This window comes from Pholis gunnellus, assembly GCF_910591455.1.
Source record: "Pholis gunnellus genome assembly, chromosome: 19".
NCBI classification, from domain to species: Eukaryota; Metazoa; Chordata; class Actinopteri; order Perciformes; family Pholidae; genus Pholis; species Pholis gunnellus.
This window is the reverse complement of record NC_136546.1, coordinates 14,276,556-14,348,644: the sequence shown is the minus strand read 5'-3', so window position 1 is coordinate 14,348,644 and position 72,089 is coordinate 14,276,556. Positions and strand designations below refer to the sequence as shown.

General features: G+C 41.6%; 1 protein-coding gene across 1 annotated transcript; it reads left to right on the top strand.

Moving 5' to 3' along the window:
• The first annotated feature begins 30,138 nt into the window (after positions 1-30,138).
• On the top strand, positions 30,139-63,509 carry LOC306711377 (steroid hormone receptor ERR2-like). The gene is made up of 7 exons (XM_079180288.1): positions 30,139-30,484; positions 40,466-40,881; positions 44,204-44,320; positions 53,727-53,837; positions 54,307-54,468; positions 59,913-60,182; positions 62,795-63,509. Exons 1-7 carry the CDS (start codon positions 30,435-30,437, stop codon positions 63,037-63,039), a joined length of 1,371 nt encoding a protein of 456 aa, XP_079036414.1. The 5' UTR covers positions 30,139-30,434; the 3' UTR covers positions 63,040-63,509.
• Positions 63,510-72,089: the final 8,580 nt, after the last annotated feature.

Sequence of the window (72,089 nt, the reverse complement as noted above, 5' to 3'; positions counted from 1 at the left end):
GGGAGGTAAAAGCAGAGACTTGGTGACAGAGCAGTGTGTATGTAGATTTGTGTGTTTATGTGCTTGTCTGTCTTTGTTTGAACAAGTCTCACACAAAATGAAAAACAACTCAGCCACAAAGAAACAGATTTTGTGTCAAAAGCTTTCTCTCTTTTTCAGACTCTATTACTCATTTTTCCTCGACTTTCCAACCCATTGAAATGATGAGTCGAAGGCGCAGTGTGAAAAGTTCAACTTGTCCTTCCCAGGTACAGGGGCGCACTGCATCCTGTAGTGCTTAGCTAAATTAAACCGAGCCCCTACTGTTCTCATCTGCTCACCTGTAGCCCCTGCCAGGCCCGGCCACGACCTCTGAACCCACACAGATGGGTCTGCATAATAAGACACGGGCACACACAGCTAAGTGCCATCTTGGACATGTTTGATGGGTAGCTATATAGGACCAGGAAAGTCTGAATACTGTATGTATTGGAATGATAATGTGTTGACCTTTATGAGCAGATGAGGGCGATTGTGTGTGTGTGTGTGTGTTTCTATATTTCTGTGGGTTTGACTGAGCTTTTATGTGTAAATACAGATACTAATAGAAGTGTGTGCTTACTACACACAATCATCGTTGGCCTGAGGCCAATGGCCCCTGTGCCCTGTGTATGGCAGGCTGGGCTGTACTTTTCACTCTCACTGTATGAATATGCATTGCCTCCTGGCTTGTTAGACATGGCACTATAGACATAGATTATAAAGAGCTTTCTTTAAAATGTTACATATAGCTGAAACTGTTCAGTTCATCAGCTCAGTTTGTTGAGAAAAACCCACAGGGTCTCCAAAAATGTGTTTACATTTGCTATTGAAGAAAACAATCAATTTAAGGAACAGTTCAGTTGTATTTGACTGTTTTTCTGAGATACCTTTTTCTGACCTTGTGCTCAATTTGAATGCATGTTGAACTACTGTCTTTAGACTTCTATGAATTCAAATGAGCAAATTTACAAAGACATGGAAAAGGTCTCTCTGAGTTCCTCTGATGCCGAATAAGTAAGCAACAAAACAGTAAAAACAAAAGAAGGAAAAGAACCCAGTAAATTTTCCCCAAAACTGAACCCCTTCAGTCTGTCAATTCGCAAGATCCCTGCTGTGAAAAATGAATAATATATACTATATAATCCACCTTCATTCCACCTCAGGACATGAAATATTTATTGTTGACACAAAGCAATCCAAATACTTTTTTTCATTATATACGGTTCAAAGGGCTATTTTTGGAAGTAGTCATCTCCGCCCAAGTCCTTCTGTTCGACACCGCCTGAATATATGAGCATATTTACACCTTGTCTTAGAGAATATATGACATATGTGCACTGGCCACTGCTGCATTAACAGTATATTTCATCCCCTTCTTGTTCCGTGTGTGAAATGATCCTCTTCATTTCCCACATGAGTGGTTTTCTTATCATCCAGGACCCCTCTCGCCTGCCCCGGGGGCTGAGTTAAAGTCGATAAAACACCCAAATATTCTGTTAAACATGGGTGGCCTCTGCCATGTGGCCGCTCCCTGCAATGCCTCCTGGGTAATTATGGTAATAACTCAGCAGTCAGAGGCGAGGCCAGAGGCCTCGGGATGACGAAGGTCAGACCGGAGAGCCTGAGACGAGAGGAGTGGTGGCAGCGGTGGGAGGCGGGGTCAAGGTGAAGCGGGCTGGGCTCCCGCGTCGCTATCCCATAAACCCTTGCTGTCACATCAGAGGCCGCTGGATCTATGTGGACATTCCCTCTAATCGGTCCTCCTCAACAATCAAGATGCTGATGAGGGATGATGACAAGTTTGGTTATTTGTGCGGCCTTAACTTACAGACGCCTTGTTGTGTATATCTAGCTATCTATCTATCTATCTATGGCTAGATGGATGTGGTTTTGAAAAGCAGACTGGGCAGTCTACCATACTGTTATGTATTTATTTTTTCTTTATTGAGACAGTCGAGAAAGGCGCAGGACAAAATGTTCTGGTGGAATCTGATCCATTATGGGTACATATCACTTTCAGAAATTAAAATCGACTTCTTTGTATTCTCTGTATTGTCTGACCGCTTGCACTTTGACGACAGTCCCTCGTATGATGAATAACCGAGAAAGAAACAGAACAACTCGACGTTTGGACATTTTTTGCGGAAGATTGATTTGCGTCTTTAAATTCTGTTCATGTTCGACTTTTTCACATGATATATTCCCATTAATTCAGAGTCCTCTACACTTCATGCACCTTATAGTTTCTATACAGACACTGAGCTGGATTTTATCTATATTTATGTAAACATCGAATAACCAAAATAATAATACAATAGTTATGCCAATGTACCGAGTATCCATTTTAAGAGCATTTGAAGTAAATGTATCTTAAATATCTGAGGTATTTTGAAAGGTGGAAGGGTTAGAAATATATTACAAAGTAAAAGCACACAGTGACTCACTGCGTGTGTTTTTGTGTGCGTACGCTTGCGTGTGTGGCTCGAGCCTTTCTTGCATGACCTATATTTAGACTCAAAGTTATGCTAGACGTACAATGACAGAAACACAATATTCCCCCATATTCTGTCCAAGTTCTGGTCAGGGGAGAGGCCACAGGAAAATGTTACCGTTCAATCACCATTTTGGCTTCTTCAGCATTTCTTCATTTCCGTGAACCTTAAATTTCCCCTGCTTGTGCTACTCCTTCATCACCCAAGCCAAGGCTTTGTCTGGGTCATTACAGTCTCTTTGCGTAGAAATATCTTCTCTAAAGTATAAATTTGATAGGAAGTGGAGTGAAGTGACAAGTGCAATAATTTCCGGTGACACACATCTCCATTCCGACCGCGGTTTAATGTAAAAGTGATCAGCGCCAGAGCTATTATCGCAGGCATCCAGATGTCAGGGAAAATGAGAACGCTGCATTCAGGGAAAGTGTGAGTAAAAATCTAACGCCACATTGCAATGAGTAACCCCATAACACACCAGGAAGCTCTCCACCTAAGTTAGTTTGAAGCTCAACCAGTATTAGCATTGATAGATGTGATCTCAGCCTTAATTCTCCTGTTTTTTTTCTTCTGTTTTTCAAGTGCGAGCGAGTGCCAGTCCTTAAATACCTCCACATCGGTTTATTCCTGCCCTGCTGTATTGAACCCTTATTCCTGCTTACATAGTTACATATTGCAGTTTATTCACTGCCGTCCGCCCTGCGGTTCATTGAGACCCCTGACCTGCAAACAACTATAAATATTTATTTGCGTCGGCTTGTCTAAAAATAACTGTATTACAATAGAGTGTCCTGGAAGAGGTCCAGGAGAGTTGTGCAGCGAGCAGTGTAGTCAGCATTCAGAGTCCGGCCTCCGTGTCCAGAGAGGGATGGGGCAGTGTCAAGAGGCAGACATATTGATAGCTTTGTGGTCAACAGGAAAAAAAGTCACTTAGCGAGAGATCCTTTGGGTCCAAGGATGTATTTCTGGAACACGCAGACGGAAACAAGGAGCAGTTTGGAGCGATGCGCATTTGTTCTCCAGTGACATCTATAAACACTATCCCCGTCCTTTTACAACATCACAGTGCTGAATTTTAAATGACAGCAGTGATTCCAAGGTTAGAAATGGTATAAACCGTGTAACAGTCCAAATGTGGAAGAAATAGACTCAAGACGTCCTCATATTAATAATTCGGGCAGTTCAATAATAGTTAAGGCGTAAGGGAAGAACAACACATCCCAAGATTTAAATACAGCGGCCATTTTGAATTGAAAGAAAGTCAGATAAAAGCTGATGGGAATGTAGGGTATTGTGAGACTGTGTTGATGCAAACTTAAACTTTTTAGCTAATTGGAGTCACTTTCTGCACCGGCATGATGGCCACTAACACAATATTAAATACAAACAGGCCTCACAGTGAAGTCATCCTCATCCAAAGTGTGTTTTTTTTCCCCTTTCAGATCAAAATAAAACAGTAGAGGAGGTGTAATCAGTGATTGATCCGACATCACATTTCCTGGATAAACAGATTTTGAAGGATCAAAAACTTAGTGAGTGAAACCGTAAGTTGATGCTGACATGGTTTCAGCTCACATCAACTCCTCTTGTAGATCAAAGCAATCCACTGTCCCTTGTTGCAAAAATATATATATATATTTTAACTATATATATTCCATAAATCCTAAGTATTTCCACAACTGGATCATAAAACTATTCGGCCCACTCTACACTGCATCTGTAAACAACTAGAAGTGCTTATTAAATGTAGTAAAATTGCCTCAAAGAGACATGCATGTATTTCAATACCAGCAACGTACACAAGTAAAATATAATTGTACTTGCTGAGAATGAACTTTGTTTTATTTATGATATATGAAGAATAGAAGCAAACATGGTAAACATATCCACATAAGAATAATATTCAAGTGTAAAATATCTATTTGGCTCCTACAGAGCGTTGGAGTGTGCAGCACAGGTCAGCTTGGTCTTAACATAACTAGCACTGACTCTTGACATGTGACGTGCAACGCTGCATGCATTGACACATTAAGACTTCCAGAGCAACAGCTCAGACTGAAGCACGGTCTGCTCAGAGACAACCTCCGCTCTGTGGCGGATCATTTCACTTTCTTTCTTTGTGTTGTCTCCATTCTTTGTGCCAGCGCTGTACGCTAGCTATAGTCAATATCAAACTGTCTGCCAGTCTGGCTCAGTATGAGACACAAGTCTCACTCCGCAACTTTTGCCTCTCCTCCCCAATCCCTCCTTCACCCCCAGAATGCAATAAATGTCCGGCCATCATTTATTTTAATTCACTCCCCTCTTGCACAGATGAAATGGATTCGTAACCTTGTAGGACAAGGACGTGCATGCCGTCTGCCGTCAGTTGCTGAGTTATTCTCAATTCTTCTAGCATAGAGAGAGAGAGAGAGAGAGAGAGAGAGAGAGAGGCCCAATGATGAAGAGAAATAGTCTGGCATGCAAATTGCCGGCTGCCATGTCCAATGAGGAGGCCTGGCGGAGACTGTCACCGTAGAAACTCTGGACAGGGTTAACGAGGCTGAGGGAGAGACGGGGCTTAAAAAGACAGAGGCGGTGGTGGAGCGAGGGAGGGAAAATAGTCTGAAAAAACTCAGCGTGTGATTTATTTGCCAAATCAAGGCACGATGAGTGGATTATGGCTAGCCTGATGAGAGAGTGTTTAGGGGATAGCTAATTGGACGTGACCGAGGAGGGGAATGCTAAGAGCAGGCCGTGGGGTTTGGCTGACGTATGTCATTCAGCTGACAGTTGTTTAACTCGGTGTGTGGAAGTGAGCAGTGGGAAAGAAGAGCACAGGTGTGAAGGGCTGCAGCTAATTATTCATTGTGTTATTGATTCATCTGTGGGTTAACAGTTTAGTCTATGAAATGTTAAATAGTTTAGAAAATGACCAGAAGCCACAGTACATTTTTACATTTTCTTATTTGTCTGATGGTTAAATTACCGTCATATGTATAACAAATAAAAAAACTAAGGTTTTTCTTTCAAAATTACAAATTAAATTATCAAAATAGTTGTCGAATAATTTTCTGTTGAGCGAATAATCAACTAATCGTCACAAATCTCTATTAGTGCGTTGACACAATTTCCAGATGGCCCTTGTTCGAGCGGGTTGACGAGCAATCCTGCAAAATGTCCTTTGTCTGGTTTGTATGGTGTGAATTTTTAAAAACACAGCTGAGCATCATATTGTTTTGTTCTCCTGGAAGATTGAGTACATTCAGATTAGAGAGCGACTCATAAACCTCAGCAATGATCATATTTCATATTTCTGTTTGTTCTGAATTATCTTATCTGGCATTATGATTAAAAGTAAGTCAAGAAAATCGTCGTCTCCTTCAGGTAATAAAATGCATTCTTGGTTAATGACTAGACATCCAGCAACACTGTAACGCCCACTAGAGGGTAGTATTTAACTACAGGCAGCATTTCATATTTATTCATACTTTCTGCGATGCATCCATTGCTTGCATGACTATCTTTATGGTTTTGTAAATTAATACAAAAAAAAAAAATTCTCCACAAGTCACTTTAAGCATTCAACCCTGGATTTAAAGACATGATTTGTTGAGGCGAAATAATTTGATAAACAATAAAACTTTCTTCTTTTCACTTATCTGTAATGTTTTGCGCATCGAGCCTCCTGAGTTTTTAGCATCTAAGATGAAAATGAAGTCCAGCGCACAAGTGTGGAGCATAAAGTATTTATTATAGTCCTCAAACCTCCACCTGCTGAAGGACGTCCATATGTTCTTGCCATAAATTGCGAGGATTCTTGATTTTGCTCCAAATCATGTTGATACATTACATCACATAAGTGTGTTTTTTTTTTGTTCACCAAAATGAAAATGTTGTGGTACTGGATTGCAGTATATTGCTGCCATTTCAAATTAACTGCATGGATTTGGAAATATTTATTTAATTAGGTGGAGTAATTTATTTTAAGTATTTTAAGAAGCGTGATACAACAATTAGTGTCACCACCTGCTGCTGTTAGGTTTTTTTGGACATGATGCGGTTCCACTTTTGGAAAGATGCGATGGCCTTTACGCTCCATGTTTGTCCCTCTATTAGCATTTTGTCCCAAATAATATATACTTTGACCGAATAAATACATTATTTCTGTCGTCTTACACCTAAGTTACACAAGAGCCCTTTTTGATTTTTTATTAAAAAATTAGATTTCCGCATATATAGTTCATTAAATCAACCACTCATTGCTCAACATGTAAAAGCACCAAGTTTCTTTTCAGTCGTTGGATGCAGATCCTCTTAGTGATGACATTTCCTTTGTGTGTCCACTGAAGTCCTTGGGAATGTTTAGTTTGCATCCATTTGATCGCTGCAGCATCTCTCTCATTTCATGAGTGCAGCAGCATGCACATTTGAAATGGGTTAGGACGCAAATGGGATTAATGCTTGCAAGACATCTCCTAAAGCGTTTCCACCTGTAATGTTGTTTGCAGATGCACTAAATGAGACGTCTCAGCGGGAGCGAACGTCTCTGCATGCGGAGCTAACGGAGGGAGGCCTGCACCAGGCTGCACTGTGACCCTCCTACATTCTGGCTCCAATTTTGACAGGACGTAGCATAAAGAGACAACATGGGAAATGTGATTACACGGTTGCCTAATGTAAGGGAATCTCATTTGTTTTGTCGGCCGTTTGATTGTTCCTTTCTGCGCTGGCAAACTCGGGAAAATACAATGCAGATGTGGATGAGGGCGAGCTGTCACTGTTACCACCCAATCTGAGGACGAGTGTTTTGACTTTGAAAACCTCAAACTTATGTTGCCGTCAGACCCAAGGAGGAAAATGATTGTAAATATAGCTTCTGTAGATTTATACAGGATCTCAACTTGACACACAAACATATAAACACAAACGTTGGTCTGAAACTGTGGCGAGAGGATTCTTCTTTTTTGTGCAGCGCAAAAACACACCACGATGCTGTAAACATAGCTGTAAAAATAAAATCTAAAATGGTCTCAATGCCGGGTGATGACGCAATTGTCTATTAAAGGAAAAGACTTTCCTAACCAAGATGAATGAGTGATATCGAGCTCTGGCATGACAAACGAGGGCTGAAGTGTCGCAAGTGTTTTATGGCGGTCCCTCGGGTCCTTATCTCCCATAACCCCTGACCCCTCGACCTTTTAAACCACAAGGGTGATTACAAGTGGCCAGCCAATGGAATAACTACTATTCTTCTGTTTCACACAACCTTTCTCTGTGATGGAGCCAGTAAGTACTTCCTGCAGAATTACAGTATTTGTTTCATAAGAACATTAACCGGAAAGACAAGTTAGTTCATGTTGAAATGCATAAAATGAATCCACGACGTATATGAACAGTTGACAGATAACAAAAAGACAAACTTGGGCACACCTCCTCCTCAAATTGTCCAAGCTAACAGCACATGATGTCTAATATCAGTGGGCCCGAGGTGTCTATGCGTTCAGCAGCAGCGAAGCACGCATGGCGTACTGTCTGTCCCGCTGCCATCGTAACTGGTCAGCAGAGTGATGAGCAGAGGTCTCACTCACCGCTCATTCGCCACACCTGTCATGTAACCGACTATGATATCTGTTCCCCACGGGACGCATAGCTGTGTGACACTGCCATTTTTCACCGCAGGCTCTTGACAGCATCGGCAGCGCTGACCGTTAAAACCCCAGGGCAGCTAGCACTTTATCGAACCCCGTTGAGGTGAAAGTGCAGTTGAGCAAAGTAGAGCAGAGTTGAGTAGATTCTTCCAGCCGTGGTATAATTTTAGGATAAATCTAAGAGCTCGATACAGGTGGTAAAAGTGCACCCATGTGTGACCTCATTGCCACAACAGTAAAGGAGATGAATAAGTTGGGTTGACTTTTGCCCTGCTGCAGCATTTGATTAGTTGTTTGTTTACTGACAGGATGAATTTGGGGCGAGGCTAGGTAATTGATGTACACATGCGGTCTCGCCCTGTGACTGGTTCCTGGAGATGCACATCATTTTCCGTAACGTCGCAGTCTGAGATTAGTGCGAGGTCCCAGGGGTCTCGCTCGTCACTCCATTTCCTAAATTGACAGCTGGAGAAACTCTATTCCACCGGACGTGATAAACGACACGGGGCGTCGGAGGAGTGCGTCGCAGAAGAGAGAAAGGAGTGATAAATGGGGGAGGTTGGGAGGAATCAGGGCAGATGAAAGTTGTTGGGCACTGAGAAATGAATGACAGCTCATTATGAAAATCCGAGAAGGGAGTCTAACTTTTTCAGCCGAGTCGTTTTCTGTATTTTCTTTTCTCAAATACACTGATCACGGACACAAATGTCCTCGAGTTTTGTGGCCTTTAATTGTCCTTGACTGTGTTGTTTTTTCAGCTGTTGAGAGTAAGAGAATTTGTAATGCAAGAATAACAAAAATTCAAGAAGGTTGAAGACAATAATAACAAATTAAATGCAAATCAATGTAAACGGGCAAATGCAACCTGCAAATACTCACGGATACTACTGTAGATGTGGCGGGTCTGTTAAAGCTGTTTTTCCATATAATCTGCTATTTATAAAGCGACAGCAGGTTTGTTCTATACATCAGGGAGACACTGTGGCTGTTGAAGAGAGGTTTTGTCTAAACTTACAAATACAACATTGAATAGTAGTATAATTGTTGGTGATCGTCAAACATTGCTGTTATCGACAGCTCACATAATTTACTCTTAGTTTTAGTAGAAGTACAGTAAATTAAAGTTCAAGAATCATTGTACAGGGTACCGTTTTGTAATTTCATCTGCACTATTGCAGATGCACTGCACTGTGGTTTGGGGTTTGTTATTTCAATGCCAGGAGGAGCTTCAATTTGTCAAGCTGGAGGTTGCCACCTTTTGTCAAAATGCTTTATAATATTTGTCAATATTTTTTCAACAGGCACTTTTGCACTGGAGATAGGTTCATATTTTGGCATGAACACCACTATTTTTGTACATTTGTTGTCATATTCCGCAGTACAACTTTTTGTCATTTACATTTATAGCGTATACAAAACTATAAGTCACACATCAAGACATTAGAAAGCTCAAGGAAACCCTTGAGATTGCCAGTTGGCTTTGCTTTATTGGGCATTTTCCCTCAGTAGTCTTACTAGCTTCTTGCAACCTCACTCAATTTAGTTGTTTTAGCCCCCTATGGCCGTGTTGCTGATTTTGAATAAGTGCTCAGGGCACGAGGGGTCAGCTGCAATTTCAGCCGTAGCTAAACTGGTCTATTCTAATGTGAGATCTGAGGTGACTTTGACTTTTGATTAATGACAGTTCTCCAAAGGACATATCACCAGGAAAACTTTCCACAGCATGAAAATCACTTCCAGTAAAAGCTGAAAACATCTTTATGCATACAGAATTCGGCACTGACTGCATTCAATGTGAAATAATACCCAGGTGCCGTTACAGGAGGCAAACACTGAAAGTGTTTGTTATTAAAATATTTGTACTTCTTGGGCCCCAAAGGCCCACTATGCCTTTTCTCACTTATGCATATTTCCATTATAGTGACATCAAGCAAACAGAGAAATGCTGCTGCCGCCTCTCTCCTGTTCTCTCTCCTTCTCTCTCGAGTGCTTCTCTCACAGGCTGTGAAAACAGCAGCCCCAGGGAGTATTCGTATCCCATGAGCCCTTGGGGCAGAAGGCCCGAGGACACGCTATGGGGATCTATTGAGGGGTGTTGTGGAGAGGAGAGCTGCACATCTCAATATGAATACTATAGATAAATGTAAAGCAGATGGCAGTTGAATAGAATTGTCCTGTTTGGGGATTTTAGTGAAGAGATTTAGAGATAATGAGAAAAAGCAGCTAGTATACCGGGAACACAAACGGATGAGCTGCTGTTGGTTTGAAAATGCTGTTTACATGTCAAATGGCTGTCGATGGCTGACACTTGCTCTCCACATTGAAAACGGTGCCGAAACAATAGAAGCCGGTCCTTTTGATTTTAAGGACGTTTGGCAAAGCACACTACTTCGACCATTATTTGTACGTGACTGTTTTACAACATGTCATTTTTTTTTTTTATGTGTCACATGTGGGAAGCAGTTATCAACAGTTGTGAATGAAAATGAGGAGTAGGCATCTGGGACATAAAACGTGGCTTGATAATTAATATTACAATTAAATATGTGTGTAATATGTTGTAACTGGTTCTGTTTTTACCTGAGTGAGTTCTTTTGCTAGTTTAAAAGAAACCCACTTAATCTCAGGATGGCTTCATCCTAAATGTGATGCAGCTTCACCAGAAGTAAGACTGTCGGATTGTGGGACAAAGGTCTCTGTGTCTGTACTCTCCTGTATGATCTTATTATCTGTCAGCCAATTTAACAGAGAGGCCTTTGGGGAGTGACAATGAGGATGTAGGGGAGGAGGAAGGGACGCCCTCACGCACACACCACCAAACACACACACACACACACACCTCTGCTCTAATTCACACTGACCTCTGCGGCCTCTCCACAATGCCTGTTTTCGTATTTGATAGGAAAATCGATAGCCTTGCTGGCAGAGAACAACCTCCATGAAGAATTAAAACACGGAAAGTGTTGGTAGCGGTCAATCATTTTTCTGTCCACTAGCACTACACCTACTGATGCAGCCATGAATACATGTTTGTCTTTCGGAAACATGCTGCCATTGTGAAGCGTGACGAGAGACGAAACTCAAATGTACAGATGATGATGCAGGAAATGTTTGGTTTATTCCAGAGATTCACTGCAAAAATCAATCGCATTATACATTGTTCAAAAATAACTTTTGGCAGCAGAATTATAGCATTTTGGTCGTGGAATAAGGTGTAATATTTTTGAAATGTTGAGCCTTTAATAAAAAATAAAAACACTATCTTTTATATAATGGTTTATGAAGCCACTTACTTTCTATTCAAAGCTATAACTACAAGAGCTACAACATGTTGTGAGCTGCTTTTTTGTTTTGACATGTTTTAGAAATATACTCTCTGGATTATAGCCTGGTCCAAACTGGATTCTTTGAGGCCAATACTGATATATTGTGTTTGATATTTTTTAATTTTACAAATATCAATTATTAGCTGATACCCTGTACACTACTGTCTAAAAATCCACCTGTGCACTAGCACTACACCTACTGTTGCAGCCATGAATAAATGCTGTGTGCCTTTCAGAAACGTGCTGTCTGACGAGAGATGAAACTCAAATGCACAGATGATGATGCAGGAAATACTTGGTTTATTCCAGAGATGCACTGCAAAATCAATCGCATTATACATTATTCAAATCTAACCTTTGGCATTTTTTTATTTTAAAATTTACAAATATCAAGTAGAAGCTGATACCCTGTACGCGACTGTGTAAACATCAACCTTTCCACTAGTACTACACCTACTGATGAATAAATGCTGTTCGTACCTGTCGGTAGGAGACACTTTGTTAATTACCTCAAACTTTGTTTGGCATTGCTGTACTGCAGTTTCTTTTTACTTATCAGCCAACATATTCACTGATACAGACATATGTGCAATGAGTTAATATCAGCCGATATATCAGCCTGGAAGATTTATCGGTCTGACTCTACTATGAATGAAACTATAGTTCATTTCCCATGCTCAGTCATATCAAATCAACAAAACTAGGCTTCGCTTACGGTCGATCAGTTAATAATTATCAATAAAAAAAATCATGTTTGCCATGTACGGACTTTAATCAACGTCATATCGCATTAACTGCAAAAACATTTATTTTTCCGAATGTAGCCGTTGATCCAAGGTCAAGCAGCGTAGACCGGCCTCTCTCATGCCAGTCTTGAGGCCATTCTGAACAGATGTTGGCACAGCCAGCTGGACATGGCGACCTTGAGTAAATCTCAAAGGGGTCTTCTTTGGCATCATGGGCACCCAACTCTCCCCCCTGGCAAAGCAGACCCAGTGCAGCAGCATATATGTGCGTGTGTGTGTGTGTGTGTGTATATGTGTGTGTGTGTGTGTGCGCGTGAGTGCCTACAAACCAGCATTGTGTGTCATTCAAGCTTCAGTGAAAAGGTACCAGTGAATCAATCACATGCCCTGTGTAACACCGCACTAAATGAAATTCAATGGACTGATTGAGTGAGTGATGGATGATTCACATACATACAGCCAGAATTAAGTGATGGAGAAACACTCAGAAGGAGGGTGGAGGAGGTGAGGGTTGGTTAGACCTCTGAGAACTGTGCGTGTGTGTGCGTGTGTGTGTGTGTGTGTGTGTGTGTGTGTGTGTGTGTACATGTTGCTCTGTGAGTGTGTGGGTGGGAAAAAAAGCTGTAGACGTAGAGTGTATAGACTCTGAAGGCTGAGCACCCTGAGGAGCGGCTGTGTTCGTACCCCACATCTGCCATCCCAGGATGCAGCAGAATGTGTGTGTGTGTGTACGTATTTACTTGTGTGTGTTAAAGAGTGTGTGTGGTTACCATCTGGGCAGAACATCAGGGGCACGCCTGGACTGCACGGTGAGCCAGTCCACTTTTAATCTGCCCAGCGCCCTCTCCCCACCAAGGAAGGTCAACGCCTCGGCAAGGACAGCACTGTCACCCCCGTAACACCAAAAGTGGGGGTCGGCACTGGCTATCCATAATAGATGGCAGCTGGCTTTAGTGTACGTCTTCACTTTGCCTGGGGCAGCGGTGTTAGCCCATCTTTCATTCCCCGTACTCCGCAGAGCTAATGTGCTGTGTTAATGCTTCTGTGAATCAGGAGGAGTGCTCAGTCGTGTGTCTCCCCTGTAGCTACCGAGCGCTCGTGTCATTGCCAAAATAGGACAGAAGGTGCTTCAACAAAGGAAACATTCATCTGGAGGTGTATCACAGCACGACAACAAAATCAACCTTCATACATTGAGAGTTCACAACACTAGGTTGGTAAGAGAAATTGGGAGGTGTTGGAACTTTTATGGGACGGCATGCCTTTTGGTAAACACGGCCCTGCAGGTCCGGTTTACAGAACTTCAAATCATCCGGTCTTTGTGTTATTTGGATGCTGTAATCGTCTGAAAGTTCCTGCTTATTTCTTCTTGTTTGCATCACAAGCACACGTATCTTCTCTAAGCAGAAAGTACAGTTTTGAACTACGACATTTCACACAAAATGCCTCAACCCCAATTTCACAGGCTTTTATGTTAAGTGGCTGTTCAGTCCAACCCGCCCATGAAGCATGATTTCCAAGAGCGTTTTTTTTTTCTTCTTTTTTTTTCTAACTTGCCAGAGAGACCAAAACCATTTTAAATGCAAATGACCTAAATAAGATTAGCGAGGTAGGCAGTCCGCTCCCTGTTAATTATCACACGCAGTAGTCAATTAACAACGCTAACGATGGGACACTTAGTGAGCGTTAACCCAATTTACCACAGCTAAGAGCCGGGTGGACAGAGTTGCAAGGGGTAACTTGAGGTTGGATCCGGAGGAGGGGGATGGGGGTCACATCTTTATTGAGCTCCATCCCCGCCACAGACGCGCAGAGTATACGGAAACGTTTAGCACTTTAATATGAAAGTGACAAGAAATAGAACCTGTTCTGTGATGGCGTGTGGTCCTGTACGCGCTCGTGTGACCTATTCTTTCACCGCGATGTTGAGTTGGGCACCATGTGGGCAGAGGGAGGAGCGGGACTCATTCGGGGGTAATTAGAGTTACCCAGGATGTGTTAGCCGAGATGCTGCTCTACAGTTAACAGCATTAGCCATGGCGGGCATGAAGGCGTGCTCTGATTTAACACTTGTCACTAGACCTTGGCTCTGAGAGGCATGGGTGACTGACAGGTTGAAACAAGGCCCTCATTTGTGTGTCTGTCTGTGTGTGTGTGTGTGTGTGTGTGTGTGTGAGAGAGAAATGTGTTCACCTGTCTGTATGCGCACAGAAGTGTGTGTGTTGGTTTTTTACTGATGTGAGAGAAGTATGGGAAGTGTTGGGAGTTTTGTCACCGCTGCTTCTGTCGTTCTGTTTCTGTAACCTTGTAAAGCAGGAACCACAGTGTTTTGTTGTCGGAGACTTTAGGTGACATAAGCCACCTGGATGCGTGTATTGGTGTCATGCACTTGCTGTAGTGATACACATCTATTTTGTATATATATATATATATATATATATATATATACACACAAATAAAATCACTGTTGCAAAACACAGATGACAACCTTTTTATTTATTTATTTTATTGCAGAGCAGAAAAGTCATGTAGCAGCTTTAAGTGTTGTAGTATAATGAGATAAGATAAAGTAAATGACATTGGCCTCTGACTCTGTGAAAGGCGACCGCTTATGCCTCATGACAACAAAAGTGGATTATATTAAAAGGCAACTTCAATGTACTCCTTTGAATCCACATAGTTTTAAAAAAGATACTTGATATGGGTGCTCAATAAGTCTTAAAGGAGCAGTGTGGAGGATTCAGGGGGATTAATTGGCAGAAATGGATTACAGAATTCATAACTATGTATTAATTAGTATATAATCACCTGAAACTAAGAATTGTGTTTTCGCTTAGAATGAGCCCCTCATATCAGGGACTAGGTCCTCTTCACAGAGTCCGCCGTTTTTGCACCGCCATGTTTCTACAGTAGCCCAGAACAGAAAAACCAATCACTGGTTCCGGTGAGAGCCTTTACCCGTTTATACGCTACTCGAAGGCCACCGTAGTTCTGCTGGAGAGCGAGGGCAAAGCAGAGGTGTTCAGTTGGCTAAATGCCACTTAATCCTACACTCTTGTACTTTTAATATAGTTCTGTAAAATTTCAGATTCCAATTAAGTTTAGTGTCTGCTAGTAAGGTAAAAAATGTGCCTTTTGTTTGAGTTTGACAGATGATAAAATGAAACTCTCCATAAGCCACATTTTCACTTCTTCCAAGATAAAACCCTCCAGAGTGGAGAAATGTTATAACATGAACTGTGATGAAGATACTACAGTATATTTGTAATCTATAATGATAAAACATCATCCACGGTACTGCAGGAAAATGATCCATTGCCTTGTTCTTGGTTGCCCGGCGAGTTTGATATTGATTTTGATCTTTTTTTGCCATCTTCCCCCTTCAGTTACAACATCCTCTTCAGTCTGTTGAGAAGAGAAATTGGCCCTCAAACCGAGCACTTTGGCTTCGATATAGAAAATGTGCCATTACTTGTGAGGTACACCAAACTAGGCCTTTAAATATTTTTTCCTCCTCCTCTTTCTCTGGCGCCCAATTCTACAATTTTACAATAAAATGATGAATTGTGTTTTTGGATGACAAATTAATTTCCTATATTTCATTTGGGCATCCACTTTAGAGTAAACAGTGGTTTTACTTATACAGCTGTCTTGGAGTAACTCACGTTAAAATAGTTTGTTCCACTTCCTGTTAGTCATGATTTGTACAGTATGGTCTTATCATCACCTACAGACCAGCACCAGTCCATTGAACGTTAAAATACTCACTCACTGTCCAGGCGGTGACATTCAGGCGTCTCTTTCAGACAGTCTCTCTCCAAAATGAAACATCTGCTCCGCTTACATAAATCATCATCACACTCTGGCCCTGCCCACCCATTTTCATCTGTGTAACAAGAGCTGTGAGCGTCAGCAGGAAGTGTATTGGTGAGAGCGGCCTATTGATCATTGATCTGGCGCCATCGATCCAAACCGTGCCTCTTTCCCTCCCACCCTAACTCTATCTCTCGCTGTAATCTGTTCGGACTCACGGGGACACTCCTGGTCATTTTTTTTTTTTACTTCAATCTCCCTATGGAATATACTAATAAGCTCAGATAATGAGAATAAATGGTGTTTCTGACTGGTGTTTCTCCTCTTCGTGTTTTGATTTATCACCTTTAATCAATATTTTTTAATTCAGAAACAGGAATCACCTTGTGATGTTGCAGAAAGCGCCCTTTTTTGTCTGTGATTTTACGTCAGTAACAATTTTGAGACATCCAATTGTATTATTACGTGCACTTGACTTTTTTTTTCCTCGTGAATATTTGTTTTATGCCTCACAAGAAAAATGTGATTAATCTAATAATACCAGTTCTCATTCACTGTTTGTACGAAAGGTAATGCACTTTGTTTATAACCCTCATAACCTTAAGCGGGGACGTGCAGGGCTGCCTCCAGGAAGTCGGATGACGTGGTACAGAGAGCATTGGGGGGAGGTCGGGTCGATGGATGAGTTAAACAAATACGGGACTTTCACCCAGCAGACCGCTGTCTGTGTCCCATGTGAAACCAAAAGTCAACGTTGACTTATTTCACCTTACTTTTGTTACGTAACTTACGTCCTAATATAATGACAATAACTTATTTTAAGCCAAACGGACATATTTTCCTAAACCTAATGAAGTAGTGCTGGTGCCTAAACAGGTATTGCTCTGCAGGGACTTCTGCAGGCGCACTGATCGCTCATGTTGCTGGACATTTGTAGGACAACGCATGAAAAATAACTTTTCGTAAGATATCATAATGAGCCATTGGAGGAGGATACATTGAATAATAAGGTGCTGTTAATAATAATCTACACAAGACACTAAACTGTTACTTTATAAACAGTGCATAAATAACTTGGGGTATTGACAGAAAATGGCTCAAGATTAATATTACAGAGTTCAATCCTGATCTCTTTATCAGTGGCACAAATGGCCGACAGTAAAAGCTCAAACTGTATGATGAGCAGATCAATATACATGAAATTTACAAACTACAGGGCAGGTAATCAATGAGTATAAAAGTGTATGAAATATACATTACAGGACTCCTGCTATAGCTCTGACCACAGACTTTGATAAATAGTCCAGCCATTTATTTTTGTCAGTATTGATTATTCCATCCGGAGAGTTCACCAGAATCGTCCGTCTTCTCTTCCCCTTTTTGCTCGATCTTCTCCTGAAAGCTGATTTATGATCGGTTGGGTCAGATGAGCAGCTGTTGGTTAAAACACCTCGGAGATGAGTAAAAGTGATTTGAAGTAGAGAGCCTTTAATGTGATTTTAAAAATTCGCTCTCATTGATTGAAATGTGGCTTTACATGGGTGATATTTTTTTAATTTTAGCACTCAAGGAGATTGCTTTTGTGTAATATTTGTGTAGATCAGTGTAACTCCTGCATGGTATATGGGCCCTTATCTGTCATGCTTTCCATTTTTAAATGACAGCGTTAACACTTAATCACGTCAAACACCTCGGTCTCCAAAGTCATTCCTCCTTAAGACCCTTCCTTGTTTTTACTTTTAGTCTTTTTTATAGTTTAGTCCTCAAACAGTTTAGGATCTCCCGACTCCACACAGCCCGAACATGGCTATTGCTTGTCATTAGAATAACAAATGCTCTGGGGCTCCTGATTTAGTGTGGCGCTCTGGCCCCTGATGTATGTTAATACCAAAACACTGCACCTCCTACCTAGGGTTCATCATTCATCCGGGTAAAAGAGGTGGAATTGAAAAGCAGTCCTTGTTTTTGCTGGAACCTGGATCACAGTCATTTATTGTGTCACGAGACAGGGCGGCCCCTCTGCACGTCCTTCACCTCCTCGTGCAGTGCCAGCTCCTGTTAGATACTAAAGTGTGTTTCTGTGTTATTTTGTGGGTGTTAACATGGAACGAAACACTTAGAAAATTAAACTATTTGTGAAAAAGGGAGAATAAGAGTCAAATGCAGTATATTAGCTTGAATATTCCTCGTTCTTTTTTGTCAGTTTGTATATCTGTTGTCCCACATTCAGATTTTTTTGAGCTCAGTATTAAAGTAAAAGGGTGAAAGATTTGCATTTCATTTCATTTCATGCATATTTTTAATCATGTCTCTTTCTGGCTCTGCCCAGTGCTCCCATTTAAGTCTGGTGAGGTTCTCATTGAGTGAGTGGTGCAGCTCCGGGCTCAGCTAAGTGATGACTGCTGGTGACAGATTGTCCTCCACCACATTGCTAGCACTTCTCCCAGACACGACCGTCCGTCCCTCTTTCATCTCTTCCTGAGTGGACGTGAGGGCTCACCCAGCAATGCAAGACGAATAACACTTCTGCAAGGCCATTAGTCTTCCCAGCAACGGGGCGGCTTACCTTTCAGTTGACTGTAGTCCGTGTAGTACCAGACTCAGCTTCATTCCCTGACCATCCCCGCTAGACTGCCACGGGTCTGGCAAGAATGCGCGAGGCTATCTGATGTCTCTATAAAGTAATACGAAGATAAGCACGCTGTCTGTGAAGCTGTGCTTGAAAATATTCGTTGGCATTTGACGCGATGAAAACAAAGACTTAAACTAAATAATGTCACCTCTGCAAATGAGAACTATGACGGAGTGTAAAAATATAAACTAAACCATAATTTGAAAGATGGATGACTGGATAAATGTACTAAGTACGGTATAAAGAAACATCTTATTCAACAAACTGCTGCTGCATCTGCAGAATCATACATTGTAGCTCCTCATCAGTAAAACGGTTTACTCTGCCGCCGCAAAATGTCTCTTTTTCAGAAGTTGATTTAGCTGCTTGACCTGTTGCTCCTCCGTTAATGAGAAGCGTCTTGCATTCACTGACGTTCAGTCTCTGAGGATTAAGAGAAAGCTGGTTAAGATATTTTTGATTGAGTAAATTGATTTCTTGGCCACACACTAAACCTAGTCTCCAAAAGGGTTTTTGCAAAGTCTGTGACAAAGACAATATCACAGCGATGGCAGAGGGATGAAAGGAAAGACCATAACTTATACTGTTGCTGTATCCGAAATAATTAGCAAAAAAGTTGGACTAAATCTGAAACCGACAGATGGATGTTCGACCATTTGTAAAATTCAGAATTCATACAAATTTGTCATCTGCATCTAATAAGCCAACTATTGGCTTTGTTGTTTTTTTTAAATACCGTGAGGAGAAATGTGACATCTGATCACTGACCAGCTGCATGCAAATGTTGGCTGCAGTGCATGAAATCGCGTGAACTTGATTTCTTTTTTTTTTGGTGAATGTAATCACAGTGCTGGTCAGCTTGAATGTAGAATAACTATTAACGAAGCAAAACATTTTAAACAATAAAACACTATCCTTGAACAAGGAGAAAGGGAAAATCTTTTTACAAAAACGATTATTTGAGGTATTCTTTCTCCTGAACTGCAACAAGGAATAAATGGGTTGTCTGTGTAAGGGTGTGTGACTATACTCTACCTGCCTATTACTCAGGAGGATGTTGGCGTGAATATGCTTGTATGAAAGAGGAGCTTCGGTTGAATCTAGACTCGTGATTCGTTGACTTCACAGGCGCTCTCAGGGAATCCTGAGGCCACGCTCCCCCTGCCACCGCCCTGGGCAATTACGCTCTTTTGAAATGCAAATAGATGGCATGTACATGTGTTGGTTTGTGTGTGCGTGTGTGCATGTGCCGCCGTGTGGGTGGGTGGCTGTACATGCAGGTTTATGTGTGTCTGCATGCACGTCTGTGGGTGTGCGTGTGTCCCCGTAACTTATCTTAAAAGCACCTAAATCCACTGGCGCCCCGGTGCAGCAGCAGTCAAATACAATCACATCTGAAAGCGCTGCTACCTTGTGCTCGCTCGGTCCATAGAAGGGACCCTCCAAAACGCAGAGCCGACAAAGAACATACCTTCAATTAGCCAAACGATTAACATTTTAGAGGAAGTCTGTGTTTGGGTCCCTTGGGCTGCCTGCGCTCCCCGCCAGTCTCCTTTTCATATTCAAATCCGCGACATAAAAGTTAGCTATATCTAATCCTAAAAAATGGCTCTTTTACTATTTTTGTAAGGAGATAATGCCTGAAGTTTTTTCGCAGGCGGTATAATTGCCAGGTTATGGAAGAAGGTGTGCCATTATGTTTAACAATCATCATGGGCAATAGGTGCTCCTGTGAGTCGGAGCAGACAAAGCTCTCAGAAGCAGCACAAAGCCGTCTGATATTGTCTTTTCTAATTTAGAAGGCGATTAGTCAATCACACTAACCTACATTCATTCAAAGAAGCGTCTCTCTGGGGGTAGCCTCAACGCTTGAGTGGATTTGTGGTCATTATCATGTTGTGCTGTGGTTTGGTCTTCTCCATAAGAGACGCCATTATTGATTAGTTTCATTTTTTTTTTTTTTTTGGTCCGGCTGCTGTCACTTCACTACGGCTTCGTGGTGCTGGGTTGGCCCGCCTCCATAAACAGAGTGTGACAGGGTACTAAATGGTACAGTGTGGGAGCTGTAAACTTTGTGTGAACTTACACCACACCGCTGTGCCATTAGGACTATAGATGAAATTCCTCTCAGACACTTAACCCGGGGTCAGGTGAAGTGAATTCCTCCAAAATATGCCAAGCGCAGAGGTGTCTGCATAACTTTTATTTTTTTTTTGTGAATTTAGAATCGGCTTTTTCAGACTCAAAATTCGTGGCAGGATGCTGTCAATTGTTAGTAATGCTAGACCTCACATTCAGTGGATTCAAATTCCAGCTGCATTTGCATTCATGCACTTGAAGCTGTCTTATATAACCCACAATCATAAACAGATAAATCATAATTTCTATTGTACAGTATGAAATACAAAAGGAGATTAACTCTTAAAAACAACGACGTCACACCGGTAAATTGAGACATTGACTCAGTTGAAGGAAACACTCTCTGAAATGCTGAAATTATGTATTGATTTTTCCTCCTGTCTTTCGCCCCGATGCCTCTGGGTAATTGCCTCTTTGCTGCTGCTGAACTGAACCATCGGGGTGTCTCTGGCCTGTTATGTCGACTCTTACATCAGGAAGACAACACCACTGACTTCTGGTGCATCATGCGAGTCTTCCGTCATCGGCCGGGACGCTGCGGGGCGTCACTGGACGTTCACTTTTCTAGAAGCCTTGGACACTATAGTACACTTTATCAAATCTGTCAGTGGTGGAAGAAGTACTCAGATCCTGTAAGAATACGCTGTTACAGGCAAAAGTCATACATTTAAAATACACTAAAGAAAATGATGCAAACATCAAGTCACTGTAGACTTTGTCTGTGTGAAAACAGACCGTGAGCTTTCTCTAACCTTAAACTGCTGCCAGTGTGTAAATAGAACTTGTTCAATAACGCTGTAGTCACTACAGACAGAAAACAAATGAAGTATGTTCACGGTGAAAATGTTACAGATACGTTCAGTATCATTTTTTCGAGTTGCCAGATACGTTAACAACATTTTCTCATTATGTTGAAGCTCCTATGAGGATCTTTCATTTCGTGCTGACTTTAGCTGTCCCTGTAGACAAAAGCAGTAATGTTTCTGAGCACCATGAGTCCTCTTTAGAAAACATATATTTTTATTGCAACAGGATCTGACAGTCTGCCCCACTTGCTGGTGGGTCCTGGTCCTGGTTCTCTTGCGCCTCCCTTCCCTTCAGCTGGTCCAGTGATACGGCCTGAAATCTGTGTGCTGTAAATGTAGATGTCTGATTTCACCGGTAATGCACCCGATGACAGGCATTAAAAATAACTAATAATATAATATAGCCAATATTCGCCCTGGTGATTAAATTAGCATTAAATCAGTTTTACATTGAGGCTGTTTTAAAAGGTCAATAGTAACTTTAATAGAAAACGTAATCCACTCAGCATTAGCTTTCCTGCAAAACATATTTGCTGTTGCGCATTAATTGTTGTAGTTGAATTAGTATAATTGTGTTACTTACAGTTTGTTTTTTTTACAAACCTGACCAGAAGTCTTGAGTTGAAGCCTTTTAACTGTTAACGGTGTCAAAGGCAAACGACCCCACTGCTCCTGTTTGACAGGTGTCAACTTGGGTGCAACAGAGAGCTTTAATAAGCGGGATCTGTGGCTGAGAGTTGATACGAGTGGCTCTCAAATATTTCCACCTTTGTGTGACAGATTCTGATGAAAGCCTTTGACAGCTGGAACATTATGTTTGGAGCTCGGCAGGATAAATTATTATTTTCATACTAGAGGTCTCATCCCAGCACTGCACTTTAATTCTGTCAGGATGCTTGACTGCCCTCTGAAAATGGAAGACAATGAACACTCGGTATGAAATGTCTTTTTTAGGACAATGAGCCTTGTGGGCTTTAGAGAGAGATGAAGATAAAGTGTTGATGACAGTCCCCAATTCCCAAGATCTAGAATAAATGTTTTCCTCTTTCTTGGTCCAGAAAAGAACTCTATCCATCACGTTTTAGCAGCACTCTGTGTTTCCAGGTCTAGCTGTAGCTCATCTCGATGAAAGGCACCTAGATTGGAGGGTTTTTTTCTTTTTTTAAGGTTAAGCTGGTTAATGTGATTCGGAGCTGCCTCTTTAAAGGTTCATAACGGTATTCTAAAGTGACACATGTCTTGGTAGAATCTGCAAGCGTATCAAACATCAGACGCGTAAAACGGGTAGAAATTGATTGAAATTCCTTCGATGTGGCATTGTCTCAGTCACTAGAAAGATGGAATGGAGAAAGAGCTGTGGTAAATTGCTCTGTGAATGTGGCTGCTGAAACCAATACTGTTTTCTTTGCTTTGCTAATTATTAATTACCCATCTCCATGCATATGTGTTTATTCCTAATTGTATTTGATGGATGAGTGGCAGCTTTGACACCTCATTAGACCAGATTAATTGAACGACACAATATTTATGTCTCGGCAATGACCAGTTATCCTACCATCTATCACTGAGATGATCTCGCTGATTGAAAACCACCGGTCCGTGTAATCCTAATTATTTGGAATTAGAAAAGAATTTATAGCTTCTTGTGGCGTTTTTCCTGTGATGACGGCAAATTGGAAACATTAAATGCATAACGAGGGAGAAAATGAGAGGAAGACACAATCATGGAATTAATGGGGGTGAATGTCGGAGAGGGGGGAAGGGCGCATAAAACAAACGAGGTGCATGCCTTATAGACCCACGGTTTTTCACCGCACAGCGCAGTCCCAGACACACACTGTCATGTTTTCTCCAGATTCTGGCATAACATTTGTCTCCTTCTCATAATTCTGAAAGGGAATGCCCACAGGATGCCTATTTAGAAGAGGGGTTCCTTTTTTCACATTTACTTAAACCTGTATATTCTCCAACTCCCCATCCACTCACTTCCAAACATGCTTCTGCAGAACATCTCGATCCATATTCTTGTCTTTTATTAAAAAGTTGGCTGAGTGCTGGAAAAAAAACATTTCCACTGAACTTCATATAACCCTCCTCTAACTTCTGCAAAGCTTTGCCCCTCATGGGAGGAGCACAAACTAAAATCCAGCATTTGAGCTCACAGAGAAGCAACAAGGCCCGGAAGAGTGGAGATTTTACTATCATACAGTATAGGAAAGCCTCAAGGAACAGACTTCTTTCCCAGGTAGTGAGAACTTCCTCAAGCTTATTTTTTTTCCCCCAACTTTTCAAGTTTCTAACACCATTAGCCGGCTCCCTCGTGGTCTTGAAAGCGGTAGCACTGATTGAATTAAGCTGTTTCCTTCTTTGAGACGTTTTGACAAGCTTTCTTATACAGAAGTCAGTCACCGCTGTAACTACACATACGGATATGCTCATACAGCACTCTCACACAATGCTTGCATATGTGTGCAAATACAGTACACATCAAGGCGTTGCACACGTGGGCAAATACAAACTGAATCTACCGAACTATCTATAGAAATCTGCTGACCAGAATCGCTCAATGGGATATTGACCAAAGACATTCTTAGAAGGTGCTCTGTAATGCCATTTACACCATAGTATTTTAATCACTTTAACTGGCCGTTTTAGATTCACTTGGCTCAAATTGCTCTCTCTAGTTTTAAAAATAGGACAAATGGTCTTTTGGAATCAACTGGGGAGAAGTTTAATCTCATTGAATGGCGCCAAAGCCAGATGTTTAGCTCTACACAGTATAGAATACAAGATTATACCGGCCTGATATAGCCCTTCCACCACCCGTTTATTTTTATCCTCTATTAAGGCAGCGATATCCTTAAAGGCTGCCAAAATTATCCTGTAAAAATGCTGACTGGGAAATATGAAAGGTTCCAGGCGGTTCTAGTAAGCAATCTGCGCGCATGGTGGAGCAATGTGACTGCTGTGCTTGCTATACCAACAGGGGTGACCCCAGTTGGATGGAGAGGTGAGACTAAATGAAAGTCATCCCTGGATCTTAGCGGAGCCAAGTCTTGAATACCAAGCCTCTCTTTAAAATGAGATTTACTGCCAACGGAGGCCGCTTTACATAAATGTTTGTTTTTAGTATTATATTCATCAGCACTGTGTAAACAGGCTGCAACTCCTGCAGTTTAAAAATGCCCCAGACAGTTTTTTTGTTTTTTATTCCTCCCTCACTTTTCATACATGATGCTTTCAAGTGCGTGCGTGCGTCGGTAGCTGTTTAAATTATGCATTGAGCTAATTTGATCATTTATCAGCAGCTAAAATCATGCTCAGATGATTTTTGTTTCACAGGATACACCACTGACTCTAAGTGTTTTGACAATCCTCTCGTGTTTGGAGGTGATTTATACTGAAACGTTGTGGGAATGAGACAAGCAAAGAGGATAATTTCCTTATCAAACACACGATAAGTCATTTGAAACTGAAAGTTTTGTACTTAAGTTAACCGTTCCTCAGAGTGGAGCTGGTAATTGAAGAGTTACTAGTGCCCTGTGGGTGTTCTGAAACGTTGAAGTCGGTATGAGCCCAACCGGCAGCTCCGTGACACGAATTCAATAAACATACAATTTCTTTTTTTGTACTTCTCTCAGACGTTTTAGGTAACACTTACTTATGCACAAGTTGTCACCCCTGTTACACATAGAAATGTAAGTGCATATTCCCCAGTGCCTTTTTAAACACAAGCTAGCTGTTGCTTCTGTGTCCAAAAAAATATGCTGCACGCTGTTTTTAATAAGCGATCTAAAATATAATGAATAAATAAAAAGTCTTATCGTGTTTTGTGGTCTTTTTGTCCAGCAGACACTCAAAGCAACCGTGTAAAGTTACCCACTCTCTACGCTAGCTGTTTTACCTGCAGGGTCTAAACACAGCGGGCTTGCTTCGTATGCATAAGCGTCATAAAGCTGCAAAAAGCTGACGCCACGAGGGCCGTTTTTTGCCAGCTGCCTTATTGGAATGAACTTGAGAGGAATGTATTGATCCTGGTTCTGGATGGCAATGACACAACCTGGCTTCGCTTTAGAGGTGACTCCATCCAGACCCTCCTGTGTTATGCAGGTGACGTAGACGAGTCGCCGAGGATTCGGCTGGTGTCAAGGAGCTATTTAAAATTAGAGCATGGCGGTGCAATTGATTTTGTTTATATTTAATGTGATTAAACACAGTGGAGACCCTTTGCTGTTGCTGGAATCACAATCACGGCTTTCATTTGGAGCGCAGACGCAACGCAGGTTAGAAAAATGTCCTCAAGGTAATATATGCCATTTGGCGATTGCATTTAACCAAAGTGTCTTGTCATGATCGAGGACATTTTAATAATGAATGGAAGCAGTGAGAACAACTGTGGTAGTGTTGGTGCCACGATACATGACTGCACGAATGTAAGTAGAGTTTATAAAAAAATTTAATTCATAAAAGTAAAAAATGTAAGTCTCTGCACTGAATCAAGGGGACTCCTCGTCTTAATATAGTCAGAATACATGTACCCACAATATAACAGTGTAAATGCAAACAGACCGTTCAAGAGAAGCTCGGGACATTAGATAATACAAAATGTTCTCTTATAGGAGCAAATAAGCATAATTTATACATGTATTTATATATATAATAAATGATCAAGTGTGAGGTTTCCTACATAGACATTTCATGACACTAGAGATCCCAGCATACATTTCTGTCCCTCATCGCGTGAGTCCAGCTCTCTCAATCAAGATATCCGAGTCCTGCTACGAGTCCCTGATTAACGCCGCTGCTCTTGTAGTTTTGTTTTAACTGTCCGCAGTTAAATGAGAAATTAAGAGGCAAGAGATAGAGGCTAATAGCATTTATTAACCCAGCGTGAACTGGCAGCGGGGCGACCACGCTCCTCCACCACCACCACCGTCTAGTCCCGGTGGCTCAGTCAGCGTGGCCCAGAGAGGGGGACAGGAACATAATACAAACCAACAAATGCACCCAGCTGATTAATGCAGCCCTGTGGCTATAGTAATTATCCCTCTCCACACTCCTCCAGCAGACGAGCCAAACAAGTGTGTGGCAGCGAGAGGGAAATGTGCAAATGATGGATCTGTGGGATTCAGGTTCTGTTCAGTGAGCTGCGTGTTAGTAGTTGGATAAAGACACATTTGTTGACGCTTTGACACTTTAGTTTAATCTCTGCAGTATTTTGGTCTGGATTGCAATATCTTTGTACAAGATGTTTGCTTTTATGGTGAGGGTTTCAAATTTGTTTTAGGAAATACAAATATAATTTTTATTTTCAAAATATGTTTTTTTCATTTAAATGTTAAAGAGAGAACACTTCTTTCCAACATGATACCAAGATATAAAAAAACAACAGATTAGGACATGTAACAAAGCATCTTCAAACCAAAATTACATCAGCGCTAAGTAAACCGAGAAAATAAATAATAATAGCACAGGTAAACTGTCATTAATGATGTGTCACCCTGACCTCTGATAGTCCCTATTATATTTATTTATAACGTCGCTATGTTTGCAGAAACATTATCAGACTCTTTTTATTTAATTGTTTGATTTGAACCATAGTTCTGTTTCTACTTTATGTTGTTTCTGGTGGAAATTAAGTTGTGCACTCTAGTTTCCTCAGTATGAATAGATTGTTAGTAAAATAACAGAAATACACGTGACTCTCCCAAGCCAATTATAAAGTTTGTCATATTTCTGTTTGTGGCCTTTCACAAGATAAGAGATGTGATAACTTTGAATCTCCAGCTCGACAGCAGAACATTTCTAATTTGAATGGAAACATATAGTTTGTATGTCAGAGTTTTTTCCGAGATGGAAACGATTTCATCGACTTTCTACCATTCAAATAAAAAACATTTAATTCTATAACTCATAGCTTTAAAAGAAACACGTCATTGACTAAGTATATTTGAAGGTAAATGACGTTTTAGCTTGTATAGTTGCCATTTTATTCTTGTTTTTGTACCAGTAATGTGATTTAGAGCAGTGTAAGGCCATGTGACGAGCTCGTTTAAAGCAGTGAGGTGGCAGCCCACGTAATAATTCTTTGTAAGGAAGCTACTTTAACTGTTTTCTATTAGCATTCATGTAATTCACTCAATTATTTGATCTGTTTCCTGTTGTTAAAAGTTGCCATGCAGCATTCGTCGCAAGTTGAATCCACAGCAGCAGTTAGGACGGCGTACGCGGTGGGCTTCCTGTTGAGCCACACGGTACAGTGTCTGTTTGGAGAGGTCAGAAGGTCGGACACGAAAGACCAGTTTGCTCATGAATCATGAATTTAATTACATGCAGACAGTGTGACGGGGAGATCTCGTCCCTCAACTCACCACGATATGTAATTACTATTTATTGACAGATAATGATTGGTTCTTTTTCACTTCTCAGAAACAAGCTGCCGGTTGCGCACGCAGACGGTTAAATGTCAGCGTTTGTGATCTGCTTTTAGAGGCGTTTTGTTCAGGTTGTATGTGTTCTTCTACACCAGTGCACACATTTTCAATTGTGCATACAACATTAGCCTAAATGTCTCTCCGAAAACAAACCCAATTCCATTTCCCAGCATTCAGAGGCAGTGGAGACGGGGAATACATCACTGAGAGTGACAAACGGCAAATGAGAGCGAAACTATTATGAAAACACAAACTGCTGCCTGCAAAGTGTTTTGATCCAAGACTTGCCGTGATCTGCTTAAAGAGACACACTCGTGGTCGTAGAGCCGAAAATCTGTTTTGCTTAAATACAGACCTAATGATTGGATTACTGCTTCTTCGTTTGGCGATAGCGTGATAGCGGGATTACCGAATGTGCGCTCGATAGATTTCCTGTCAGATGCCATGAAGCCCGGTGTCCCCTCGCTGTGTAAGCTGGCTGAGAGGGAGGGAGACAGATGAGCCTCGGACTTACAATATGGCCCACCTCAGGAAACTGGCAACACAAACACAAGAGTGTAGTGATGTCTTTTAATTAACAGACTGAAATAAAACTACACTGATGGATGAGAATGTCCTCATGATAATCTTCAGATAAAATGTGTTCATTTAACCCAATCAGCAGCTTGGCGTCTATCTGTGATTTCTTTCACATGCATTCTAAATCTGCATAAAACTTCTTAAAAAACTCTTCCCCAGTGTTCAGCCTTAATGGGAAGTCTTCACACATGTCATCTTAACATCAGCGTCTTTCCTCTTCCGTCTTCTCTCTCCGCCTCATTAAAAACATAAACCTATCTCCTCTATTGATTATGTCTGGATGTCTTAATCAGATCAGCGGGAATATCCTGGTTTTCCGCTGCAGGAAAGTGCATTAAATACCAAAATATTGATCAGGAATTTAATTGAGAATGCACAGCTCCTTTATTAAAGCAAATCAGCCCTCGCTCCAGTGACTTTGATATGGACTGACATGAAAAGAAAACGTCCAAATTTATGATTCCTTTTTTTTGGTTGGGAAACAGAGTCTGTCCCGAAGCTTCTGGCGACACAGCAACGCTGTGATCAATAAGAGCGTGTGATGGGTTTTGTATCGATCAGGAAAATGTGGGTTGATGAAGTGGGTTGGATGAGGAGGGGAGGGGAGGGGGTTGGGGGGGGGGGCTTTGAGTTTCCCCTGATGGCTGCCACATTACACAGACGTGGTAAAGATCCACTCAAACTTGTCTGTCGTCGTCATCGTTATTATCGTTCCTGCCGAGGTCATTATCACTCTCGGTTTCCTACATCCTGTCTCTTTGGTTATTGGTAGACCCCGTCTCTTCACAGTGATTGGTGAAATGCTGTGGGAAGCAGCTGCCATTACTTCAAAGGAGGGCATGCTGTGGAAAGCCAGATCCATGGTGGAGAGGATAAAGGAGTAAAGAGAACAGTTTAGCTCTGTAAGCTGGCACTGAGCCTTTTAAAGCACAGTAAACAGACCTGTTTAAATTGCCTCCAGTGGATACTGCTGCTACTGCTGCTGCTTGTAAATTACTACTGTCCACTACGGTTTACTTGTGCGGTTGTAAACACTTACTGTGAAACTCCTCATCTATCTCCCTATCTATATCTATCTATATCTATATCCACCATATATCTATCTCTATCTATCTAGGGGGGCTCTGCCTGTGTCTGTGTTTTGCAGCGCTCCCTTGTGAATGACTGGACACTGACTGGTCGTTGATTAGCCCGACCCATCTCAGTAGTCTCTCACCCTCATTGGCTGCTCTCAGGACAGCCTTCCTGAAGCCGACCAATGGCAGCAGCTCCATATGCACCGAACCACTCCTTCCTGCTCTTAAAGAGCCCCCGTGAGTTCAATGGAGACTCAATCCCCCTCACTGACTTGCTCAGACTGAGTGCGCTCTCACCGCTGCTGTTCTCCATCCATCTGTGTCTGTCTTCTATTCTCTCTTTCTCTACCCATCACTGACCTGGTCTTCACTCTTTCTCCTCTTCTACACACTTGCTTCCTGTTTCCTCTCTTCATCTGTACTTCAGGTTTTCCTCCTCTCTCTATATCAACACCACTCTCCGTCTCTCCACACGTACTCCTGAGCCTGAGTGTGCAGCACCTGTGCAGACTGGAGTTTGTCGGGCCGAGGCAGAAGGTTTTTTTTTTTTTTTATTTTGTGAGTGTGTGTGTGTGTGTGTGTGTGTGTGTGTTGAACAGGGCAGGGAGGGGAGGCAACACCCAGGAACACCTGACCAACATTTCATCAAGATATGTGGAGATTTAGGAACTGATCTCCTCCTCCAGCTGTTTGTTTATCTGTTTTTTTTTAATTGCAACACCTGGAATGCTTAACGTGGACTGATGGATGTTTCCGAACTGTGCATCCCTGACCCTCTTTGCTACCACAACCAGTAGGTGCACATCTTTTCCCTCTTCTCTGTTTGTTTTTCACCTTTGCCGTTGTTTCCAAATGAGGCGAGATCATTTCATTTACTTCAAAAATGATCACAGGGAAAATCTGTGTTTAAACCATTTTGTAAAAGAAATCTCATGCATGAAGTAAACTATTTGAAAAAAAGCAGGGAGTTCCTCGCCTTATCTCAGCTCCCCGTGTACGGGACAGCAGAGCTCAGTAGTGTCAGTGAGGCTGCGGTAGCGTAGCCCGCGGGGAGTCCAGGTCGGACGGTTGCCCTACAGCTGTCTAGCTCTGCATCAGGATCCAGGGTTTAACCTCAGCAACAGGGAAGAGCTAGAAGCAGATTAATGCGGACGATATCACAGCCGGTGTCCGGCGGTGTCCCAGGGAAAGAAAACTGTGACTGTACTGTCGCCCAGTCTGTGTGAGAGTGTGTTCTCGAGAGGAGAGCATGTTCGAGGGGACAGATAACTGCCTCCTTGTGTTTTCGTTAAAGCTTTGATCACTTGTTCTGTAGTTGGAGATGTTGCACTTTGCTACTAATGATACAAGTCATAGGAGGGATTTGATCATCTCCAAAGGGGCAGTTTATGTGAAAACAATTCAGTGAATTATATTTAAATAAGTGTACGTGCATGTTGTCATTTTGCATTCAGTTCATAAGGGCAGGGCACTAGCAGCTTGTTTTAGTTTTAGCAGTCAAAGAAACTCTCACGTCTCAAATGGAGCACCTGCCTTTTGTATTTCATTACACTCCTTGCATGCCTGGAGAGACGCTCTTCTCGTCACCAAATATGACTGGACAAAGACCCTTTACAGGGATCCTCTTAATGTTAAGCTGTAGATGGGATTGTAAAGGTTTAAGCTGCTTAGCACTTTCTACAGGACTGTGATTACAAATATTTCAAACTCTCCACAAGACTCTCAACAAATACGAAAGAAAGATGTTCTGCAATGTGAAGCAGAAACTCATAAAAGTGAAGTAACATCAGCCTGTACTCGGTTAGCAGGAGAAATTATAAAAGGATTTTTGTGTTCAAAAGTAACAGATTTTATTAGAGGTGTTGGTGACAGTTATTTAAAAGGGTTTTACACACATACGTTTGCAGTAATCTCGTGCTACATTAAAATGTGCTTCTCGTTGATTTTTCCATTCATTTTTATGTTGTATTTTAGATTTGCACTGCCACCCAAAATGGCACTCAAGTAAAAGATAAAGTGTGAGATTGACAACATTGACAATTCAAACACATAATGTAAGGTACATTATATGAAGTACATACATTTAATTGAATTACTACAATCAAATTAATGACAGTAATTCCTCAGCGGACAGATAGTAAATGCATGTGAGTGTAATGTTTAACCACCATTGTTTTGATCCCTCACATAAAAGTAACAGATCCGGGTTTCCTTTCTTGTTAACCTTTTTAAATATATCAGTTTCATGTATCGTCTGTAAGCCTCGACATTCAATATTGTAATTCCTGTGCAGATTGCGGCGCACTTGAAAAAAAAAAAAACACACACAACCCCTGAGCTCTTACTTTTTGCACAATCATCAATTTCCAGAATCTATTAAACTGCGCGTAGTACACTTCAATTCAATTAAAACTGTTATTGCATTTTTTTTTATTTCATGTTTAAACATTTTAAGTTGAATTTAAATAAAAAACAAAAGGCACAATATGATGCTTAAACCTAAAGTGACCCTGGGCCAGGTCTTTGTGGAGTGTGTGTGTGTGTGTGTGTGTGTGTGTGTGTGTGTGTGTGTGTGTGTGTGTGTGTGTGTAGGTGCGTGTGAGTGTGTGTGTTTCCTGCTGTGTTTGTGGGACTTTATCTTTGCTTACACTTGCATGTTTACACTGCATTTATGGACGCACACATAAATATGTGTGATTTGGCGAATCAGGAGCTGGTCACGTATGTGCATGCACGTACACACATATGTGCTCTCAGATCGCCCCCTCTGAATGCTGCAGGACTGCTGGGTCACATTTGAAAGGTACATCTCCCTTTGAGTAATGCTGCGTGTTCTAAGAGACTTAGTTTAACTTGTTATGTTGATTATATTTTATTTAAGGAGATCAAACCATGATAGAACTTTTAAATAAAACGACATGCTATCACTACAAACTGTTGGAAACTCTCTCTATCCTTACAGAAGCTATGTAATATACAGTAAATTAACCCTGAAATGTGTCTTTACCTTTAAGCATTGTTAACCATATTGCATGTAATTGTAGTTGCTCATGTATTTGCACACGGTAAATCTGGGCTTTTTAGTGTCACATAAAGCGGTGCTTAGTAAGGTCTGGCTTCAGGGCATGCTATTAATAATCACTTGAGGACTGACGACCAACCCTCTGGCCAGAGGTGAGAGGTCCCAAGACTGATGTGTCCAACTGTCCCGCAAGGTCTCTGTTGGTAGAAAAACTTATCAGCCTCCTCAGCAAACTAACATTATAACTTGTCAGTTCTCATATATTCTCAAATATTGAATCAATCTATATAGACTTATATTATATCTGTATAGATTATAAGTACCTTTGTTCAGAGATGTGTTATGCCACAGTGTCTCAAAAAAATAAATTGATAAAGAAATGTTGTACATGAATGTAAATACTTCAATCTTTTGCTTCAGTGTTCTGGCCTTTAGATAACATAACATGTAAATATGCTAAAATGTTTCAGTGTGCGGAATTTATAATTTAATCTTTTTAAAATGTACACATGAGGTCCGTTCTTTTGTTTGTTGAACCAATTTGAATTTGTGTGCAACCAAAAGCCAAATAGCCTGCAGCTCTACAGTAAGTGTGGATTAAAGAACACAAACTGGACCAGAGTCCATTAAAGTCCATTAAACTTTAATATTAATTAATTTATTTTTAAAATCTGACTTTTGAGTTACTCTCCACTTTTTCAGACAGATGACATGAGAGAGACAAAGTCCTTATAAATAGTTTTTCTGTGGTAGACACTTCTTTTCATAGACACAGAAATTGTATATCTTCATTAGGAAACAAAAAACACATTATTTTTCCTATTCTTTAAATGTTTAAAAAGTAATTGTTGATGTTACAATGGCCAGCGTCATTATGTCTCTGTGATTAGCCGTGGTGTCAGCATGATTAGCCAAGGCAGTTTTGACAACTGCATCATTTACACTTCAAGTTTAAATGTTTGTATTCAGTTTTGCTGAAATACATTGAGATCCATTTCAATCTCGTTCTACCTGCTGTTTACATCGGTGCCCTTCACAAACAAACCAACAGGAATGCAGAAGCACAAGCGGTCAAATGTATGCACATACACGCGCACACACATGTGCGCGCGCATATACATGTACGGATGAGACCAAAGAATCGCTCACTGACCTGGGATCTAATTTTAGCCGTGCCATACCATGGAAACACCTGACTGTGTCTGTTAGGAGAAACGCATCTTATTATGCTTTGCCTCTGTATTTATTACACTCGTCCTCCACATGGCCATATTCTGTTTATAATGTAACTTTTCCGTTAGTCAGTGTCATTAATATTTAAAACAAATAAATAGATCGTCAACATTCTTAACATGACCGCATAGTTCCACTTCATAAGGAAGAGATCAGAAAGTTGATATTTAATATAGAACAAACCTTTTCAGTTTTTCTTAACAAACGAGAGGCACAGTAAACGTTACATTATTTTTAATATGTAGTGTCGAAAAAGTTTAGCTCAATTAAATTACAGCAGAATATTGTATATGTACCATGTTCTAGCTATTGTGTTGGACCAAAGTTGAGATTTTTAATTGGAAACTGTGATATAAAACTCAAGAACACAGAACAAAGTATGTCTGCCACAGAGAGTGTTTGGAAACAGATATATACAGGAAGAGATCATATCATATCAATGTGGGTCTTATTTCTGCTTCTACGTGTTCTTCAAAAGCACGCTAGAAATAGTAAACTGAATTTTAAGTCCCGGTAACATTACTGGAAATGTTGTTCTGTTACTTGTGTCTTGCATTCTGCGTCATCACTCTAGTGAGTGGACAAATCTGGCTGCTTCCAGCACGCCTTTCTGCACTGCATGGAAACAGCTGTCACTGCACTGTAAGTAACACGGTCGCAGTTGTTTTTTTTGTTCCCAAAAATTATTAAAAACCCAACTTCAAGTTTGCTAGTTGGCTTCCCAGTCGGTTTTACTGGTCCCATCAGCCAACAGGGCCTACTGACGGATTGGAGGGAGCAGGTGGTGGGACATTTCGGTGTTGCGTTAACATTGTGGGAGAAAATGCTACTTCTCTTTTACCGCCAGCTTTGAGTTTTCGTGAAGACGGTCAGGCGAAAACGACAATGACAAATGATGAAAACAATTCAAAAGTGTTCAGCCTGACGTGTTTATTAATGGCGGTGGCTGCTGCATGCGAGGGAACAGCCCAGCTCTGCATGACGGCATGAAAGGAGAAATAACTTCATTACATGTCATGACCCCCTCTTGATATAGGGATATAGATGTATCCTTTAGGCAACCTGTCAAGGACTCTGAATTCATCAGGATGTAGATGGACGCTTTTCTTTTCTTTTTCTTTTTTTGCAGCCACTCTTCAATCAAAACGCGACGTGGCTTTCATGTGCTCAGGCTATATGTAAGCAGCAGAGAGGACTTCTTAGAATGAGTTTGTTTTATTGATCAAATGAAATTAACACACACACACACACACACACACACACACACAGAGAGAAGGAGAAGAAGCAGTGCGTCTAATCATGGAGTGTGGGCCAGCCAGCATGTTTAATTTAATGGGCCTCATCGTAGCTTCACGAGGTCTCACATTGTGAACTTAATTCCTCTTCACCACGTTAATTTGCATTGTGTCAATTGACCGGAGCGCTTACTGTATCAGCTTGAGTCTCACTTGAAATTCAGCCCATGCACTAATACCATTAGGCAAATGCAAAGTTGTGTCATTTACACATTTGGAAAAAGAAAAAAAAAAAAAAAAAGAGAGAGGGGGGAGAGAGAGAGAGAAAAGCCAATTTGCGGCGGACAAGACTTGCTTGTGATTATCAGTGGATGTTATTACTGTGGAGAAGCAGACGTTTGAAGGTTATGTTACTGGGCAGTAATTGAAATGCAAAATAACATTAGGATCGATGGCCATCTCTGTTTATTTATGAAATCAATATCGTAACTGTCCCTCATGAGTCCCCCTCTGATTCCCAATGACGGCTTAAGTCTCTGCTCGTTTATTCTTTCTCCCCCATAGCCTCCTTCTTCTGTCTCTCTTTAAAAGGCAGTTAGGGGTGTGTTTGACTTTGCAGGCAGAGCAATTTCCTGGAGGTGGTGGACGTGTATGTAGATGGGGGTTGATACTCCAGGTAAGGAGACTTCATCCATGTGGGAAATCTATGCAATCTCTCCTCGTGGCAGTGACATTGAAGAGGCCATATGCTGGAAGTTCTGTGTACGAGCGTGTGCGTGTCGTGTGTGTGTGTGTGTGCGTGTGTGTGTGTGTGTTCTGAAGCAGAAACAAAGTATATCCGCCATGCAGTACAAACAGAGAACTGGAACTTACCAACTTGTTCAGGAGTGGTAACTTTGAAGTAAATATATGTAAGAAAGACAAAAGGAAAGAAAAAGAGGGTGGAGATTCTTTCTCCCACTTTCGCGTTACACATCTGTGGTAAATAGGTCCACTTACCTATTTTTCAAAGATTTCAACCATATCCCATGGCCTTCTTCAGCTGTGGAACGTGATCAGTTAGCTGAGTAAGAGCGTTCAGAATAATTACCGCAGGAAATTGACAAAGTCCTTCACAATTAGAGCACAAACCGTAGCTTTATATTTATCAGCGCTGAAACAAATGAATCAGTAACGTTTTGATAATCATTTCAGGTGTTCAAACATCAACTGGCTTCAGCATTTTAATTTAGAATATTTAGTGGTAATATTATTCTTTTACATTAATAAATTAAACAGTTAAACAGTTTTGAGTTTCGAACTGTTGGTTGGACAAAAAAAAGACATGAAGCAGCACCTAAGTTTCCAAGAACTTGTGATGGACAATTTTCAGTATTTTTTCTGTCAAAATAATCAATAATGAAAATAATCTTGCAGGCCTAAACTTTATTTTCCCTGTCTTGCTGAAACATTTAATGCACAAATACTTGAACACGAGATACACGACGCCTAATAAAAACATAATGAAACTATTCTACAGTTTAGAGGCAGACAGTGAACGCACCAGACACTGATCAGGAGACCTAAGAGAACTTAAGGACGCAACAATTCAGACTTGTTCGGTAGGAACTAGAACTTTATATGTAACATTGTAGTTTACGGCTGAGAGGCTGTGATTTAGACGTGTAAAATCTGAACCTGCGAGGTCTGAGCCGACAGCTAAAGATGATGAAGACACAGCGTGCAGATTTTAATAAACACGGCTGTTTCTATTGTAACAAATAACCTTAAAAAGTGCTTTAAAGATATATTTTGACTAATGCGTGTTCCCCGTAAACTGACTACATTATTCGTCGCGGCGCACAAATGCATTTAAATTTTAGAACGCACACATTTTTTGATGACCTTCATTTGTGCCGACGCCATGTCACGGGCACGGTGTTGTTGCTACTTAGCACTTGGGCGACACGCGCTACCCCATTTTCCCGCTCGCGTGACCATTCATTTCCCAGACACCCCCGTCCGCGGACTAGCTGTGTAATCTATGTGTCAGGCAGGAAGGGGCACTCAGTTTAAAGCTGATAGAGTTTGCCCCAAACAAGGACAGCCTATCATAGAAAGATTAATGAACTAATTTCATGCATGGCTCCTTGCCTCTGTCCTTCTGCGCTTCCATGTTCGACTGTGTGTTCAGCACCATGATTTACGTTGTGTTCCTTGCTACAAGCTTAACGCCAAGCTTCACAATAATATTTTCCCTCAGTGGGAAAATACATAGTAAAATATGGAGAGTCGGATTTTTAACCCTTCACTCGTCGAGCCGAGGATAGCAAGAGGTCATTGTGGTGAATTAGTTTTATTAATTTTTTTTGGACTGCTGGTTAAAAAAAAAAATGCATTGTGTAGAAATTCGGAAGGCTGGAAAACATAATTCATGGTTTAGAGGAGAGGTGGTTCAGGATTCATGTAGGGAAGCAGGGGACCGGCAACACTGCCAGTATGAGGAGGCATGCCAAAATACACACGCACACACACACATGCACACATAAACATTTGAGATTTGAAGCTGCTCTGGTGGGATTTTTCACACACTTCGATTTCAAAATGAGAATAAAAACCCAAAGAAACTGGTCACTGATCCGAGCATGTACAGCCTTTCGGCAGTGTCTCGGTCATATTAAACATTATAGACAGCGCTCTAGTTTTTGCACCGTAGCGTGTCTAGACACTCTCTTTCTTTCAGTGTGTTGGACACTGAAACCTGTGTCTGTGCTGCTCCGAGGCATCCATTGTGGGACCGTCTGGGCCTCAAAGAACAGCAGCGCAGAGAAGGCAGGTGACCTTCACGTCTGTCTGATGAGTCTTGCTTGTCTGCTCGGTTTGTACCATTTTTCTGCGCGGCGGAGCAAACATTACCCCATTAGATATTAGGTGCAATGCGTTTGTGCGTGTTTGCGTGTGTGTGTGTCTGTGTGTGTGTGTGTGTGTGTTGCAAAAGGGAGCGGGGCGGGTTGAGGAGAGTCAGGCTGCGCTTAGAAACTCTACGTCTCTTTTATAATAAGCAGAAGAAACCAAATTATGAAACTATGAAGCTATTTCTGTCTGCACGAATTGGTGGTTCGTGCCATTATTTCATTTCGACAGATTTGAAAGGACCCATTAGAAATTTCCATTAAACCTAACAAAAAACATCTCCCCAGCGTTACTGTGTGCTAAGTGGGGAGTGAACTACTTTTTACATATGCCACAATGTACTATTCCATAGGGAATCCCCCTATCGGGCTGCGATGATGTATTAACTGTTGCCACGCCGCTTTCTCCAATTCCCTCAGATGGGAAAAAATATTCCTTCCAATTGAGTATATAGGTGCATGCTGATTGCTGGCGAGATTTAACGTGAGCACTGTGAATCTTTTATAAACCACAATAGCCTCGGAATGAAGACTAACATTATGTATCGCTCCATCTCTCACTATGTTAACAGTCCTGACTGATTAAAAATGCATAAGGAATGTCTGGGACCCGTAAGAGGAGGGTTTATTTTTTCATGCCTCGTGTGGAACAGGAAGGAAGCAGAGGATCAATAGATCTGATCTTGGCCCAGGGGTAGAGGCTATCTCCTCCTCCTCCCTTCACCCGTTAGCAGTTAAAAGAGAGGTTTCATGTTGTCGGGGCCGGATGACTTCATGGCTTTATATAAACACTTATGCACAGAGGGAAAATACACTACCAACCACAATACCAAATTTGAAAAAACGGGGCAGCCCCTGGCAGCAAATAGGCAACAAGTTCAGAGGAATCTGGTCAGTAATAGCTTGCTGTTAGTTTCTGACATTCTTAACATGGCTTTCCACTGTTCTCACCCAGTATTTACAGCTCACAGGCATGTCGGGCTCAAGTTGTGTAAGATCAGCACCAACTCTGACAGACAGAGCCAGCGGTCCTAACACGGATCCGGGCCTCATTTCATGCTTTGTTTGAGAGGATGTTATTGAAGCTACTGCAATTACTAGAACACACTGAGGCCCTGAAGAGAAATCATTGTGCAACAATAGCAGTAGGGCTGTCACAATAACTACTTCTGTTGGACGATATATCATTTGTCCCAGAAATAATTGCGATAAACAATATTATTGTCATTTTAATGCCGCTGATATGATGTTAATATAATAGCATAATAATGCAAGTACACCCTAAGAACACCTTAAGAATATTCAGACATTGGAATTGGAATGTGAACTAAATCTTAATACATCCTAAATAAATTAAATAAAACCACACAACCAAAATGATGAACAATAAAAAAAATGGACTTTACGCATGTACACACAAACGGGCAATATCGGGGTCAGCAACAATGATCGTTCATACTTTTTGTCCATACATCTGTCCTGTGTAACATTTTGTGTAACTCTGCCTTTTCCCAAATGTTGTGATGAAATTTGGGATCAGGGAACTTAATCCCAGGTCAGTGCCTCTTCCTCGGCCTCTCCAACCTCTCACTTAAGTCCGCCGTAACCCGGCACCGTCCTTTGGCAAACTAACCGGGACTATTGATTGGGTCATGTATTACCCATGATCCTCCATATGCTGAGTGAAACACCTCTCTCTCTGTCCATTAACAGCCTTCTGAAATTCCATTCATTCATTTACCTCTGGCAGCCGACCAATTGTGGGCATTGTTTGCAAGATGTATGGGGCATCTGTTGATATGGTCGTTAGTTACCATTTCGCCTGAGAGAAGTAAGCTGCTGTAGTATATCACTTGGCATTCCAGCACATAAATGGTTGCGCGTGTAACATAATCTATCAAACTCAGACGGGGCGGCGTGCTCCATCACAGCTGACGAATCTCTCGCAGAATGATCAGGAGATGATGGAAGAAAGCAACGCTCTGTGCATCTTGTCAAACTTGTTAGTGCTGGTAATTTCACTGATACTGCAGTTTTCTGATGTATTTTTACGTCCATGTGAGGTTCTTTGTGTCTCAGGCTAGAAAATCAGGGCTGATTTGCATGTGAGGTAAACAGGCTCTCTTCCATATCGCTGATGTTGTTTAAAAGCCTGGTTCATCCAGTTTTTTTGTTTTACTTTAATTGAAAGATTAGCTGATCCATGGCGAGTTAAGAAAATGAGGGAATTTCTCTGACTGAGTCCTTACAGAATACATTTTATATTTTCAAAGATATTCAGCCAAGAACGTTGGCCTGATTTGGCTCAGTTGCCCCACAGTTGGCACTGTATTTTCTGTAAATGCTGTTCCCTAAACTGACCTCTGCTCTCACCTTTTATGTGTTTCATCCAGGTTGCTAACCAGAATGCCCACTGAGGACCGACACCTATCCTCCAGCTGTGGTTCTTACGTCAAAACCGAGCCTTCCAGTCCATCCTCCTCGCTAGTAGACACCGGCAGTCACCACAGTCCCAGCGGCAACTCTGACGCCAGCGGCGGCTACATTAACGGCGGCAGCAGACACTCGCACGCCTTGGACTCCCCGCCAATGTTCAACCCAGGCATGCTCGGAGGCGGCGCCGCCTGCCTACGCCGCTACGAGGAGTGCTCCGGCGTTGTGGCAGACGACTCGCCGATCAAGTGCGAGTACATGCTCAATGCCATTCCCAAGAGGCTGTGCCTGGTGTGTGGTGACATTGGCTCAGGGTACCACTATGGGGTGGCGTCCTGCGAGGCCTGCAAAGCCTTTTTCAAAAGGACGATACAAGGTATTTCCCACTTCTTCTTACAACTTTCACTGGCTCACCGGAGCTCATCTCTAATGTCTGCATGCTCCCAGTTAAACCTGAGAATAATCATATTTTCTGTAATTTCCCAGGTGGTGGAATATTATGAGAAAGAAAGTGTTAGGCCTTTAACCCAGATGTATTATAACACCTGTGTGCTCTTTTTTTCACGATGATTCTAAATACTTTTTATTAGCTTTACCATGACAATTGGGACTGCCAGGAAAACATATTGACGTGTTCCTCAGTGCTGCTATCCAACCGTCTGCTCTTATGGGACTAATACGAGGCAGTGATTACGAGCGTCTACAGCAGGCATTAGGCCCAGACTGTAAATCTGCTCCGGGTTGTGATTTTTTTTTATGCGTTTGCATGTGAATCGTACATCTGGCGTGTGACTCTGCCATGTGTGGGAGCTGTTCCAGAATAATCACTTGGACAGAAATAATGTGCTGAAAACTGAGACGCAGAATTTAGAATTTTATCTGCAGGATTTGTTGTCCGTAGACATGGAGCTGGGCAGCAGGCTAGTGAGGCCTTGGCCACATTTAGGAGGTAAATTTGATCCGTCCCAACACTTTTCTGAATTACTGAGGCAATAAAAAACGCTTTAACATCTTATGCGTCGCTCTTTTTATGAGTGTTTGGCAAAAAACTTAATAGTGCATTACTGCCAACACCAGTTAAGGAATGAGGCTGATTTATAAATGTAGCTTGTTACTTTACGTGGTTTTACTGTAGCCAAACACATTTTACAGGTGTTATATAAGAATATAATAGTGACGTCATTGACAGTGATAATATACTGGACAGCATACAACAACAAAACACCAACATTATCTTAAAGCCACTCACTGTCTTCTGGCTGATTTATGTTACCTGATTACTAGTGGAACATGTTGCAAAATGAACTTAAGAAGGATGCTGCAGATACGAAGCAGCGATGTACTGTTTAAAGTGGGACGAACTTACAAATGCCATTCAGAACGTTTGTATGAAATGCAATGAATTGTTTCAACCTAGCTTTTTTAAATAGTCTTGCATTTTAGCTTTATCTGGTCATTTAAAGTCTGCATGTGTCTCAGTTTGACCAACGACACAGTGAAGGACTCTAAATAGTGTTAACGCGTGACTTTGTGTTGTCTTGCAAAGATCGCCCCTCTTCTTCTTCCTCTCGCTCTCCTTCGTGGAGGACAGAACCGTAATGAACCTAATCTGTCCGTCATTCGTCCTGAGCCGCGGGAGTTTCAGTCAATAACAATCAGTGTTGGGTGACTGTAATTAAGAATCAGGCGTTTCATCGGGAGAAAGTCTGGAGAGGAGTTGTTGTTCTTTGCCCCCGGGCCCCTACAGCCCACACCCAAGGGGGAGGAGATGGGGGGCCAATTAGAAGCTCAGGCACGTGTTAGCGGGGCAATAACAGAGGAAGGGGAGAGAGGAGAGCTACGCTGAGGAGTCCTCCAAATAAAATGCAGACGGACAAGGGACAGGGGACGTGGTCACTCACTGAAAGGAGAAGCCGCTTTAATGGAATGGTAATCAGGTAGGGGGGGTCCCGGCCCCGCTAAAGGAGGAGGACAAGGAGAGGTCCAGCTTGAGTGGAGATGAGTGCGTGGATAATAGCATGGCATAATAATATATCAAAATTTAGAGGGAAAATAAGAGAGGTTAAGGAAGGATATTAGAGTGGCTGAAATGTCCTTTGAGAAATAAAGGTGGACACAAGACCTGATTAACTAAGAGGGTATGCCGACAGTGAGCTTTTCGAGGTAGGCAATTTAAGACTATTGTGGAACCCTAATGCAACCCAACCCCCCGTCCCCTCACATACACACATAATCATGGACACACACAAAGGTTATTTTTGATCCATTCAGGTATAAAATGTTTCCTTTAATAATGGACTTTTTCCATTCCTTTGTGGAACATGTTCACACTCAGAATAAAAAAAAAAACAGCAGACATTAGATAGTTTACTATATTTTAAATAGAGAGTGATTCAGAACACATCCTTAATGTTAATGTACACTACTAAATATTAAAAACTAAAATGAAGAATTAAATCTTTAGAAAAACAACCATTCTTTAAGTATGCATACTTAATTTACACTCTGAGAAAACACCATGTTTAGAATTGGTGTAGTACTACATTGGGGCAGTCATTATGTTATGTCATATATGTTAACTGCACAAACTGTACAATATGACAATTAGTATTGAGTACATGTTGTATAAAATGAGTTTGTAGTATAGATATAGTACACAGCATGTGTCTCTACACATGAGCACTGCACTCTACTGTATTCAATGTAAAAGACTTAACCCACCCTGAAACCAGCAGCAGCCTCTGCCAACATCCTGGCATTGTGCCCCGGCCCCTCACTGTGCATGTGACCCCGCTGGCACCATCGATGCCAGGGATCCTGACAAATGTTGGCACCTTCTCCTTGACCAACAGGGGATTGTGTGTGCGTGTGTGTGTGTGTGTGTTGTTGGGGGAGGGCAGCTCTGGCAGATCTGCTACAGATAACACCTGGTTTGCTGGTTTTAGGTACCATTAATACAGCTCTGGAGTTTGGGGGCATTGTTTAAACACTCAATCAAGGGATTTGGATACTTGGGAAAGAGAATTTGTCATTGGATTCTTGGGGTCACGTCCACTTTTGAAGTGACCGCGTAATGATCCCAGGAAAAAAAGAATGTTAACCGGAACCTGGTGAGAGAAACAGGCAGCAGATTCAATACGTCTGCATTTCTGGCTTTTTTTGGACCCGAGTGATTAAATTGCATAGAAAATATTTCCATAGTGAGCCAACAAATGTCAAGACGGAGCTGAATAATACATCGAGCTTTGCCACATGATATGGGATCCTTAGATTGGCGAGTCTTAACAGCCAGACTTGGTCTTTGCCGGAGAGCATTATGCAGACGGCTGTGCGTCCATCTCTTAGCCCTTGTGGGAGGGCAGCTTTCCCATCATGCTTTCGGTGAAGAAGGATGGGCTAGAAAGGGGTCGTGGTGAGCGCTGCAGAGAGGATGCTCTGCATTAATGAAGCTAATTTATCTGAGAATCAAAATGGGGGTGGGACTCTGGGGCGGGGAGGTGCTTTTTACATGTCCCATCAAAATGCCACTAAACCCTCCTCCCCTTCAGGAGTGTCACACGGGGTCACCTTGGGACAGGTGTGTGTGTGTATGTGTGTGTTTGTTGGTTCTTCTTTTCTATCCCAAAAATCTGTCCTAAAACTCCTCCTAATTGCTGATGTGCACTTTAATGAAGCCGTGTTTTTCTAATCTTCTGCAGGGAATATTGAGTACAGCTGTCCGGCCACCAATGAATGTGAGATCACCAAAAGAAGACGCAAGTCGTGCCAGGCCTGCCGCTTCATGAAATGTCTTAAAGTTGGCATGTTGAAAGAAGGTGAGTACTGATTATATTTCCTGGGCATTTATTTTTTTTTGTTGTGTTTTTCTTATTACTTAATTCTACTTCAGATGTGATTCAAGAGACAGAGAGGTCTGAAACATAACTGATTCATCGATCAACAGAAATGCAGTGGCATGTCTGTTTACAGCTTCTCAAATGTAAAGTATTGTTGCTTTTCTCTCTTACATCATATCAATCAAACAAGCATTTTTGAACAATTCACACAAAAAAACCGGGATCCATTTTTCTCTATTTTGTGACGCTTAAAATTGAAATAATTTTTTGCTGCAACCCTGATGAGATTTTAAATATGGCTCATCGGTCTCAACAATTCAAGAAAATAATGATAGAAGTAGCATAAAAAAAGCAAAAACATACTGCTGTCGAACAGAAATATTACTCCCATTCTTTTACATTTTGTGTTTTACTATTATCTAAAGAAAAGCCTTCTGATCAGCCATATTCTGAAGCTTTTTTAAATTCCTACAGATGCTGTTAAGATTTTCTGACCAACCAAAAACAAGCTCATGAAGAGCTGATTAATAAAAAGGTTTCGACAAACAAATGCATACTGTTTAGGGTTATACTGTTGATTGGAATGAAGAAGATAAGCAGTTGTCTCGTGCCAGTGAATCTAATGTTGTCTTACCACCTCACTGGAGGCTAGAAGAAGGGTCAGTGATCAGATAGCAAAGATGTCTGTGGTCTCCGGGAGACAACAGTGACCCACAAGCCTTACTTACCTCTCCTCACACCGACTAGCCTCTCGCTCTTAAACAGTCAGGTGGAAAAAGCTGCTGAGTTGGATGTTCTTACCAAGACTGACTGAGAAGTGTAACAGTACTCTTGAAAAGCACAGGCTGTTCCCAAAAGACTCCCCTCTCCCCTGGGCTCTGGGTGTCACTCTCCCTCAGCCTCTCTCTCCCTCTCTGTCTGTCTGCCTCCCTTCCCCTCTCTCGCTTGGACTATATTGATCCGCTAAATGCTTTCCGAACATCCCACCTCACTTCCTGCATGTGTTGTTTCTCCTCCAGAGAGAGACCTTTGGGAGTACAGAGGGAAAATCTAGCCGATAGATTTTTATTTTTCTTTCAAAGAAAAAATAGGTTTTGTTTGTTTTGTTTTTTTTACATTTGTGTGTTTAGCTAGAAGAGATATTCCACACTGATGCATAGAATCTAGCTCTTAGTTATGCTTAGTTATGAGAGTATTACAATACAGAGTCCTGGATTTGAACTTTTTTGGACAGATTTCTATTCAGTTAGACCTCAAAAAGGCCTTATGTCATGAAAATATGACCCAAATATATTAAAAACAAGCCCCCCGCACATTGTAATGAATGTTTAAGTAACTACACAAAAGAAGGTCATTGTACTGAAGTTTAACCTTTTTATAAATTGGTGTTATTTTTTTACATTTTGTTTGTATCCAAAGATTTGTAGAGAAACTTTGACTGAACCAGTGGTTCTACTGGGGAAACCATTATTTAGAAATCAAAGATAGATAAAGTACCTTTTCATTCACCGTGTTGGATTTGTGGTCTGTAACATCACCGTTACAAAGCAACTTTAATATTTAGACATTTTATGAACAAAAAGAAGTTTAATGGATAAATGATTTAATGCAGAAGTGTTTATTGTGTCAGTATAACTCTCAAACACTAGTGAAGTAGCCAAATAAAGACAAAGGAGCATTATGTGTTATTTGTTGATTTCCAATTAATTTAAGTTAATTGTATTTCTTTCCTAGAGTTTTAGTTTCTCTGTCTTTAACGACATGAGACTCAAAAGTGCTTTGATGTCAAAATAATTTTTCATTGACTTATATTGATTTAGCCTTTTATGCCGTTGTGTAGCAGCCTAATTTGTAAATTAGATGTAGGCATGTAAAAGATATGCATATTAAATGTTAATTTATTTTAAGTTGTTTTTGTTTATTAATACCTTTTCTGTTTTAGTTTTCTTTTTTAGAGAAGCCGGTAGTCGGATTTTATCTCACGTTTGATTTATATTCTCTTTTTCTGTCTGACCTTTCCTTTTATAAAACTCTGCAAATAAAACATGGGGGCAGGTAAATGCAGGTAGTCTGAAAACAACAGGAAGTAAGTTATTATAGTTTGATTGTCAGCAGTTGGAGCTGGAGAAGTGGCTTTGACACACAACTCGTGAAGGTGGTTAATAAGATTATGAGAAATTCTTAGCGCCCCCCAATTGCTGCAATTAACATCAAAATGTAGACTCCTTCCCAAAGTCATAACTCAGTTAAAACAGAACACACAGAGATAAAACACATATTTGTTAATTCATGGTTCATGCATTCTCCAAGAATAACGTCCTAGATCTTAGCCGCGAATAATAAACGACCATAAATACGCTTAAAATACGTCTTTATAAACAACCTCTGCATCGGGGGACGTGATTATCTCGATTTGTTTCTGAAGGGGGACTACAGAGTCAGACTTTGAAAACTCTTGCTTTTGATCCACCAAACCAACACTGAGTCCAGAGTTTAATTGACAAATGATAGCTCCATAGTAATGTCTGTGTTTGTAATACTTATTCAATTGGACATGAGCATTAGACTCCATTAAATATGTCGCTGTAACCCAGTTTGAAGACTGATTTAAGTTTAGCCCTCTGCCATCCGCACTGATTGTATGATACGTATCTCCCAAATACAAAGTCTCGACCAACAATTTTTTTAAGAATTTGTTTATAGACTGAACTTAGACACACAACAGTCGTAAATGTCCTAAAATAAACCATGGCCAAGCAGTTTCGTTGTGTTCTGCCAGCACCAAACACAACTCATAATAGAAGGCAGCAGCAGTTAACTGCAATCTGTGGCGGTAACACAAGATTGTATGTCAGGCTCTTGGTTTACTTCCACTAATACAACTTCACTGTGTACTGACGTAGCCGTGTCTCTTCATCTCAGAATGAAGGGTCGTCCATTGTATTGCCATTGCACATTGCAACACTATTTATAAATGCGCCCACTCTTGATGTCTTCATCCCGGCCCAAATAACTAACACCGAGGCTTTGACTCTCGGCCAGAAAAAACAAAGTTGCTTCAGAAATAAAGCTGAAACTATTAGCGCGTGCTTAGCTGAAAAACGGTGGGGTGTTGTCTGTGGCGGGCCAAGCTAAGCCGTTGATGTGGACAGTCAGTGTGTGTGTGTGTGTGTGTGTGTGTGTGTGTGTGTGTGTATGTGTGTGTGAGGGGGAATCTGTAGCCTCCACCGCCTGCTGCTCCTGAGACACGGCATCACAGCCACCGCGACAAGCAGCACAGTAGGTGATTCTCTGAAAGTGATGGCATTCAATTAAAAGGAAAAAGGACATTTAATCGTGGCATAGTGCCGTGGCGTGGCCTCTTACAGACGTGGGGGGGGCTTTGATCATGGAATCAGTGGGGGACAGCGGCTTGCCCTACTTCATGTAATGAGATCACCATGTAACAAGTGGCCAAAGGCTGGTCATGGAAAAGGAATAATCACATAGTGTAATATGAATGCAGGCGTCATGTGAGAAGGAAACTTACCAGCACATGTTTCATTGTAAACCTCTTTTTCTATTTTAAGATTCTACAGCTATATTAGCATACACATATAGACTAAAACAGGAACATTTTCGAGTTATTTTCTTGTGAGTCCTTATCGCTCGTATTACAAAATTCCCTTGCTCCCAACATCACAAAGTTTTACTTGTTCCAGTGCAGCGGTATCCGAAGACAGGCTTCGCTCTGTAGAAGATGTTGAGAGAACTTATGAGATCAGTCGTTCTAAAAGTGTCTAATATTTCCACCAGGACCCTCTAAGCTCCGCTCTAAGCATGCCATCTTGAATTATAAAGTGCCAGCTGCTACAGTTATAGACCAGCACCATTGGTGGGCAGGGGGAGCCCCTCCTCCCCGTAACACCTGCCGCTAATCAGCCGACTTCAGCTCTCAAGCCCGGTTCGGTGGCTTCAGGTGCGTTTTAGAGTCCGGTGTCGGCCCAGCAAACTCGACTGTTCTGAGGTAGCAGCTCAACACACTTGAGCAAGGAGTAGTGTCAAATCTTGTGTCTGAGAGGAAAATCTCTTGGACATTTTTTTGTAGATGACAGACTTCTTTTGCAGATCCGTCTTTACTGCTGCGCCTCGGCAGAGCCCCCGGATGAGCTGGGTGGAAGGTAACGTCCGTTTGAGAAAGCCAGCCTCGCTCACTGACCCCTTAAATGTCCAGCTGAGGCTGAGAAAAGGTCACACGTCCAATGGAAAAGTTCTCACATAATTACAACCCGCGGAAGGTATGGTGTCATTCACGACTGCCAGGAGTCAGTACCCGCAGCTAATAGCAGCGCTAATGACCCAATAGCATTACTGTATGCTGTTAAATGATGCAAGAATTTTCTGGACTGAAATAGCGTTTTTTCACTTTGTGTCGTTGAGTCAGTGCTGGTATCTTCTGCTGGAGTTTTGTAGTTTTAGTGCTGGAACAAATTCTTGAAAAAAGTTTCACCTTGGCATGTTTAAAAAAAAATAGGTCCTGTGGAAAAAGAAGTGTACAACCCCTGTAGGCCTACTGAGTTTCTGTCATGACAGAATATTTTTACAATTTCAATAAAAGACACTTAAGCCCTTCCTCTTCTGAAGTCAATGCTCGTCGGTTTTAGTGTTAGCTCAGTGTTTCTGCGGCGTATTCTTTGCTTGTGGGGATTTTCTGACACCGCTGTAATGTGGTGAATAAATACAAGCTGCCAGGCTATTTTGGCAACCTACACCTCTGTCTCGCCCTCTCCCGACCACAGATAGGGATCAGCAGTCTTTCCTGAGCGAACGTGGCTACCGGGATAACGTTACAGCCTTATTTTCCTCCAGCCACATACACAAAAGATTAGTAGAGCCATATCCAATATCACAGACTGTCAGGTCCCTTTCCAATCAATAGGCTTAGATCAGAAACCAATCCATACACTAAGATTACATCATCAAAATAAAGATATAGCAAAGGTCTATACTGTATGGGGGCCTTTGATGTCTTAGGCGATACATTTGAACAACTTACATTAAAAACAGATTAAATTTTGCGTGTATTGCTCATCGTCTGCAAACTTTAAAGACATTTAAAGATGCCCCCTTGCCACTTGATGTTTTTCTTGTAACGCAAACTTGTCTATCTAACAGCACATGTAGGGGACTTGTTTGCTTTTTAGGGTGTCAGAGTAGCTGGCAGACTGCAGCTGAGTGTCAGCGCCCACCCAGAGGCTCCACACTGGCCTGTCCTCGCTGCCTGGCAGGTGATAGATCAGACACGTAGGCCAACACGTGTTCCTCTGAAGAAGGGGATTTAGCGAAGTGCTGACCCCCGGTACTCATAGCGCACACATTCAAGTACGGAATGTATATCACGACCCCGACAAGTGACATGGGCTCGGACCTTGAGGTCCATGTCTCCTGCTGGCACTCTGCTCTCACTCTGTCATTTTCCCTTCATTCACTCCAACATGCAACAATTTGTGGGAACACCTGCTACACGAGCACACCAGGGATCCTGAATCGACCCGGCCATCATTTGTGGTCGGCGCGGTTCTGTAATGCGCAGTAATACCCCTCGCGACATGCCGGCTCAGATTTATGAAAAGTGTAAAACATGATAAAGAGAGCCATGCCAGTGTGTGCGGTTATGGGGGAACAACTCCTGCTTTGTCTTGTTAGCCCGTTGGGGGTTAGAGCAGGTGGGACGCCATCCTGATACACCCCCCCCCCCCTCGTCTCACACCCATTTTCCTCTGCCCTCCCTCTCCTTCTGCAATCAAACAAAAGCTGTCCGATGTCTTTAGCTCTTTGCGGGCTCGCAGGCTCGGCCCTCAGAAGTAGCTCTGGAAGGGCAAAGTCCCTTCGCTTTTTAAAGGGTGAGCGACTGTGGAGGAGGGGGGGCGCACGCTGCATCCCTCTGATTTTTCCCAGCTAAAATAGGGACCTCCTAATCTCCCTTTGGCAGCGTTAGCCAGCCAGCCAATTCTGACACATTCTCTAGAAAGAAGCGCCTCTGACAGGTGAGCGGCTGAAAATAGTTGCGTGAGATACACACACACACACATGCGCAAGCACATGTTCATATAGTAACATATAGTACACTGGCTTCATACACACTGTATGAGCCACGTGCACTTTTGTGTGATGAAATCTGTTCGCTGTAGAGCTTCTTCTGCATCGTACGAATGAATCTCATATACTTTGTGATACTTTTTGATCGGTACTCTTTTCATTATTTGCATTCTTTATTATTCATTTATTATTATTTGATGCATTATTTATTAATCATAGTTCTTACAACTTAGTTTAGGTTTAATCTGTTCTGTATTTTCTAGTTTTTTTTGTTTTTTATGCAGTGTGCAGGCTCGTAGCCATTGAGGTCACAGAAGGGATTTCAAGTCATTTAGGGTTTTAACAACAGTGGGGAGTTACATGCTATAATTTAAACAAAACCTTACACATGGTGTGTATTTCGTAGTGTAATTCCAATATATTTAATCCTGATATAACAACCAACATTTGTTTTTTTAATGATTAATTATTCCCCTACAAGAATTTTGTTCCTGGCAGCTGGAGAAGGTGCACTTTAATGAGATTTACAGGAAGTGTAATTACAGTTAACTGAATAAATAAATGTGACAAGTCCAAGCAGTTACAACAATTTAGTGACTTTGTGTAAGAATTAATCATACCTGAAATCCTGGCTACAAACCTGGCTGTATGCTTTTTTTATTTTTATATGGACACAAAAGGGGGATTGGAAACTACATTGTTGGAAAGAATAGGGATCCAAATAAATGATAAACACATTGAAAGAATGAAATAAATCCACATGACACATACATATACACACAGCGGCCGCCACATAAAGGAAAACACAGCCACTTCAATCGGGAATGTGCTTTAAGGTTGCACAAGTCAATAAAGATATTGAATGTGAAAGGGAAGCCGGGGTCAGGTGGCCGTAAAGATTGCTCCTATGCAAACATGCCTCTTTGTCTTTCAACACAAACGTACACACACACACACACACACACACACACACACACAAACACGTTGAGCAAGGATGGACTGTCAACCAGTATCTTTGTGTCTCAGGTCGTCTCTTATATTAGGGGCACACTGTACTGTACTGTATGATCTTACCGAGCTCATAACATTCAGCACACAACACTTCTACCACCTCCCATTCCTCACCCCTGCATCCATACTTTGGCTGCCACACTTTTTAAAAGGCCAGCAATCGTAACAAAAAAAAAAAAAGATCTTGATGCTTTCAAGGTGATCTGTTGCCCCCATGTCTCACACTACAGAGACACGACCTGTCCAGATTTTCTTGGAGCATGGGGGGCTGCTGTGGTTTTGGGCCTGAGGTGTGGAATGTGGTGCTGACGATGACACAACCACCCTCCTCCCCAGCCCCTCGACGAGGGGCCTCATCCAGCTGTCTTGTTGTGGTCAGATTCTCAGTACTGTGCCGTATCACATGGGGAGGAGATAATCCCGCACTGGTTGGATCAGGCGCTGGCTGGGACAGGCATAGCTGTCAGGGAGGGAGATGTACACCCGATGCTGAGCGGCAGAGAAAAGAAGAGACAGACGGAAGGGAAAGTGAGAGAAAGAAAAGCAGAGACCTTGCAGAAAACTGATACATGCAGCCCAAAACAGCAGCTTGTCCTGTCTTATACCCCGACCCTCCCATTCTTCAACATTATCTCACCCTCTTTTTATTTCTTCCTTTTCTGTCATTCTGTCTGCCCTCCTGTCTTGGTTCTCTGCCGTTTGCAGCGCCGCTAAGCTGTAAACTGAAGCTGGTTAGCGCTGAGCTCTTAATTCTTGTCAGCGTCTATTAATTATGGGCCAGTTGGATGTTCCAGTTCAAACAGCCCCCGCAGATTTTGGAATTCTAACTCCGGCTGTTTGGTCACTTGTCGCTTGTCGCAGCCACATGACCCTGCAGCCTGCAGCGGGGAAAAGAGTGTGTGTGTGTGTGTGTGTGTGTGTGTGTGTGTGTGTGTGTGTGTGTGTGTAGGTGTGTGTGTGTGTGTGTGTGTGTTTGCTTCTGTGTGCATGCATGTGAGGATGGTAGTAGACAAAAGCAGCAACAATTTGCTGTGACTTAGTCTGACAAGTCTATCGTTCACGAATTTAAGGTATACACCTGCTTAATAAGTTTCTGCATCACACAAGCTTATCGTTGTGAAAGTCTTTACTCACTGCATATCCCTTTATTAGGCCTATGTGTATCATTAGATAGAGAGAAGCTTTCAAATTGATTTAATATCTGAAGTACATGTGCACTGTTTCCTGAAGCTCAATTTATAATTTTAAATTTACCTTAACCAAGAGTAATGGTGAAAACAGCGACTAAAGCTCCATCTGTCGCAAACACAGTTCCTAGCTGCCTAACTGACTAATTAAAACCACATCCACATGTGTTCAAAGAACAAGAAGTCTATTTGCAAGCCTTATTGATTACTTTAAGGCGTACAAATGGAAAGCTGTGTTAGGAGAGGGGCTCTCGATTTAGCTTCAATCTGCCAGGCATAAAATGATCTCACTGTGTTTGCTGGGAAGAATGAGCTCCCTCTGGGCACGGTGGGTAATTAGGTTAGTGGATAGTCGGTGTCAGGAAATTGAAAGACCATCCTAATCGGATTCTTTTGTTTCCAGGGGAATCAAAGGAATTTATACGAGTCACTGGGAAATCTCACACGACTCAATTCCGCTTGACCATGTCAAATCTGTTTGCGCTCTCTCAATGCTCAAACAACTTTTAATACAAGGGTGTAAATCCAGCACATATGGTGCATCTGATGTGTCCTCTGAGGTGGCTTCCGAGATAGTCCCCGATATGTCCGTTTGTATACTAACTAGGTACTTACACTCTTCCATCTGCAACAGGGAGGTATTGAACTATTTAATTTAAAAGGAAATAAAACTTGATTACAATGAATGCATTTATTACTAGTTATGCAGGAGTAAATTAATATGTTTAACATGCTCGGTATTCCAGTTAGCGATATATACTAAAAGTAGAAAAACATTTCTGGCCACAGCTGTATATGATACTTCAGAAGTAGTCCTCAGTTTCATAATGAATGTAAAGATAATAAAAACACACAAATCCTTATTTCCAGCATCACATACATACAGGTACATACATGAAATCCGATCCCTGCATTCTAAGCATTTAGGAGCAGAGGGCTGCTGTGAGGAGCGATCCTTGAGATTTATGACTCAGCAAAATATATGCAAATAGTCTTCTATCATTGGAAGTAATTTCAGATAAAGTAAATGATGTAACTGCATAAAATTGTCTTTTAAAATGTCTTTGGTGTGTAGCTACCATTTATACATGTATGTGTGTTTTTTGCAGGTGTGCGTCTGGACCGGGTGAGAGGGGGGAGACAGAAGTACAAACGGAGGTTGGACGCAGAGAACAGCGCCTACCTCGGCCTCGGCATTCCCCCTCCAGCCAAAAAGCCATGTGAGTCACACAGTTTGTTCTTTTGGGGGGTTTTTTCCTACCTCACACAGCTTATTGTTGCAGATTTGGGGGGCAGCTTAGCAATACAGAAAGGCTTTTCCTTTTATATCAAAGCAGCAATTTCCCAACTTTGGGCGTTTATAGAAACGTTGGGACTTTGAGGACTGCAATTAGAAATGTCTTCATTTTACAATGTACAGTGACACATTTTTGGTAGATGGATTTTCATTGTCATTGGGAAAGAGTCTGTGATCAGTTGTGCTATTGTCAGATTCATCACCAGGCTAACCTGCTACTTTTATGACTAAGCACCGTTTATTATGACATGCTGGACTAACACTCTGCAGATGTATTTTTATTATTTATTTATTTTGTCATTTCTGTGCCTCAGTATTATCCAGCCAACATTATTATTATATAATAATGTCTCTCTTCGCTCTCTCTCTCCATTTCTGCATCCGTCTTTCAGTGACGAAGATCGTTTCCCATCTGTTGGTGGTGGAGCCAGAGAAGATCTATGCCATGCCTGACCCCACCATGCCCGACGGAGACATCAAGGCCCTGACCACGCTGTGCGACTTGGCCGACCGCGAACTGGTGGTCATCATCGGCTGGGCAAAACATATCCCAGGTAGAGAGACATGACTGCTAATGAATGGCTGTGTTGTCTGGGATATCGTTTTCGGATCATATTATATTTCTTGATTCAACCATTTCAAGCACATATACGATTTTTTTCCAGCGTTACGACAAAAATCAATAGATGAATCCAAAATAGAAAAATGTTGTTCTTGTTTTTTTCCAAGACAAATACATTTATGGCATATAGAACTAGAATTATCTGACCTGTTGTTTGGGTAAAAAAATCTAAAAATGTTGTAATTACTGAGATTTTATTCATGAATTATATGTTGTTGGTAAAGTAAGAAAGTAAACCCACATTCGTACTTTAATTTGCTGGAACGATACAGTATGAGATTACTGAAGTAGTTCACCGACTGTTTCACACACATAAACACCCCCACACACACACACAGACACTCACACACATACACACAGGCTCACACAGGATAATTAACATCTGCTACTCATCTGCACCTAAGGGAGAAGCTAGTCCCATATTCTAAAATCTAATCAATAAAGAGCAGCTGAAACCTGTGATTTGACTGGGTAGGGTGGGAGAGTCTGGGGGGGGGATCCGCCCCTGTGTCAATGTATTCCATTTCAATCCCAGACTTAAAGAAGGCAATCCTCTTACTTACTTAAGGAGACTACACAGTAAAATTGATTTATTTAGGGAAATACTGATGGATTTCCCCGTTTTTTGACGAATTCTTAAATTAGACTTGTTTTGCAAAATGTTCTGAGATCTTCTTTTCTTTTTATCGCTCTCAGTTGAAACAGACACTTTGGGCTCCAGATTGTTTGAAGGGAGCGCAGGTTGCACTCAGATACAACCCATTGATCCAATCAACTGTAGTATATACAAAATTGCACATGCTGCCAAGTCAACATTTTTTGAATGCAATGTAGCACTGCAGCAAGCAAGTTTCATTATCAATTAACTGCTAATTTGTCTCTCCATTAATCAAATAAATGGCCATCACAATTTCCCAGAGTGCAAGATAACGTCTTCCTGCTTGTTTTATCCCACCAAGAGCATAAATCCCCAAATATATTACATTCATACTAATAAACATAAAAAAAATCCTCACATTATAAGACTCTGGAACCAAAGAGCTGAAACGATTATTCACTTATCAAAATAATATAAACTATAATGCAATGTCACGTAGTAAATTAATCTATTCATAAAAAACAGACAACTAAGTACAGCAACTTGATGTGTTTTCCTACCTGTGGATGTATCACCCATTTCCCAGTTATTAGTTAGAGAGTGATCCACAATCAAATTCTTCGTTTTAATCATACGGTAGCGGCAGAGATGCAGAAATGAATTCAACCGTCATATTTTTCAGTTACATTTTTTATGTATAACTATTGATCTTCTATGCTATGCAGATCTAAATCCAGACCTGACAGAGTTATTAAAGGGGTATGTGTGACACTCTGGGGACATTCTACCCAGGGCCACCGGGTCAGAGTGTCACCAAGTAACGATTAAGACAAAAGGGGTCCCTACAGTTTAACAGTCCACTCCCACCATTACACTCATAGCCCACTGCGCAAATGGCCTTAACGATGAGGTAATAAGAGTCATTACTGCAAATCGCTCCATTAATGTAAAAGTCCTTCAACATCCAGATGTGGAGACCTGGGAGGGAACATGCAATGCTGAATATGTTACATGTTGTCATTTTGAAGACTTAAACTATGTGTGACGAACAGGCGGGCTCACGGCAACTTACTTTAATGTGCACAAGTTTGCTCTAAATGGGAAAGCAAAAGTTGACACCAAATAGAAATTAGAATCTTTAGAAATAAAACAAATAAAAACAAGTTTTCCTTAAAAAACTAAACTCTTGGGGGACGTGGTTTTCCTCTGTGTTTTGAAGCAGAAGCCCAAGTTAAACATGTTGGAGAGGAAGGCTGTAACTCATCGCCAGGCTGCCATTGATTGTATGTTACACACACTGTCGTGAAAATGGAAACAGCAGCACGGTTGTAATGTGGTCAGACGTGGCCACTCTTTCGTGCAGCTGTTGACACGCACATACCCACACACACACAGACATTTAAGTGCACACAACATGTGTAGATTTATATTCCAGGCAGCAGCATTCAGCGCCCTCTGGTATTTAATGTTCAGTCAGTTCAGCATCGCTTTCTTCCTCTTTACTCTCTTTTTCTCTGCCACTCACACACACACTCTTACTACTATCATATCTTTCACACACACTCTCTGGCTTCCTTGTTCTCTTGCTCCCCTGGCTCTCCCCCTCCTACTCCTCCGGCTCACATAGGGCCCTCTAGTCTCATTATTACCTCTGTCTTTTTATTAGGCCCATTAGGGCTCTTAGGAGGCCTGTAATGATACTAAATGAATAGAGAGTGAACTGCTGTCTGTTTTAGACCTAGCTCTCAATGACAGCTTCAAGCTTCACTGCCAACCACTCAGTCTCTTCATTGCACTGAATAGGGATTCAATTACTTATCTGATCTGTACCTCTACTGTACTGTTGCAAAGCCAGAGCACTCTTCCTTTCTGCAAACAATCACTAACATCCCATGGTATGCTGCGGAGTGATGCCTTTAGAGAAATAGGCACATGATATACTGTTAAATCATATGGTACAGTGGTTCAGTATGACCTGTCACATTTCAGGGGGTTAAATGCAGATTTACAGTCCTAGTAAGTACATTTGGTTCACCGTCACTAATTTCAGGGTTACCAAGACAAAATGCACTTTGAAACTGGAGACCGGTGTTTGCAAGTCCCTCTTGTGGTTAGTTAGGTTTAGGCAACAAAAACACTTTCACTTGCTGTTGCAAATTAGTAGCCTATATGAATTTCTGATTTTATAGGTGTAAGAGAAAAAACACCATCTCATTAAAATGCATAACATTTTAGAAAAGCAGCATGTAAAGTATTACGACTAAACGGAGCTAAAAACCAAACCACAGTACACAAACTAGCTAAAGAAAGATAGCTGTATGTTGCTCTCTCACCAGCTAGCTTAACTAGATAGCTAAAGCAAGATAGCTGTATGTTGCTCTCTCACCAGCTAGCTTTAGCTAAAGGTAAATATACCTAGCCTGCTTTATCTCTAGCTGAAAATGTTTTTGAACCAATTTTTTGGTTAATCAGTTTGTTAAACAACATAACATGAGGCAGTTGCCACAGCTAATCTAAGCTAGTTTGAGGTATTAGCCTAGCTCAGCAGAGTGTCAGTAACTGCCATCTCAGCTTCTTACTCTAGTGAATTCACACAATTTGGTGAGTTTATGTTGCTTTTAAATCACATAATTAAATGTATTAAACTGTAGATTGATTTTTATTTCGATTTCGTCCAAAGGCAGAGTGCCGTATCTGCATTTTTAATTATCCTGTATAGTCTAGTTTCCCTGCCAGCCTGTACACTTTACAGTTTTTCCTTAATTTCTCTTTTACTGCTCTTTGCCTTTGTAGGGCAGCATAGTAGATAATAATTAAAGTTCACATAGTGTAGTGGAAGCCTGTGGTATCCTTGTCTCTGTTCATGCTTTTTGCCATCACAAGGGGAGAAAACTGCAGAGATGGAGACAGAGACATTCCCTAGTTTGTTCAATATTGTGTCATGTTTGGTCAAACGGCAGCAAATCAGTATGGTGAAATATTGATATTTCATCAGGGGGAATCACCCTCCACAGCGACACTTAACTCAGCCACCTCCGGGCGACACACCTGAAGCTCCGGGGCGACCCCCAGGGAGCCAGGAAGTCACTCCATCGCTTCAGTAAATTGAGTGGAAAGAAAAAAACACACACACGGGCTGGGGAAAAGAAAAGAATGATAAAGAAAAGGAGGAGACAGCTTAAGAGGGTGATGCCTATTTCACAAAATGTGTAAAGAAGTGTAGAAATAAAACGCTGAGCAAAAGAAATGGTGCCCCAAAAGATAGAATAGATATGATTTATGAGGTTTGATTCGTTAAACACTGAATCATTGCTCTAACTTTCTTATACATTTGTCCTCCCTCATTATTCTGAATACACCTTATGGGATTAAAGCCATTAATTTTCTTGCCTTTTGGGGATGGAGAGTAAATTCCTGAATCCCTGATGCAGCGTACAGTATCTACATTCAGTGATCCCATAGTCCCTCCATCCCCCCACTAAACGTGTACCGGATGTCCTCCATCAACTGTCTGTTTGTCAGATCTGAGGCTTGGATCGATCCCCCTTTCGCATTCGGTGGACTGATTACAATCTACTAATCAATGACACCCCCAGCACTCTTTTCTCTCTGTCTGTCTATGTCCCCGTCGTTTCTCTATTTGCTTGATAAGAACCATCGGGAGGACCTCTTTTAAGTCAACCTGCCCCATTCCCCTCCATACAACCTCAGATTTAAGTAAGCGGCGTGGTGGGTTCATGGCCCATGGGTCAATACCCCCAATCACCTTCCTATTCACTATAGAGCAGTGAAAGGTATTGTGGCGCTTGAGGTCCTTTCACATATCCGTCTGTTTGATGTGGCGGGTGTGAATGTTGGAGAAGAGAGTTGATGGGTCGACCTCGAGATCTTGGATGGATTGTTACCTCGAGTGCAGAAGGTTGAACACAAGAGACAAAAGGATCAAGAAGGTGTCTATCAAGTGGAATATGTTTCTGTTTTGTCTCACCTTTGCTGGATTGAAAATCTTTCACATCACCACACCGTTATGCCTCTCCATAATAATAATAATAATAATAATGCCGTTCATTTAAAGGGAAGTCCTGCAATTATGTGTATGAATGTGGGCTTAAAACCAAGAGAGTAGATGCAATCCCCTAAACTCCTTGTTTATTCCTTTTTGGCCTCGTTATAAATCCAGATTGCCAGATTGCCTCGTTCTTGAAAATTGACACGACTAATTGATTAACTTTATATAAAGAAAGAACCCTGAAGGTGACATAAACCAGAAATACTGATCAAGTGACAGAGGCCGCTTTTTATTTAGTCAATTTTAAAATGCAGAATTCATGTATTTTGTTCTGAAGAAGAATTAATTTATTATTCTCTCTTCTGTACCATGACGTGAATAAGAGATGAGGAGGTTTAAGAGTGGATTTGTCCTCACTACGGCGGTGTCTCATGTGCTTATGTGGTGGCTTGCAGAGGGCTCTCAGTCTACGGTTGATGGTTGAAGCGCCCGTGGCTCATGTTTCAAAGGCCTCCATACTTGACTGATTTATATTCCTCCCTTAAGCCACCGCATACAGTCATCGGCCTCTGTTTCAAGTTGGACTTCTCCAGGGACTATACCGGGTTGTATACACAGCCCATAAAACATCCTTAGGACAAAGATGTCACAGTGCATTGAGGTTAATGGGTTTATCTCCTGATTCGTATTGTGGTTATGCAGTGTGACTGCAGCAATACCTAGAAAGAAAATCTCCAAAGATTAATACATTTTCTTTTCAATTCTGCAGGTTTTTCCACTCTCTCGCTGGCAGACCAGATGAGTCTACTGCAGAGTGCCTGGATGGAGATCCTGGTGCTGAGCATCGTGTTTCGCTCGCTGCCCTGTGAGGACGAGATCGTGTACGCGGAGGACTACGTGGTGGACGAGGAGCAGGCGAGGATCTCAGGCCTGCTGGACCTGCACGTCGCCATCGTGCCGCTGGTCCGACGCTACAAGAAGCTGCGCATGGAGAAGGAAGAGTTCGTCACGCTCAAAGCCATCGCCCTCGCCAACTCGGGTACAGTTAACTCCTCAATCCCACTGTTGGTCACTAGTGATGCGCTGCTGCCAAACATTGCCCAGACACACAGAACTTTACTTTACATTGTAGTGGAGACACCAACGTTGAAACACACTCAGTCTAAACACTTAAAGCTTCTTAAAGTGGAAATTTAAGGAAAATATAATAGAAACTATTTTAGAGCTTACTCTATAAAACAAAGTGTTAAACATGAATTACTTTTAGTTTCGGTACTTGACTTTTAAAATGATATGTTTAAAGGTATCATCAAGAACTTGGATTTTTATTGTAAATTGCAGTCAGTTGCCAAACATCCTTTATTTTGGTGTCATGAGCTTGGCAGGATGGTATATCTCTATATTAAATCTTAAATAAATCTAGATAGTTGGCATTCAATTAAAGCAAACAAAGAAATAAAACAAAAAATGGCAAGTGATTGTCTCTATCTGGCGAGCCGATCACTTCCACGCTGAAGGAGACCTGATAAGAGGGGACAAAAAGGTCAGGAGCACGGTTGTTTAATTCAACGCTCTCTGTGTGTGAGAGTGTGTGTGCATCTCTATTTTAACTTTGTGCACATGCGTGTGTGCGTGTGTGTGTGTGTGTGTGAGACTGTCACATTGCGCTCTCATTCTCTCCATCTCCATAACAGTGGCTGCCAGCGCGCCACAGCCGAGGGAGATATATTTAGCATTTCATTAGGAAAACAGGGGCTGTCAATAAAATGTGTTAAGTGGAGTGGAATGAGCGTTGGGGAGCGACGGGCCTCGTTTGTTCCAATGTGAAGACGCTGCGCCCGTATCGACAGTTTGCTTTTCATGAGGCCAGGCTGTCCCCCACTAATCAATGCCTGTTAGGAGTCTTTTCTCCTGCCTGACTGAAAAATGAAAAATGCTGAGGCCAGAGCTTTAGTCTTCTGATGACAAACTCTCCATGGGAGAGTGGAGAGAGGGGAGGATAAATGGGAAGGGGAGAGCCGGAGGGAAGGGGCGGGGGGCGCGGGGGGGGGGGGGGGGGGGGGGGTTGATGGAAAGACAGGGATGTAAAGGTAAGGGAGAAGTGTGAGAGAGGAAGGCAGGGGTTGAGGGGGAGGCTCAGGGAGGGCGAAAGGGCAGCTTCGGCTCGTTTGAACACAGCCTCGGAGAGCTTCGGCTCCAGGGGTCCTGTGGGTGTGACAGCTGTGGAAATTCATGGCCATTGATTTTGTAATTAGCGGAGTATCGATGGGATTGAAGCCAGGCTGCTGACGGATTACATGGAAATTGTTTCTTCAAAGTTAGTTTTGCATTCCGCCCCTAACATCCTTCAACACACACACACACACACACATATGAAAATGCTCTCCCTGTGCATTTACACACACTGACACACATTTGAAAAAACATGTTCTTTCGTCGTCGTCGTCGTCGTCCCCTTCCCCCCGCCCCCGCCCTCTCTGCTTCACACTCACACACATGTGCTCACACAGCCAAACGAGGATCAGATCAGAATTAACATGAAGGTTTCAAATGAAGAGAGCTGGAACACATGTGCGGTCCACATAGCCTAGTTAATTTCCCAAGATAGAAACGCAATTTACACAGAAGGCGACTGGTAAAAGAGACTTAATCAGTCAGTTAGGAACATAATTAGCCTTGTACTTTCCTTTTTTCTGCCTCATTTACATGTTTATACGCGGTCTTACTTCCCCCCACAACTTTCATGACACATAGCGGAGCTGATCTAATTCACTTCAATCAGCGGCCACGTTTGGTTCACCGTCAGTACGGTGTGTTTAGGATGATACGAGTCGCTGTTATTCTGTTAGATATAACAAGATGTATCGTTTCAAATTCAATTATAATACTGACTTGAGTTCACATTGTGTTGTGCACAATTGTATCAATCAGTTAATGAATTGTGGATATGATACATAGGCGGATTAGACCCGACACTAAATTATATGTAAATCTGTGCAGTGAAATTGGTTGAAAGCAAACCACTGCTTGTCCATTAAAACGCTCTCTGTCAGCTTGTCCTTTGGAGGACAAGCCTGTTTTTTTTGTCCCTGACTTGTAGACTTATACATAGAGAGCAGTTTTTAATAAGTCTCAACTGGTTTTATTTTAGAGCCCATACATAAGGGGGCCAACTGCTCTTTCTTATGGAAATGAAGGCCATCTGCCGCCATCATTCAGCTGAACGATATCCTAGTAATGCAGCCATCTGAATTCATTAGCAGGGGGGATGTATGTGGTCCATGATACCAGAAGAAATGAATCTTTTTCCTGTCCCACCGTATATTTATACAGACCTACAGTACCTCTCCCTTTCTCTCCCTAGAGCCCTGGCCACGCATAGGCATTTATTTAAGGAGCGTCATTAACTACTACCAAGAGAAAACCTCTCTCCAAAATTGCATGTTTGCAAAGACTGACTTTAAAGGCAGCCGATGCTGCGGCAAAACACCACCTTGTTGTTGTAGATCTTTTGTCATGCTGGAGATCGATAGAAAATGTTTGCTTTCATTCAATACATTTTGTCATTTAATATGAAGCTTTAAAATCAGGATAATATAAATATTTTTTTTTTCTTCCTTCCATCCCTTCCCACCACCTTTCTCGCTCCAGACTCCATGCATATAGAGAACATCGAGGCCGTCCAAAGGCTGCAGGATTCTCTCCACGAGGCTCTGCAGGACTTTGAGGGCTCCCAGCACCCAGAGGACCCTCGACGGGCAGGCAAGTTGCTAATGACCCTGCCTCTGCTCCGTCAGACCGCCACCAAGGCCGTCCAGCACTTCTACGGCATCAAAATGCAGGGCAAAGTCCCCATGCACAAACTATTCCTCGAGATGTTGGAGGCCAAGGCTTGACACCTGGGCCAGATGTTTGACAGACGGCCGCATCACTCAATGGGAGGAGAGGGACAGCCCATCAAAAAATAAAAGGTGGTGTGCCAATTGACAGTGAAAGGATGAAGCGTGGACTACTGAGTCATTTTAACACTTTTAAATGGTTATAAACATAAAAGAAAAAGGGACTTGAAATGGTTTTAAAAAGGGTGAATATCAACCTGATTGACATGGGATCACGATGATGTATATAAAGATGTTGTGTACAGAAATCAGGCAACCGAGGTCTTGTTATAGCCAGAGACCCATTGCTCTATATCACCTGAAGCTTCTGTGAATTTCTTTCCTATCTTATTTTCATCTCAAAATGGAAGTATGTTAATATAAATGTCCTGAAGAACTGTACGGCTACGTAGCCACATTATGTGCTTTTTTTGTTTGTTTCTTTCGTATTTTCTAATCTCAGTTGTTAAAGCAATAGTCTCTAACTGGTCTACATATAATATGTGTACTGTATATTGTGTGAAATTGCACTTGGCGGGTAGGGGGGGGGGAGAATTGTTAGACATATTCTTATATTCGTCATCAAAGAAAAGCGACCAGGGGTCTGTGAGATTCTCGATTTCCTCGTAATATATTTACCTCGTAGTAGCTTCATCAACTCAGCGGTTGTAGTCGACTTGGTGCTTACAGAAGGACACTGGTTGGCTGGGAATCATAGTTCACAAAGAGTTTGCACTAAGCATCTATGAATAACGTGGCAATAATGGGTATTGTATTAAGTCTCAGTCAGTGTTGTTTTTTTTAAATTATATACACAAAATTCACTCCTCACTTCTCTCTGTCTTCAGTGTTACACACAAATATTGGCAACTTAGACTTAGACTGTGAAAAATACACATAAGTAATATTCTGCGCTGAGAATTTTAGAGGTTTATTTTATCTAAATACAGGTACAACAACAGCAACATCTATGCAATTTAATGCAATCTAAAATCCCTCTGTAATGCAACCTGATAGCCCTGCAATAAATACTACCTTTGTGAAGTTTATAATGTTCAGTTTGTGTCACATAGGTGCTGATTCAACTCCGGTCATTTTTGAGTCCACAGTTTGTGATGGTGCGGTATTAGATTGCATTATATTGTATAGGTTTGGCTTTTTCTCGTATCCATCCCTCTTTGTTTAGGTTGTAAGTTCAAACAAGTGTCACTATATTCATAGCAATAGTTCCACAGCTAATCACAAGTCTTTTCTTTTTTCTTTTTGGTCAAAGCATGGTAGCCTCACGCTTCAAATCCATTAATCTGATGTTATATTTTGTGGGCTACACGTTAAATATTGCGGCTCTATATTGGGGCGTAATTTCTCCTCTTTTATGACTTTGCCAACTTTGAAACTTTCTATCTTTGACTGTTGTGATCTATCAGGTGCGGGGGGGCAAGTTCAAATAAAAGTAACGTTCCTTTTTGTTTTTAAACTGAGGGTGTTGAGTCCCTTTGTCTCCTTGATACGTAAAAATCTCAAATGGCAGACTTTTAACAGATGGCTGCAGGTTTAGATGTTCGTGTGCAACAATATAATGACACTTGTGTTTCTGAGCTTACCTTGATTTCCTCTCTGATTTGAAACTCAACAATAATGACAGAATATATCAAACCACGGATTACGGCTCACTGATGTTCTGTATCTTTGACAATTATTTTTGCTCATCTTTAATGTAGGTGCTAATCATTCAGACGGGCACTGTATTTTCATTTCGACACAAAACTGATGCAAACTAAGTTAATAAATCTGTATATTACAGACTTTTTAAGGCAATCTTTATCAGTTGTAAACCAGTTGCCAAATTATTCAAAGAATGCAAGCAGAATTATGTGATATAACTATAAACATGTTATAAGATCAAAATAATACCATAATCAGCTGCTCTTAGGATTTTAATGAGAGAGATATTGTCCCTTATGAACACTCTAAAGCAGCCGGGTCTTAAGAGTGTTTTAAAGGGTCATTATCTTCTGCCCAAACAAGAAGAAAACACAAAGCCAAGCGACCAGTAACTACAGATGTAGGCCAGTTTCTACACTTGCAAAGATCCCCACAGGAACAGACGCTATTGATTCACTGTAATGAAATGCATAGATAATTATAACCCAACACAGTAGAGAATACAATTCCCATGATGCACTTCCCCAGTTGTGTAACCAGCTAATCCATCCCCAATTGAAGTGAGGGGGCCGCTGTACAGTAGCAAACCAAAGCGTTGTGTCTTCAAATACTTAAAAATGAAAAACTGATCGTACTGCGTTTTGAGCCAGCCAGTGAACATGGATGTTATTTATAGTAGATTGTTAATGGTTGTACTTTTACTCTGCTAATCATCCAGCTGTGCGTCCTTTCATTTTAAACATCCTCCAAACCTACGATGGCAGTGATAACAGCTGAACATCTTTTTCGTTCACTCAATATATGCATTGATTAAAGATCAGTCTCTTTGTCAGTATGAGACGCTGTGTGAAGTTTTGCCCCGAAGCCTAACTAAGAGATGAAACTACCATAAAACAGCGATGTTATTTATATTACCATAGTGAAAGGAGGGTATTTCAAGTGTTGATGAACACGTTCTGGCCCAAAATTTTTACCAAAACATGCAAAACCTTCTCTCCTCTTCCTCACATACCTCCTCTCTGCACTTTGAAGACTGGTGCCAGATAATTGTTTCCCAACTTTCCCTTCTTCTCAAATTAATAAAAGAAAATATAAGAAAAATGCCTAATTTATTTTCAGAGTTCTAAAACGGTTCTACTACATCCAATTAATTCTAATTGTCTCCTAAGCTGAAATTCTCAATAGAAATGGAGCAATTAAATTTCTGCTTTGGCTCTACCTCGGGGACGAGAGACGTTTTATTTCGGTTGACGGTGGGGAGGGTTTGTCTAAAACCTTTACAAAGGCGATTTCATGCGTGTCTGTAATAGTTTCATAACAGAGCGATCACTGGGCTATGCAAGGCAAATATGGCCACCTATGCTCCTTGTGTTGTGGAGCATCAGACTGACATTTAGCTGTGCTTTGTTAACAACGTGGACATACTGTAAAGTGCTGTACGCCGCAAATGTATTGTGCATATTTCATACTATACTGTAGCTGCTGTGCATTGATCTTACTATGATCGTTTGTTTAATCTGCCCGTATAATTAATTTTCATGGTGTATCAGCAACTTGAACTTAGAGCCCACCTGAATAGCTGTATAATATAAATCACTGTATTGAGTCATGTGTGTCTGTTATGTTTGGTCTGAGGTGGGACATTCTCTTTTTCTTTTCTGTGTCCCTCAAGGCTGAAACACGCACACTCTGTGTTATCATCGATTTTGGTCATCAGCACAGCAGGAAGTATAGCGAGTGAAGTAGTCTAGACCCTATACCTCAATTCATGTTTTGAAAATTGCACTGGGTTTGGAAACGGGCCATGGGTTCCTCCTGGGAATCGGTGGCACAGAAATAAAGTGACATCACTGACTGGGTATTAAAAAAAATGTAGATGAACCTGCTGCAATTGGGGATCACATTCCTCGGAGGAGAAAGCTGCTTATTCGCTGTTCCATTTGCAGAGTTATCTTATCTCCATGCAGTCTGAGATGACGAGATTTACATAAAACATGGAGGAACCTCCCTGGCCGTTCTGGTCCGCGATCTATAAAGGACCCTGCTAGGTGTGTGTACCGTAGACATGTGATTACCCAAGAGGTTTACTCCCCTCAAAAGCAATATGTTAGCTATTGTGATATATGAATCAAGTTAAAAGGGAGCTTTGGTTCATTTTAATTATAAACTTACCCTATGCTTGGGAAAGGACGGGGTAGCTATGCACACACAATCCTGGGGAGACAAAGGGGGAGACAAAGGGGGAGACAAATGTGAAATGTTGGGATGAAGAAGCAAAAAGCCAACAACAGCTGGGTTTCACTGCAGTATTGTGTGGCATTTTCTTGTGTTTTGTTTGTTGTGTTCATGCCTAATGTACCCATGTGTAAATATATGCTTTTTTTGGAGTGAGTCAGATCTAACAGTGCACTGAATGTACAGTGACAATAAAATCACATGGTTTATGTAATCCCTGCAAATTATTTCTTTAAACATCACCGAACATGGGAAGGAATCAATCTTCAAACATGTTTAGTTTGTACCATATTTACGGACACGGTTCACTTGATATATCGCCATTTTTTGGGGGGGGGAGGGTGATTACAAGGTCATTTATGGAAACCAAAAAAGAAAAGAAGAAAAACACACGCTGCTGTTTATTATACATGAACGTGGCAATGTTTGGACCACAGTGGTCTTTATCAGGTGTTAACCTCAACCCTCAGCCCTGAGAAAGACTATTATGTTTTTTTTTCTTCAAGTTAATAAACTTTATTCTTATCGTCGCATATACATACATAAAAATCTGACCTCTGCATTTAACCTATCATAATTATCAAGAGCAGTGGGCTGCTGTGAAGCAACATGGGGTTCAGTGTCTCGCTCAAGGACACTTGAACATGCAGATAGGAGAAGTCCGGGATCGAACCATCAACCTTGTGATTAAAGCCCCCCCCCTGCACTAGCCCTGTAGCTCGTGATGATTGCCTCCGTGGATACCCTCAACAACACTGTATCCTTGAGTTTATAAAGCAGTTTGAGCATCAGTATTATAAACTCTTTGATAGACATGTGAGGATACGGAATAGCTTTTAGCTTTTAACGAGTAGATGAAATTGCAGGTTACGATGTTTTCCCCCTGCAATGATGCTGACACTTTACAATGTAACAAAATATGTAAGATATACAAGATAAAATATGCAGTGTTTTGACATTACAGTAGATGAAAGAAAAAAAATTACATCTGCAGTTAGACGCACTTACCTCCAAAAAAACTGTTTTCAGGTTAGTTTTAAAATGTCTATATACTGTAAAAGTTGAATAGACATTAAAAGGTCTTGTCTTTCCCATCGATAATAAGTAATTCTATCCAAAGCAGAACAGACTGTTAGTTCATGCAATATACAGTAATTTGCAGTAATGTCGCTTTTCACCCCTTCAGATCGATTTTTTTTTCTATTTGATGGATATCATCAAAATAATAGCGAATGTTAATAACTTCCTTTCACTGGTATTGCAGTAGAGCCTTGGCATATGAAATGTACAGTCAAACGGTGCCTAGCATGACCGATCGTGAATATGTGCATCTGTCTGTGTGCGCTTGTACATTTAGCAAGGGGGTGCCTTGGGGTGTAACGGCATCCTCCTGTCCCGACTGTCAGTTGGTTAGCTGTCTACACAATGTCCCGTTTGACCTTGCGTTGGCTACAACACTGGCTGAATGCACATCTGACACACTCCCTTCCTTTGTGGTGCAATCCTGTGGAAGTCATTTCATTTACTGGGCTTTCAACTTCAGCCAATATGGGGGATGGGGGAGTAAGTCTGTGTTTAATCAGCCTGCCACAAACCATTCCCTTTAACAAAATCAACTATGATGTCCAGCGAAAAGATCTCTCAACAGAAGATTGAATTAAACAAATAAATGGGCTTGTCACTTTTTCATTTTTTATGTATTCTCTTGGCACGGCAACGCCCGCCACTCCATATTATTGCTGGAAATAACAACTGTGTATTAACTTGTGGATTGTTTTGCGCAGTATGTCAGCAACCCCAGTATGTTAGTGTGGTGGATGTAAAGGTGTCACCCACGGACACTTAAGGATTGCTGAGGACTAACTGTAAGGAGAATAAAACACGTAATCACTTGTCTCATGAACTTCTCATCGTTGCAGCTCTTCGCTCGTAGGATTGCAGGTGTTTTTTTCCTCTGTTTTCAGTCATGTAGGAGGAATAAGGGCATGGCCCCACTGTCCTCAGAGTGACTTTCCATCTTGTCAACCGTGTTTTATTCTCCTTAAATCGTCACCAGTCGTCGGGCCAGCCTGTGCTTAAGAAAGGGCATTGACACTGTCACACTGCGGTCTGTTAATCAGGCAACCTTGTCGGCTTCCTCTTTCAGGAAATCTATGATCACACTGTTAGTGCAACCTTCACCACTACCGTACACTCCACGCTCCTTTCTTTCCCCTCACGTGAGGATTATTCAGCGGCGGGAAGGTGAGAGTCCACTGAGAATAGGCTGTAAAGTGTCAGTCATGGTTACCCAGAGAGGTGTTGTCTTAGACAATGTAACCAGGTGAGAGTGAGTGAAGGAGATAGGAAACCATCAATATGCTCCCTGTGTAAATTGAAGAAGGTCATGATTTATGGCTCCCGGCTCCAGCGTACATACATGCTGAATCTACTCTTTTTTTTTTTTTTTTTTTCTCACTCTGTCGCCTGGCTCAAGGACAGGTAAGGGTGCCTTTCTCCGCAGCTCGTCCCCGCCACCATGCAGTCTGTGGCTCTTTGTGATGGACAGCCCTGAGAGAAGCCAGTGTTCTTCAAAATGAATTGAGCGCCATCTATAGGCAGCAACGGTGACTGAGCGCCGGCACCTCTGCTGTCCAGAGAGAGAAAACAGAAACGAAGCAGATTATGCATTAACATACTGCACATTGCTACCTGTGATACACATGACTCTTTGGGTCGTTCATCCCCTCATCAGTCACGTCCGTCTTTCCCTCTCCTTTCACTTGGGGACTCAGACAGAGAGGGGACAGCTGTGGGTTTTCTGAGGCCTCGCAACAGCTGCAAACCCCGCATGGCATTGCATCTGTTCAAGTATCGCAGCGTTATGGCTTGTATCTCAACTAAAGCAAGTTACATTACAGTTCATAGTGGGGTTCTTTCTGGCTTCACCCTATTAACCAGTGAGCAGATGGAAATTATATGGTGGGGTGTTAGGCCTGAAAATGAACTTGCAAGCATCTTGCCGTCTCAAGCACGCAGCTTAAAATGGGACAATTTAAATAGTGTCACATGAGAGGAATCAGGACTTGGTTGTAAATTCATTCGAGGCGGCACAATGAATACCATCAAGTCTTCTCTGAATCTTAAAGTTTATTATTTATTGGGATGATTTATTATGTCTGGGCGCCTCTGACGTTGTTACTTTGCCTTTGGAGGGAGCCAGACGTAACAAATGGAGCTCTCATTAGCATTTGACCTCCACATTATGCTTTGTTTACCTGCCTCTCCTCACCTCTATATCTCCTCAGACAAAATCAGGGCTTTCACAGAGTGTGACACAGTTTTGTTACTGGGCCGTAAAGGTAAGTACCACATTTGCATTGCAAGATTTCTCAAACAACTTGAGCATGCAGAAACAAGAGGGTGGGGGGTGCTCTGCTCCTCTGGGACGTAGCCACTCCCAGACGCTGTCGCCGAGGCTCTGGAGCCCTGACAGCTGCTGAAATCCCCCGAGGTGATCGAAAGAAGTATGAACTAAAGTTACAGTAAAGAGTCACAGGCTCATCCAGTTATGTATGGAAGTTTTTCATCACTAATTGCTTATGGCAAGAAATGTCATGAATGAAGTATACAATATAAAATGGACTTTAGTTGTGTGTATGTTCATGTTTGCAATCAGGTTAGCTTTTCTTCACCAATGACAGTGGTGATCACACATTACGGTTGCAGAGGTATGAAAAGAAACACAAAGTATTTCACAATTTTTTTAAGAAATTGCATTAATGGCATTTTAGTCTATGTAAATATTTGTCATGTCCGATGTTCATTCTTACAGAATAACCTCACCAGAAAAAGAAAAACACTTGATATGAGCTACAAGTAATCAAATGAAAAAAAAGAAATGTAGCTGAAAAACTTCTGTATGAAAGATAAAGAAAAACATCATTACAATTGTAATTATATGCTCTGTGCAATATTACCATTTCCACGTTTCATGGGTAAGCAGGTCATGCATACAGTACGTGTAAAGAAAATCATAGGCAACAAGTAATGCCGAACACCCACAAAAATACACACACCCTCACACACACACACACACACACACACACACACACACACACACGATATTACCAGACCGCGGGGTGTGGCAGGTAGCTGTGTGTGCTGTAGTTAATTGCGCAACGAGAAACGGTTCTCTAATTTATTTCTCGCCTGTCCATACAAGAGTGATCATGAAAACCCATTCATTTCACAGAACACAATTTTCATATTTAATGAGCATGACTCCAATACAATTACAGTAATTAGTCAAATCTCACTCACGGCCAATGGAGCTCACCACCATTATTAGTGGATCTTATTAATGATGTTGCACATGTGGTGCTCATAGGGTAATTGAGGGCATGAGTAGGTATGGGAACAGGGGTACTGGGGATTGGAAAGCAGTGGTGGTGTCAGCCTGTTTTTTGTCTATACCGGGCCTTATGTTACATGGAGGGCTGCTTAACTTTGAGATGTTTTAACGTGGTGGCAGGCAGTGCTATTGATTTGAAAACATGGTCAACTATAGTTTTGACTAAGCCTTAAATAGGATAACTATACATTTATTCAGGTTGTTGTTTCATCAGCTGACCTGAAAGTGTGTATTTTACAAGCTGCTTTAAATAATTGCATATCAGTTCACTGCCGTGCACCGGACCCAGGAGGATCACAATAAGGAAGACAAAAGGGAGACGCTGGAAAAAGAAGCCCATTTACTGTGAGTGATGATACTGCAGTGTCTGACATTTTGGAGGTTTTCTCCAGCTTCTCTTTCCAGACTGACCCTTATTAAACCTATAGAGCTGCGTCGTATCTGCAACCAGAGTATGCAGCAGGAAGTGACACATCTCCCCCTGATATGGAAGAATTCACTGTGGGCACATTTTCCTTTTTTTTTTATAAGGTGGACTTTGTGATACTATATTTAGAAATGTGATACATGATGCTAACATCTTTCGGAGAGGTAAACAAAAGGGAACATACCAAACTTTAGAAACACATCGTAGTCAAAATGACATCTTGTGTTGTTTCATGGGCTTTGAACCAGTTAGTGTCGGGGGTGATGTTTATAAGGAAGCAATCATTTTAATCAAAGAAAAATGACTTCATGGCCTCTTATTCAGTTAAGGTCAGCGTCACCGCTAAGT

What these genes read in the sequence shown, in the direction of transcription:
- LOC306711377 (XM_079180288.1), top strand. Translation starts at nt 30,435, where the DNA reads ATGGATGTTTCCGAACTGTGCATCCCTGACCCTCTTTGCTACCACAAC. An exon ending in CCTCTTTGCTACCACAACCA is followed by an intron (nt 30,485 to 40,465) that starts GTAGGTGCACAT and finishes TGTTTCATCCAG; the next exon opens with GTTGCTAACCAGAATGCCCA. An exon ending in CATCGCCCTCGCCAACTCGG is followed by an intron (nt 60,183 to 62,794) that starts GTACAGTTAACT and finishes TTCTCGCTCCAG; the next exon opens with ACTCCATGCATATAGAGAAC.